We start from the raw sequence: 71,663 nt of genomic DNA, 5'->3' as shown, positions 1-71,663 counted from the left end.
AAATGAAAAGTATACTAGATGGGATTAACAGTGTATTAAACACTGTGGAGTAAAAACCCATCATTTTATTTAATTTTTTTACAATTTATTAAATCTTCACAGTGGCTCTAGATCAAAAAAATTATGAACCTTGCCTGAAAATCACCCTGCTGGAAAGCAAGAGAACTATAATTTTATCATTTCCCTCTCTCTAATGTTAGTACTTGTCCTTCAAAGAAAAGGTTCACCACCAACAAAATAATGGAATATTTCTGCAGCACTTTAAAATGTGTGTGCTTGCTTGAAAGACTTTTTTTACACAGATGAAGCTCCTCTAATAATTCTGTTAACCTACAACACATATAACACAGCACAGGCTACAAAAACTCATTTGTTTTTTTTTATCTTCATTTTTCATCTACAAAAACAATCAAACAATAAGGAATATACAGACATATTTGTACACTCTAAAATGTGACACAGGGTTAAACATTAGAAATCTTTATAAGCAATGGGGGAAGGACTTATTCCTAAGCTCTCATTTCCCCATTTTCTGTGCCAAATCCATAGCCTGGGAAACCCATGTCTCTTTGGACTGCCTTTAAATGACAATGACGTACATATAGGCATTTAATCAGAATTCTGAGGGCTCACTAAATGTAACCAGAGAGTTGCAATAAGCAAAAATCTGAACCAACCCAGATTTGTCTACCTGGGGCTCAAGATGTCTGAGAATGCACTGACCCATGTCAGGAATGGAATACTGGAGTCACACTGTCACCTTGACTAATTCACTTTATCTTAGCATCAGAAAAATGGGGATACAACTATCTACCTTGTGATGGCGCTACTTTGTAATGTTTGGGGGATTAAATGAGATAATAAAGGTTCAAAGAACTTAGCAATGTTGGCAAGCCTTCAGTCAACATTATCTTTCATTATTCTAGCAAAAGAGAAAGTTGAAACATCTTTTAAATGTGAGAGACTGAGTCTTGCAATCTGGAAGTTTTCTGGTCCAACCTGAATCTAAAGGAAGCACTGGTCTGAATCTGCATGCTAGCAGCAGCCTCATTTGAAACCCACCTTCGCCTCACTCACCCCCGCCCAGGCAGTTCAGAAGTTCACCTGTCACTCCACACTCCTTTCCATTCCATTTTCCCCCAGGGAAGCTTCACGAGATACTCAGGTCCATATTTGTAGGTTACCTGTACAAAATGAGGCATGGTTTAGTGGCTGTGCTAAATGCATGTGATACAGACATCTGGGTGAGACTTGTGCCTGCAACTGAGACCTTGCAGTAGAAAAATTAAAGGCCTGGACAGAGTTGGTGAGCAACTCTACCACTTATTCTTAAGATCTGTGGAACTCAAGACTAATCACCTAAGTTCTCTGTGCCTCAGTTTTTCAATCTGCAAAATGAGACCAATTTTCATACCAACAGCAGTGGTTTAAATGGTGCATGCCCAAAGGATACGTCCATCTGGGACCTCTGGAACCACCAGAGGCTGGGAGAGGTAAGGAAACGTTCTTCCTGAGAAACTTGAAGAACAGTGGAGTTCTGAAATCAAGATGCCTTGATTTCAGACTTCTTGCTTTGCAAGCAGTGAAAAAATGCTTGCTGTTTTGATGGGGTAATTTGTTACAGTAGCCTAGGAAATAAACATGCCTACTTCTGGCAGTGTTGTGTTAAGGAAGCCAATATTTACAAAGTAGTTATAATTTTATTTAGCACATAGTGCTATATAAATGTTAAATATATATAAAAAATAAAGTAAAAGTTATTGACATGAAAACAAATGTGGATGGAGATCTAGGGTAATAATATATGTGAACTGAGCTAAAAAACAATTTGAAACAATTAAAGGAAACTGATAGGCCATGAGGAGTCGGCTCCCAAGGAATTCCAGGGGCTCTTTAAGACTGACCCTATGAATTTCCTAACTTGAAGCTGTGCTCATGCTGCTCTCTATGCCAAAATATCCATTTTCAGTCAATGCCATTTGTCTGTGCAGCCTTTTCTGACTGCTCCCTAATCCGCCCAAAGTGAAAGTTTTTTCCCTCCTTCTGAGCTTTCTAAATGCAGAATCTACCTCTGAGCTCTCACGTTCTACTTCGCTTCCTCACCAGTTTCAAGTATGAGCTGTTTACAACCTTGACTATAAGCTCTCTGTAGCCAGGGTTCCTGTCTGAGCCTTCTCACAATGCTTACGTGAGCTCAAAAGATGAATGGAATCGTAGGGAGACTATTGGAAAGGAGCATGCCAGAGAGTGAAGCAGCAACTCAGAAAGGCAGAACCAGGACAAAGGCTTTCTTTGGCAATCCAAGGCTCAGGAAGGGGCTGTGGGCACAGCAGGGTTCAGCGGCCAACTGGCCGAAGGGTGATCCACAGGAAGAGGCTGGGAAGGTGCACTGGAAGTCACGAAAGTTAGACCCAACAGGTTATTTCAGAAAATAAAGGCAGAGTTACTAGGAGTTACTGAGGGCTGTAGCAAGCCCTAGAGGCTCTACCTACTTTAGCCCCATCCCCACCCCACTCAACACCAGGCATGGGTGCTACATCCACCAAGATAAGTCAAGGCCTTGGAAAGAACCTCTGAAAGAGGAGGCTGAACAGAAAGGAGCCCCACCTTGAGGATTCCTGTGAGAGTATAGGCACGGCCATCCACCAGTCCATTCTCCAGCCCCTCTCCTTCTGCAGAGAAAACGGAAAAGTCCTGGTCAATCCAGCAGCTTACTCCAGAAGTCAAGGTAGACCTGGGATGAACCTGGTTGAGGAAGGGCTTTTGGGGAGAGGCACAAAATCGTGGTGCAACGCATTCATTTTAAAACAGGCCGGAACTGAGGGCTTCCTACTCCAATTGCACATCCTCAGTTGTTGGAAATTGGATACATAAGCTCCCTGTGGGATGTTGACAATTAATAGTTGTTAAATCTCTTCTCTACACACTATTTGTATTCTACTGCTGGCTTGCCTGCCTTGAGGAGCCAGCTGTATTTTACCACCCTGGTTTGAACATCAGGATTGGATGGAGGTCCAGTGGCCCATGGAAAGGACGGAACAGAATGCTGTCTCTCTCTACCCCTCTCTCGCCCCAGAATATGCCTGGCAGCCAATAAGGGTTCTGCTGGTGGTGGCTTGGCTTAGGATGTGCCACAGGTTGCCAGGGGCTTCTGACTGGTTGATGGTCATTATTACCCCTCCAGTGAAGTCCACAAAGGCTTCAGACACCTGCCCAAACTGCAGATCTTCGTAAGAACCACAGAGCCTGTTCAGAGAAGAATAAACATGGGACATGAAGGCAAAGGATCTTTGTATGATATATGATGTGGCCCAAATGAGTTATGAACCCCTTACTTGGTTATTCTTTGGGTACATATTTGCTATTCCTTCCTTCTACCCTAAGATCAAAAGACTAAATATAATCCTGCAGGTCCTCATCCCATACACACCTTCGTTCATTAGAGAAAAGCAAAAATTCTGAGTGCTTGTTCAGAAGGAGTGACCCCTACAAAAAGACTCTTGAGTACATTCTCACTTCTGTATTGGTTGACAAACATCTCATACCCCATTTTTTGACCTGTCTTTTGGAACTCTCACACCCCCTCCCCCAGCTTCAAGATGGAGAAATGAAGAAAGAGAAGGCAAAGAGGACGATTCTGACGGTTGTCTTACTCGGCATAGGACTTTTCCAGAAGAGCTCCCCAGAACAAGTTCTTACAGGTAGAGGAAACAAAGACCAGTTGGCCAGCGTCATTCACAGGCAGATGGTCATCTGTCACCACAAGAACCCATTTCCCAAAGTGCCAGAACTGAGAGGCATAGAGACAGACAAGACAGACAGACTAGTGAAATACCATGACAAGATTGCCAGAGAAGATGATCAGTCCAGAGGCAAAGACACAGTTCTTCCTTCAGTCATATTTGCTATTTCCCCCCATCCCAGCACTGGACTGAAGGGTCAGGAGTACAGTCACCCAGAACTGGAAGATGCCAGCATACTTCTCAGTGAAACTCTGATCCCGGGGAACAACCCGACTCATGATGTCCTCATGTAAAGTCAGAGCTTGCAAAGCAACCAAGAACCAGCAGTCTCCTAAGCCAGACAGCACACTGGTGTTCACAAATCTATTGTACGTGCATATGCATTCTCCCAGCATTGGCGTGGATCTACAGAGGACTTCTTGCATGCAAGAAATGCTCAGTTCAAGTTATACCCTCTGGGTTCACAGTCTGGCTTAGTAGAATGAAATGGTATGTTGGGGAGGGAGCAGTGCAGTGGGAGAGGAACCCTGGCTGAAATCCAGACTTGAAATCAAGAACTGAGCTATCTTCCTGAAATAGCATTCAGCTTCCTGAATGCCTCTTCCTTGGGAACTGGAACCCAAACACAGTGATAACTCCTAAATTCTGCCTCTGGTTAATATTTTTCTGGAGAACCCTCTGCAGGACTCCAATTCTCTATGAGATGGGTGTCATTTCACATGTGCCTTCACTGATGGCCAGGAGTTGTTTCTATTTACTCTTAAAAACAAAAACAAAAACCACTGAGCTGATGCTAGCCCTGCCTGGATCCTAATGACTGGTGTTCCCAGAAGAAGTTACTGTGGGAACTGGAACAGAGTGAGCAGATTTCCTCAAACTCAGTTTAGATCCTCAGCTGGTATTCAGGACTATCCAGGAGCTGAGACAGGTGTGGCGTTCCCACCCATACCCAAAGGGCCAGTTTTTATGAGCCTCCAGCTAAGGGCAAAGCATGTGAAGACAGAGTCCAGGGTCTGCTGCTGAGTGACCATTGGTAACCCCCACACTGCTTCCTCAGGTGGACTCCCTGGATTTCTCCTGCCTTGCTCAGACTGGGGTACACATGGTCTGGTGTGGCTTACCTATAATTCCCTAGCACAGATCCATTCCCTTGGCCTCGGCAGAGTACAACTGAGGCTTTCTGTGCAGCTCCTGGTGGGACAGACAGAACAGTCATTTTGATCTTGTTCTTGGAAACTCTTGGAGCCACAGTAACCATGCTTTCTCATCTCTGAAACATACCTCAAGGGACAAAGACAGAGAGTGTACGATACCAGCGCTGCTCCAGAAAATCAGGATATAGATTCTGTCTGTTGCATTTTTCACTCCTTCTTGTAGTAAGTCAGAGTCTTAGAGAACTCTGTATAGATAGTGAGAAATGTCTTTTCTTGCAGTTCCCATTAAACATAGTCTCTAGGGATTCTCATTTTTCCTGGAGATTTTGTTCTGTTTCCTCCCTCCTGTTCCTCCTCCTCACTCCCAACCCCTGAAGGGATGGCGTGTTTGGCGTTTCATGCTGAGATGTGGGCTGGGTGCCCAAGAGCAGATGTGACTAAATCCCTGCTTTTTGCATGGAGACAGTTCCCTCGGGGTCAGGTGTGTGATGGTCTCTATGCAGACACCATCCAAGGCTTTCTAGGAGAAGCCGAATCCTGCTGCCATCTAGTTTAGTGGATCTGCTTGGAAATCTCACACATGGTGGGGATTTTTCATAAGTCTGTGGCTATAGGCAGTGATGGAGATGTCAAAATAGTCAACAAAAAAGAGAAGAATCCATAGCATAGGTTGACCTCACTCTGTTCCCTAATCTTAGTCCAAACAGCATGTATATCATCTTTTTTGAGGAAGATGGATTACATTCAAAGAAACTGCCCAGTGAAAGGAATCACTGATACACAATGAAGAATACTTTTTAAAGTAATTAATAGTTTATTAATTTACGTGTTTCATGATCCTGTCTTGGGGAAGAGGATGAAAGATGATCTCTCAGGAAGATAGTCAGGACCCGCTGTCTCTCTTGGATGATATGCCAAACAGGACACTGATATGCTTGTGGTTGCATTTCTGGGTAAATTTCCAGACAGGTTTAAAGGAAGAGCTATATTTTAGACCTCTCCCAACTTGTCCATCTGGAAAATAGGAATGTAGGAACATACCCAGTTCCCATCTCATGAAAATTAAAGACAAAGAATAAGACCTGGTATGACATTGTGAAATATGTACACTTGGGCTTCCTCCTATCTTCTGAAAACTCATACTCTATGGAATGATATGTCTTTTTTGTATGCTAATGAGATGACTGGTGGCTAAGTCCCCCTAGAGAGCTTCAGGATGATGGCTGGTCCCTGAATGACTAAGGGTCTCACCCTCCTTAATACATGGAGAAAGGTTGAAGATTGAGCTGCTCATTTATGGTCCATGATGAAGTCACTCATGACTATGAAGCTTTCATACAAACCCAATCAAGACTATGAAGCCTTTATACAAATCCAGAAGGCTTTGGAGTACTTCTGGATAGCTGAGCACATGCACATAGAAACTCCACACCCTTCCCCTATACCCCTTCCTATCTTTTCCATTTATAATATCCTTTTCCTTTATAATATCATTTATAATAAACATAAGCAAAGCGTTTCCATGAGTTCTGTGAAGCTTTCTAGTAAATTAATAGAACCTAAGGGGAAGGTCACAGGAATTCTCTTTTTTTGTTGCCAGGGGTCAGAAATAAAGATCACAACATGGGACTTATGATTGGCACAGGAAGTAGGAATAATCCTTTGGGACAGAGCCCCCAAGCTGTGAGATCTGATCTACCTCGAGGTAGACAGAGACAGAATCAGACTGAACTAGATGTCACCCATTGTGTGGCATGCAGGAGACCCTCATGCATATCTGCTGTCACAAGTGTGTGATATGTTAAGTGGAGATTAGGGAGCAAGAAAAATACTTTGTTTTTTCCTATATGTCTTAGACCTGGCATCCCAGGGCCCAAGCCCTAGGCAGTGTCACATTTCAGGCATGTTGTCAGCCCTTCCCTGGCCCTTACCGGGGGGTCACCTCCACTGGAGGTGTCCAGGTAGCTTCTGCAGCAAAGGCCCACTGCCAATGGGCCTTTGCTCCTCTCGGTGGCCAGGAAGCTGCTGTCTTTGGAGAGGCAGTGGTCCCTCAGGCAGCAGTCCAGCTGTGCCTTGTAGTTCTGCTGGGGGAGCTGCAGAGAGGCCCACCTAGAGTCCTTCTGCCCCAGCTTCCATCTGCCTCGGAGAAGTGGACAGAGAGACAAGGCCGATGTGGCTGTGCCCCCCAGAGACCTCCCGGATGCTCTGAAACAAAGATTAGAGGGTCAATTGTAGAGAATGCGCAAGGGGAAATGAGCAAAGACAAAGTGGAAAAGAGAAGCGGGCGCTGAGGCTCAGCCCTCTGGGCTCATGGTGCTGTGCCTGCCCAGGCAGTGGCAGCTGGGTTGTCTCCTGCTCAGTCAGCTGCTATTGCTCCGTGGGCTTTTGTGCCTTCCACTGGGAGAGGCAGACAGAAGCACTTTGGCAGATGAACAAGACTTTCATTTTTATATCCAGGCTCAAAAGGGAAAACCATGGGGCATAGCGACTCCAGACTGACCCAACCAAAAGTGTATAGCTTATGAGGCATCTTCAGAATATGCAAGGCTCTGTCTCCTAACGTCACACATCAAGTGGCATCTTGGTTGCACTCTTCATCAGGCCCCTTCATGAATGCATGTCTAGGCTCATTACCACCTTATGTCTGCAGCTAGGAGTGTGAGTTTTATTATGCTAATAATGTGAAGGCAAGTACTGGACAGGTTACTTTAATGAACATTCTATGCATGCATTTGTCCCTTACCACCTGGAATTTATTCCTCATCATCTAAGAAAGTTCCAGATTGGGTTTTAGGGCAGGGTAGATCACCCCCCTGCCTTGGTGGGCTTGAGTATCATGATTTTCCTTGGCTCTGGCTTCTTAAGTTCTCGCTGACCTCACAGTCTTGAAGGCTGAGTTGACTTGCCATCTTCCTGATTCCTTAATTTTATAGCCATGAAGACTGGCCTTTTTGGTCAGCCCTTAACACAGGGCTGTCCTCACTGTCTGAGTCTCCCCTTGGCTGCCAGCTGTTGCCACCTAGCTCCTTCCTTGCAGCTACACACAATGCCAAACTCTCACTTCAATGTCTTATTTGCTCTGCAAAATCTCCTCCCACATTCTCTTCAAAATGAACTTTTCCCTTGACAATATTTTTTTCTTTTGGCAAAGTAGAAAAACTCAGATACACACATAGTGGTGAATACTAACCGTTGCTTCTTCTCTCCCTTTTCTTATTAACAGAATTCTAGCTTTGATCACACGACTGAAAATTATTTCCTGGGATTTTTTTTTCCCAAACTGATTGGCTACTTTATCTAGTTTTAGCTGATGAAATGAAGGCCTACTAGGTGAGGCTTTTGGAAAACTGAGTTTCCCAACAAAAAGAAATAGGGTCAGCCAGCTGACACCACTTTGATATTTAACACACTTCTTATTGGAAGATAGGTGTGATGTGTAGGCTGGAGCAGTTGTGTTGGGACAACTCGGAAAAGCAATGACATGCTCGAAGAAGTTTGGATCTTGATGGCTTCTTTGAACAAACAACCTTGCCTCTTCACTTCTTAATACATGAGAAGGATAAACTTCCACTTACTCAAGCCACTGGAGTGGTTAGAAGTCTGGGGTATTCTGTATGTCAGTATATGCACCACCATAGCATTGTCCACTGAGACACAAAGGCGTGCAAAACTCTTACACATACTGTTAGGGAGCAGAGAGCCCCTCATCCAATGACTACTCACATACTTCTGAAAGCCAGTGGGGCCTCACCAACTCTAATGTTCTAGCATAGCCTTGAACCCCTGCATCTGCTTTTTGTTCAGTTATGATTAGTTAGTTCAATGATCGTATAGTCTCTATCATTTATATGCTTATCCACTTATAATTTTTAAAAAATCAAAGTTATAAGTGCTTATAAATGTAGTGGTTTTTAACATAGCAATAGGATTCTCTCATCAAACAAAATCCTACAGAGACCAAAGCCTGGAGATCTGAGTTTGCAGTTTGGACCAACCATAATGTATTTTTGCAAACTTTCTCATTTTACGATTTGAAAACCATTAACTTTATCTAATCATCTCATTTTCCTGGGATTAAAACTGAATCCAAATTATCCACTAATAATTTTACTAGGGATTTGCCATCAACCAGGCGTGAACTAGGTACCATTTGCTATACAGTTCCCACCCTCAGAGTGGAAAGCAAATGTTCTTCTTGGTACTACACAGGAAGATTTCATCAGAACCAAGACCCAGGGCCCTGAGTCCCATAACAATGCCCAGCCATCAGTGCCAGCATTTGCCTGGCGTGCCTAGCACAGCACTTGGGCACAATGGGTGTATACTAAAAGCAGCCAGAAAGCATGTCTGTACCAAGCGTGAGTGCTCCCTGTGGCTGTGGGAATGATCTAGGGTCTTCTCTCTACGTCAAGATCATGTCCATCCTCCAAAGACCAACCTGAGCACCTCCACCAGGAAGCCTTTCTTGAGTGCCCGTTCCTCCGAGTCCCTTTGTTCTGTCCATCAACCCACTGCCTATGCAGCTGTGTCACACTGTCCTCAAATTTTTTCTCAAACTGTCACTATTGGGAGACCTGTATTCTTTCTGGTTCTTCACAGATACTTAATGGAAATGAATTAATAAGTCATAAAATTTTAAAGGCATACAACCCCTTTAAAAAAGTTTTAGATTCTATAGAAAAAAAATCACAGAGTCAATTGTTTTCAGAATCCTAAACACTAACCCGCAGGTCTGTAGCAGCTCAGCACACTGAGGGGCCAGTGGTGAAATGGCCCTGTCTCAGATCCACTTTGAGCTCTGCTCCGTGTGATTTATGCATGCAGCCTCCTCTACCTAATGCATACTTTTTTTAATCCTTGTGGGATTAACAGTGGTGGAATGTGGCTTGCTCACACCCTTTCCTCTCCGTGCACTGGGGACACCCGATTCTTGGTTATGTGTCACAGACACAAGCACACTCTCCAAGCCTTGGTTCTTCTAACCCAGGTTACAGGAACTCGAAAGCTGTTACTTACCTCTTGTCCTTGAGCTTCTCTTCCTAATACAGACAGCTTGGCCTCCAGCTTCTGGAGTTTCTTCTATCATATGTACATTTGTAAACAAACACAGGGCTACATAAAGGCAAGGTCATATATCTTTGTCTCTTCAAGCCTGAACAGCAAGCCTTACTGATCATGATATAACAAATAACTTCAGAGCTGACCAGGCTTCTAAATGCAGGTGACACTCAGATTCCACCCAGAACCTCTCTTTACAAGCAAGGTGCCTCGAGGACTCAAAGGACACAATACCCAGTACAGGGTCCTCTCACCCTGCAAATTTCAGAATGAGGCCATTCATATGCACTAATACCTTGTTTTAAAGTAAGTATTCTTAAGTCACTTCCCAGAAATCTAGGCCCAGATGTGGATGGCTGGCAATTCTGGAGTGTCTCTTGTATATGACTAGCTATGAAGGAAATCAGCTCATTCCTAGATTGGCTGAGTTCTCTTTGCCCAGGGCTAGATGGGTCTCGGTCATATTTGGAAATTGGTTTTGACTACTGGAAGTGAACAGTGTTGGACAAGCCCATAAAATAAGGGTATGACAAGTGGGCAAGGGAAAATAGTAGGGGAGAACTCTCTGGGGCAGGAGATATGAGAGCATGCAGCCTAGGGGCGTCCTGCTCTTACCCAGGAGCTCTTTCCTAACTTCCTAGAGGAGCCAGACTGTTTTATAGTATCCTCATTTCAAATTTTATTTTATGAAAAAGTAAGACAAAATTTCATTACCAAATAATAAGAGAAAAACAGCAGTTGACATACTTTATCGTTTTCTTCAAAGCAGTTACTCGGAGTACAAGACATTGTACCAAAAAGATTCTTACAAAGAAGAAACAAACAATGACTGTAAGGAGAGGAAAATAACTTCTCTCTCCCCTATAAGTTTATTTGCTTCTGAACAGGAAATATTTATCAGAGGAAAACTGGTAGGAAAAAAAGAAATTAAAAATCACCCACAATACCACGACTCAGAGGCAACAATTTGTTACAACTTTTAGAGAACATTTATTTTTTATTTTTTATTTTTAAAATTTTTTCGTGGTAACGGGGATTGAACTCATGACCTCACGCTTGCGAGGCAGGCACTTATGCTGCTGAGCTAAATTACCAGCTGAGAACATTATTTTTAATTATATTTTTATGCAAGTGAGATGGTGAGATATTATACATTATTTTATACCTTTTTTCAATAATGAAGATGTTCATCAAAAATAAAATATATGAAAACATATTTAGGAGAACCACCAGTGTCTCCTGAGATCCGTGCCATGTTGGAACTTAGGATACTGGGAAACCAAGCAAGCAGCTCCCCTCCTTGGTAAGCAGCTGTCTGCCGCTCTTTCAGGGGGAGAACCACTAGCGGCTCCTGAGATCCACACCATGTTGGAACTTAGAACACTGGGAAACCAATCAGCCTGCCTCCATTAAGCAATAGTGAGCTACCCGTGCATGGGCTTAGAGTCAAACATCCCACTTCTCCTGTCCCCCTTTAGCAAATGGGAACCAGAGATCTGAGCATCTCTTGGGAGGCTGACCCTATGCAATACAGCAAATAAGGAGGATTTCCTTCTACCATCTTTTTGAAGGCAAACATTTTTACTATTGTTTTGCTTTATTCTGATTAATAGTACTGTTTTATTCAATATTCTGTTTTAATAAGTTCTATAATGTTCTGTACTTCATTTTATTTTGCTATGCATGATTGAAAGAACAACTATTGTGATGATAATGAGGTATACTGTGATACCTATTGCTGTTATCCCGGTAACCTCCTGTGAAGTTCTGTACCAATTTCACCAGTGTCTTAATTGGCTTTGTTCTGTCTTGTATTTTACTACCTTCAAAATAATAAAAAAGAAAACATTTAATTATTTCCAAGTATAGCATACCATAGATCAATCAAAATTTATTGTTAAAATCAACAATTTGTGGTATCTCATGTTTTCAGGTTTTCCTCTATTCTAAAGCAGTGCTGGAATTACTACATTTTACCTATGTCTTTAAGCACATTTCCAATGATTTTTAAAGATAAATTAGAAATACAATGAAATCTCTTTAATCTGAAAAGATCTTTACCAAGAAATTTAGAGCAATGTACACCATTTGAGGAAAAATTTTAAAAATACTTTCTTAAAGAAAAGACAAGGATGCCAGTTACTACCATTTTTAATTTTAATTGTGAGTCTTAGAATAATAAATAATCATAGAATAAAATAAATAAATAAATATAAAAGAGAGCAAACACAAGTGATTGCTAGCTGTATAAATACTATTCTTCACATTGAGTAGCCACAAAAATGGTAAAAAAAAAAAAAACTATAGAAAATAACAAAAGTGACTGAATTCAAGGGAAACATACTACACAAAGTCCAGTGCTGTTCTTTTATAACAGAAACAACTAATTAGAAAATGTAATGGGGAAAAAATCTAATTTTTAAACTGCCCAGTTTACTGGTATGGGTAATTTGCATCATTAGGATATAAAAGTCAGAGGTCCCACGAGCAAAATGCTGATTTCAGACACAATTGTGATGGACATGTAAGCAATCGCCATGGACCTGACATTATCACACACACACACACACACACACACACACACACAGGTTTTATTTTTCTTTGCTGTACTCTTCTATATTTTTAGGACTCTGGGGTAGTATAAATTACTGTTATCATCAGGGAAAACACATTTAATAAAAATATATTAAGGAAAAGCAGGCCAGTGGTTAACTGAGGCCAAGAGAGAGAATTGACTGGGAAGCAGTGTGAGAGAATTTCAGGGTGGTAGAAAAATTCTATCGCTTGTGGTAGTGTTTTTTTTTTAATGTCAAAACACAGTGAAACATACACAATACACTTAAAATTACACTGTATTTAAAACTCCGTATAGTTCATTCAAATTAAATTTTTCATAGTTAATGTAGAAAAACTAAAGAAAAGGTCTGACTTCTATTGGCATCATTGTGCTAAACAATTGTCTTGATTTGGAATAATAACATCTGCCCAACTACTGGCTCTCATTAGTGGTAGCTATTTCTCCACTCTTTGCCCCCCAAAGCAGTTGAGAAGTCTGTGCTAGATTTTAAAGTTGGATAAACAGAGAGCCTATGAACTAGGGATGGATTTCCCAGGAATTGCAACAGAACACTGAAGCTAGTCTCCAGGAGTGTGTTCTATGTCCTGAGTCCCTGCCCTGACATTCAGTTCATTTGAATATCTGTTGAACACCTCTTATGTGCTAGACAGTGTGCCCCTAGGTAGTGTGCCCCTAGGTAGTGTGCCCCCCGGCTGGACACACACACACACACACACAGTATACGCCCTTGGTCCACCTGTGGGAGTAAAGTCAGGTGAAAAAGAAACAGAAAAAACCAGTGCCACGTCCTTTCTCCCAGGTGCTTTGGCCCTGTGAGATCATCCTAGGGGATGATCCCTTTGCAGAGAAGTCTGGTCTCGGCCACAACCCACAAGATTGTCTGAGATGAACCTGGAATAGAAACCCAGGCATCTTGCACAGTGGCTTTGCCTCCATGACGAAAAGCTATAGATTGAAATAATGATCATTTCCTTGCTGTTGACAGTCAGAAAAAAGAAGACGCCACCTACAGGCCCTGTCTCATTTGTTCTGAACTGAACTTGGTCCTTCGGTGTAGTAACCGGTGCGCAGGGATCATGGTGCACTGGATTTTGAATTAGGAAACGCTGGAGAGGGCTGCTCTTACTGCCTCTCACATCATGGCTTTGAGCAGACTCCTGAACCTCTCTGAGCTGCTCTGCTTGCCCAAAACTGGCCCACCACTAGTTCCTTTAACAAACAGTTTTATTGAAACACAGCCGTACTTACCTGTTTAATATTGTCTAGGACTGCTTTTACTTTACAATGGCACAAGTGAGTACACGCCTCTGAGATCTTACATGCCACAAGCTTAAAATATTTATTCTCAGACCTTTTGCAAGGTTTGCTTTCAGGCCCTGTGCAAGCCCTGCTCTGAGCATTGTCCCTCTGGGGCAGATTGCTGGCATAGTGCCATGCAGAGGCCAGCTCCAAGCAGCATCTCACAGAATAAAATGTGGTTGAGTGAATCCAGGGCTAACAATTTATCTTCATGCAATGGAATGTTGTCTCTTGGTTGATTCATTGACTTTCACAGACTTTTGATGTTTACAGTTGCATTCTTGTCTGCAAACACTAAAAGATGTAGCCTGAGATTTCTTCATAGTAAAGTTTCATCTAATCCATTTCTTTAGCAGGCATCCCTAAGCCATTGTTAGGTGGCTCTGTGGTTACTCCTTACTACTGGGGAAACCCACATCTCTATGTCACATCATGACCTATTCACAGAAGGTTCGTAGAAGAGGAAAAAACTTTGTAAAACCATTTAAGGGCTTTAATTTTTTTTAACCATTTAGACATCTTGCTACCTTTACAGAAGGCACAAGGCACAATTCTTCCTCTATTAGAACAGACATTTTCCATTCAAGAAACAATGCAGAATGTGGCCCAAGTGTAAGCTCTCAAGGAGGAGAAAAGTTGTCTTTTTTCTGGGAACACAGAACCCAGTTTTGATCATGAAGAAAAAGATGCTTGGTAAACATCTGCTGACTGGCTGACTGACTGGCCTCATGAGTGTTGGCTCATTTATAAAATGCACAGAAAATAGAGCTTGCCCTCCCCACCCTTCCTTTTATGAAGCTGAAATGAGATTACGTTATGATAAGCTCTGGTTGAACTGTCAACCATTTCACAGCTCTCCTGTTGTTCTGATCACATTTCACAGATTGTTGACTGAAGTGTGTATGTGACAGGGATGGGGGTGGGGTTCCTATGCCATACTAGTCTTCCCTTCAAGCTTCTTTCCAGAGGTTTAGTGGGATCCAGGGCAAAGCACTGCAAAGAAATAAAGCCAGGGTCATTTGTAAAGCAGAAAAGGGGTCTCCAGAGGGAATATGCATCACGGGAGTTGGTGAGCCCTGAAGAGAGACAGGAAACCTATGACCACTGATACTTGTCGGGATGGCATCTTGTGGGCAGATGGTCTGCCCTGCAGGCACTTAAGGACACAACTCATGGAGCTCCCTATCAGTCCTACCTGCCCCATCTCCCATCTAACTTCATGAAGCATGACACTACCATAGATCTTTCTGGAAGTTCAGTTCTCCAGACACCTCAGTGTGCAGTTTGAGGGCCTGTTCACAGGGACAGATTTCCCTGGGAGCTGGAGCATCCACTAAGCCTGTGTGGAAGTTGGGGTCTGCCATGGTTTATGTCTGTGGCCCCCAGGCCTCATGAGTTTGCATTGTGCATTTGTGATTGGTTCATTGTTTAGTGCTTGGATTGATGGTGTCAGTGTTCCACTCACATAGGGGTGGAGCCAGGATGTGATGTAATGGCAGGAAGAAGGTGTGTCTTGCTTTTTGCTGGTTCCTGCTTGCTGTTTGCAGCCACAATGAACTGCGGCCCAGCCATGTCTGCCTGCCTTGGAGCCAAATGAGTGTGGACTGAAACCTCCAAAAACTGTAAGAAATAAATCTTTCCTTTCCCAACTTGGGCTTCAGGTATTTTGTCTCAGCAATGAGTAAAAAGTTATCACAACAGAATTTGGTATCAGGAGTGGGGTTGTTTGCTGTGACTATACCTGACAATGTTTCTCAAGAGGCTTTGGAAATGGCTTGTGGACAGAGTTTGGAAAGGTTCGGACATGTCGCCTGGATGTATACAGCTGGAGCAGCTTAGGCTGTTCTGTAGAGGAGATACTGGTCAGAGCTCAGGAGAACAGAAGGCGGATAGAAAGCCTGATCGTAAAGACCAGGTTTGGGAGGTTTCTGCTGGGAAGAAGGACAGCATTGGTTGTTGGACTCCCCATGATTTGTGTTACAGGTTGGTAGAAAAGTTTGTCTGCATTTTGCTCATGCCCAGAGACTTTGCCTGAGATTGAGACAAAGGGCAATGGACTGATTAATCTTGAAAAGGAAATTAAAAAGCAATCAAACATTGAGGCTGTGGCATGGCTATTGTTGGGGGTTTTTAGCCAGCTTTATGTTGCAAATCAAGAGCAAAGAGCCCAGCAGGATAATTTGCAATACTGAGAGTTTGGCCAGAAGAAAAATTCCAGGAAGGCTGTGGATTGTGAAGACAGAGTTGAGATTTTGATTCCTGAGGAGGAACAGAGAGATAAGAAAGATGGCCCTGGAGCATCCCAGGAAGCAGGTCCCCATCCTGTGCAGCCTCACTGCAAAGGTGAAAGAATTTGCTCAGAGGGAAAAGCTGCAGAGTGCCATGTTCCAGAATGGCAACAGAGGCCACATGAGGTTCCAGAATGGCGGCAACATAAAAAAGCTTTTCCTTACAATCAGGTAAACAGAGCCCTGTGATCCAGGCAACTGACCCCTACAGCCAAGAGAGAGAAAAGCCTGGCTACTGCTTCAGCTAGCAGCAGACTTTGGCGGCATCCACAAGGTGCTGATTTTAGGTGCAAGGAAAATGCACGAATTCTGAGGGTAAGATGCCTTCCACCTTGATTGCAAAGGGCCTGGGAGGCCAAGCAGTGTGCCCCTGAGAGGGCAATTTGTGAAGATGTAAGGGTGTAGCCAAAGGTGCAGTGGAGACCCCAGAAGTTTGGAAAAGCCAGGAATGTGGATAATCCAAGGAAAGCAGCGAAAAGTGAGCAGAGAGGATTTAAGAGAAAAGCTGCAGGAGCTGAAATCCCAGGAAGTTCCATGGGGGTGGAATCACCCAAGCCTTTTAGAGCTTGCTACCAGATTGCTTCAGATGCTGAGCATGGAACTCTAGGACTGTTCACCCTGCTGGATGTTGGACTTGCTTTGTTTCCAATGCTTTATATTCCCCTGTTTGTAACTTTTGGAATGGTAATGTTTATCTTGTGCCTTTGCATTTCAGAAATGTTTAACCTTGTTTCATTTGTATAGGGGGTTACAGTTAAGAGTTTGCTATAGATCTTAGAGGAGAGTGGGACTTGGACTTTTCAGCAATGCTGAAATTTAGGATTTCGGCAACTCTTGGAGGTGGACTAAATGTCTTTTGTATAAAGGATGTACATGAGTCCTGGGGGTCAGGGGTGGAATGTCATGGTTTATGTCTGTGGCCCCCAAGCCTCATGAGTTTGCATTGTGCATTTGTGATGGTTCATTGTTTAGTGCTTGGATTGATGGTGTCAGTGTTCCACTCACATAGGGGTGGAGCCAGGATGTGATGTAATGGCAGGAAGAGGGTGTGTCTTGCTTTTTGCTGGTTCCTGCTTGCTGTTTGCAGCCACCATGAACTGCGGCCCAGCCATGCCTGCCTGCCTTGGAGCCAACTGAGTGTGGACTGAAACCTCCAAAAACTGTAAGAAATAAATCTTTCCTTTCCCAACTTGGGCTTCAGGTATTTTGTGTCAGCAATGAGTAAAAAGTAACTAAGACAGGATCCAAATATCAAACTGGAAGAAACTTTGTGGCTACTCTATTCAGTATTTATGTATACAGGGAAAACCTTGAAAAATTCAAGGCAGCTCTCGGCCTGCTCAACCTGACCAGGCAAGGCCTAGGCCATCTCTTCAGCATATCCTCTTCCCACAGCCTGCTCTTGGACTGTGACCTCAGTGAGGTCACACTATCTCCTCCAGCCAGCTCCAGTCTGATGCCCCAGTCCAGAGCCTCTCACTTCTCTGTCACCTCGCAGTTTTTAGAGGACCGACCAGCTCTCCGTTTTCAACTGTCTAAACATTTGAAAACACATTCAGACCAGAAGGAATTTTAAAACATATGTAAATTAATTCCTCTCAAGTTTTTACAGGAGTATTTTCATCTTAAATGAGTCATGAAATCTGAGCTGCCTAAGTGGCCAGACAGAGGTGGTTTTGCTCCCCACCCTGATCCATCACTTCCCATTTAACTGGCTGTTTCACATCATTCCCTTCGAAACTGCACAGCCCATGGACTCATCTCTGCATGGCAAGCTCTGTGTGTTTTGGTCCCTTTCTGCACAAGTGGCTTCCAGCACACACACCCTCTGCTTTGTCCAAATATTTGAGCACATGCGGACAGGGAAAAGTTTCTTTCCTCTAATTTTTCTCAGCCTCTGACCATAATCAACCTTCAAAATTCGGCACAAATTTCTCCTCCACCCAAAGAGCCTTCTCTGTCAACTTTTTGTTCTCCCTCCATGGCAGAGTTCCTCACTGCTACACAAATGTTTTCACTTCAGCAAAGGTATTGTAAGGACTTGGGAGTTCATGTGGTGGGTGGAGACACGGAGTTAAAAGGAGCTACCATTAAGCAGGAATAAGTTAGGACCCAGCACTTGTTCTTTGTTAGAGCTTGAGGACTGCAGAGGAGGCTGTTGGGTAATGGCAGCCCCCTCTCAAAATTTGCTGTGGGCTAGTGGGTTCCACAGCATCTCATCTTAGCCTAGGAGTCATGCGAGTCTGGAATACCAAGACACGCAGCAGGAAAATCCAGGAAAAACGATGAGAAAACTAGGTCAATCAGAAACATCTTTTAGGAAACATTTGACCATAAATACTAATGCAAATATTACAGAGACCTTGTGATACCAAAATTATATTCTTACATATTACACAATAGAAATGCTTAAATTTATTTGCAAAAAGACACATAGAAGAATATTCATAACAGAATTATTCAAAAGGGCCTCAAACTGGAAACTACTCACATGCCCATGAACATGGATAAATAATATGGGGGTTCACTCACCCAATAGGTAAATATACAGAACTCTGGATGGACAAGTAAGAACTGCATGCTACAGTTTCAATGAAATGCACAAACATAAATCTAAGCTAAAAAAATCCAGACACAAAAACTATGATTCCATTTATACAACTTGCAAAGATGGCAGAACCAATCTATAGGTTAGAAACCAGCTTAGTGTTTACCCTTTAGGTAGAGCAATTTATCACCAAACCAATTATACCACTAATAGTTAAGTCAATTCTATTCTTTCTCTATTGATTGTTTAGATGGTCAGGACAGAGATTTACAAGGGAATTTGAAAAGTAGTAGACTCAGTTCATTAAACAAGGTTTTTATTGAGTACCTTTTCACTGCCAGATGTTGCCCTAGATGGTAGGGCTACAGGATCAAGTAGGAGGCATTTCCACCTTTAGGGATGTCACAGTTCAGTGGCCAGGATCACACTCTAGAGGTACCTTCTCTTTTCACAGAGAAAGGTGCACGGTCTATTTAATGGCTGATACTCAACCACTCAAGAATCTTTATTTTAGAAAGCCAAAGATATTTGCATCCTATCAGGCCTCCTGGAGGACATCCTCAGACCAAGAACTTAGGCGTACCTCACTGCTTCATGGTAAGGTTCTCAGCTAGGATTTCAGCCTTAAGTTCTTTTTTTTTTTTTAATCGGTACCGGGGATTGAACTCATGACCACGTGCTTGCAAGGTAGGCGTTTATGCCGCTGAGCTAAATCCCCAGCCCCCAGCCCTAAGTTCTTATAGACTAGACTTGGCATTTCTGAAACAAAAATGTTTACCCATATCCACGTTTGTTTCTGCCTACCAAATGTCATCCCCTCCAGCCTCCCTAGAAAAGGATCAGAAGCTGTGCTGCAAGGAGCTGCCTTACTGTAGAGTTTTCCAGAGATCTGACTAGTGACATCTAGTACACAGAGGTCAGCAAACTGCTCAGATGACAGTTTCTGGATTTCTAGTGTAGTAAGGACCATGACCAGTGCCACACTGACAACTGTCATTCAAGGTACTACTTTGGTCTCATGGAATGTGGACGTCATTATCAGTATCTTCTTCACATTGCATTACATTATATAGACGCAGTCTCTGCTTAACAAAATGAACAGAGTGTAGCCCACTCACTTGACCCTAGGGATCCAACAGGTCTTCGGCAGGGACCAGTTACTTCCAGTCCACTCCCAACTACAAACTCTCAAAAGCCCTCTGAAATGATACATGTCATGTGAAATAACAGCACACAGCATTATTAACAACTCTACCAAACAGAAACTAGAGCTGGACAGAAGCTCAGAGTTTATCCTTTCCATATGTAGGTGCCTGGCTGAGATCTCACCTCCCGGAGCACCGGCTCCTCCCCAGCATGAATTCTCTGGGAGAGGGGGACCCAAGGCTTTGTGAAGGTATTGTACAAAGCCAATTATTTTCTTCAAACACCTTGCAGATAGGACTTCTTCTAGTCATGCTTTAATAACAGAGAGTTTCGGGAGGATTGTGGAGATGTGTCTGAGAGCATTATTTCATTGCACAATCACTGGCTCACAGCTCCACTCATTCGCAGACTGCCAAAGAGCAAAAACCAGGATTCCTGGGCTTTCCTTGGTCTAAACTAGACATTGACAGAAGCCAGGGAATGTCAGAAAGTAGTGACTGTGTTTTTTCTTCTTCAAAGTCAGCTGCCGACTTAGGAAAGTGTCCTCTAGAGGAACTTTGGCTCTTGTGCTGTTGAGAGGTCTCTCTCTTCTTTCTGTAACCCATCCTCCAAATTCTCCATTTGGGCCAGTATTATCATTTGTTTCGGGCCACCTAGGACTGGACACTCTGACCCCTCTGGAGTGTGTCCTCCAATTTCATCTTGGGTTGAGTTACTCCACGTCTAATTATTCTTCCCTCAACATATTTGGCACTCCTGTGTCACGTGTGTGAAGACTTCTGGATTCCTCTCCCAGGCTCCCAACACACTGCACAGATTTTCATTACAGCAGTTCAGTCACTTCCAGCTCGCCTGCCTTCACACTTAACCTCAGATCCAGAAATGAAAGCCTTGCCTGGTATGCGTTAGGTCCTCAGTGTGTGTCATTTGTGCGAGAGTTCCTTTGCCTCTAGAACTCCGCTCTTCTCCTTTCCCACAGGCTTCTGTGCCTCTTCCCTGACTCCAGTCTCTCATGTCTTAATCCTTTTGTGTGACTGACACATCAGTCATTTTATCAGGCCGCGCAATATAAGAATATTGATGATAATAGCCGACATTCATTGAGCAGTTATAACACGCCAGGCACAGAGTTGAGAACCTCGCTTGCAGTATCTCATTGAATCTTCTAAACTTTGGAAGGTTGTCCTAGTATTATCTTCATTTTATAAGAAAGGAAACTGAGGCACAGAATTATAACTTACCCAAGCTAAACCACACCTAGTAAACAGCAGAGGTAAGCCTAATCCCTGGGCATTTCATGTTGCTTCAACTTTTCATCATCTTGGTCAAGAAATTATGCCTTTCTGTCACTTGGTCAAAACCAAGGTGTTTTTCGTAAGTTCGAAGGTCCTTGGATTCTTGTCCCCATCTTTCCTTACACTGTTTTATCTGAAGGTGGTGTGAGCATAGCAGAAGCAATGGGTGTGGAAATCAAAGGCTGGGGTAAAAATTGTGCTTACTTAAGCAAGCCTCAATTTTCTCTTATGAAAAGTAAGAATAATGATTCTTCTCTAACGTGAAGCTCACATCAAACCACGAATGTGAAAAAAATTTGTGAAAACAATACAAATCTCTATCTACACACAGGTAGAGGATTATTGTTATTATCGATCTGTATCTTGCAGACATAACTTGTTCATTTTCAGCTCTTCATCTCAGCATTTAATTATCTCCTCCTTCATCATTTTAGAATCTCCACTCTGCATCTGGTCCTTGAGACAGCACCTGAGACACAACAGGGCTCGGTTCATTGGGTCTGAGTGATTTTTATTGTGGGCATCACTGGATTTGGTGTGAGTTGTGACAAAGTAGCAAAATTCAAGGATCATTTCCTCCCTTGATAATTCTCATCCTGAGTGACAAGAAACCAGATGATTAGAGAGACTCACTGCCCTCAAACCTGTACCAGGGATCATTCCTTCCCTCCCTAGACTCCCGTTTCTCATCCAGGAGAGACCAACTGATGTTCCTGAGAAGAGGCCAAGGAGTCAAGTACACCTGGTGAAGACCTTTCTGTCACTGCATGGTACAGGCAAGTCCCTGACCCAGCAGTGGGGTCCCAAGGCTATGACTTATGTTTAGAAATGTGTGTGCTTCGGAAACAAGGCCTGAGGGGTGTCCGAGTTCCCAGGGAGGCCCGGTATTTGCAAGTGCTTGCTGCAGGTCTAGATCCTGGAGGCAGAGCAGAGGGAGAGAGGAGGAGGCTGCTCAGCCTGGTGGCACAGCAGGGCTGGCACAGGAGCACTGGTTGGGACCAAGAAACAGGTTCAGGTCACAGATGACAGGAAACTAGTCAGGCCACCTCCCTCTCTGCACCTCGAACCACTTACAGGAAACGGGAAGTTGTGCCTCATCACCTCTCAACTTGCTGCTATAACACTCTGTGACTCAGGCAAACGCGGTCAGATTTGTCTGTCTCCCCTTCCTGATACTCTCCCTGAAACAAGCCGCCCTCCTCGGTGTGCTCTCTGAAGGGATCTCCTTCCCGCTGCTCCACTCAGAATTCCCATTCCTTCAGGCAAATGGAAAGCAATCTGATTGAACTAATTCTCACTGACACATAAACAGCTCCCAAGTCCTTGACCTCACCACAATTCTGCATTTTTAGAAACAGTGTTGCAAGTTTGTAATCCCAGCATTCTGGGAGGCTGAGGCAGGAGGAGCATGTTTGAGCTCAGCCTGGGCAACTTAATGGCTTAGTGAGGTCTTGTCTCAAAACTAAAAATTTTTTAAATGGGCTGGCTGGCATGCAGCTCAGGAAGAAAGGCTCAGGTTCAACTCCTAGGTCAGTACAAGAAAGAAAGAAAGAAAGAAAGAAAGAAAGAAAACAGACCACTAAATATTGGCAGACAGTTAAATAAAAGCACTTACCATCTCTATTTTGGTTATAATTTCTCTAGCTACCTTCTCTGATGTAACATGGAGCCAAGGGCAGGTTCTTGCAGCCCTGGAGTCATGCTAGGGAAACACCTGGGACACACTTCTACATGACAGGCACACAACATTCCCACCAGATTCACTGTACATGTGGGCAGTTCTCTAGCAAGCTCACAAAACGTGCCTTTGTTCAGCACTCTAGCTTTAAAAAAAAATAAACATATTTTCTCCTATGATCATTGGAAAGAATTTGATAACCTAATTCATAAAAAGATGCTCATAAACTGATAATTATTTGTCAAGGTCCAACTGTTCAATTTTTAACATGTAGTCCTGGAAGCACAGAAGTTTATCGATGAACGGGCAAAGGGGGAGATCCTTTTGGAAAGCTAGGCCTTCGTGATAAGTCCAGAAACCACACAGTTGTGAGGGGATGGTCTGTCTTCCAGACAAAAGCTGTCCAAAGAGAGAAAACAGAAATGCCTTGCAATGTGAGTTGCTTTTTCTTTCCCTTTTTTGCTCCTAGCCTGGTTACTTGATAGATAAGTGTTGTCTAATTTTTATTTTGCAAAGCCTCATCTCGTATTTTCTGCCTCATCCTTAATTGTAAACTTGGCATTGTCAAATATATTTATATCATACACTAATAATTCATTTCTAATGATTTTCCTCCCTGTTCCCAATGTCATTTTCTCTGAGTATTTTACAGCTTTGCCTCTGTTTACCTGCTTTACTTAATTGCTTAATATTTTGTTTCTCTTTGTTTTGCTTTTCTTTTGAATTGCGACTTGGCCTATTTTTATTGACACAAAATGTTGACCTTACTGTTTTCACAACAGGGAAAACTGATTGCCAGGAAGAATAGTTTTTCCTTTTGCAAGGTGCTGGCAGATTTTTGTTTCATGTCACTGGAGATGCAGTTAGGTGAGAAGCCCCAATGAGAAATAAACCAGGACTAATCTTAAGGGCGAAGAGGTACATTTTTCCTGATGTGCAGAAGATGCAAGAAAGCAGGAACAAAGAGTCCTGAGGTCCCTAGCACCACAGTCAGAGTGATGGTCCAGCAGAGATGCCAGCACACCAGTTCCATTCTGGGTGCTGTCATGGAGAAGCATCAGGAGTGAAGTTCCTAGCATGGGAGCCCCCGGTCTGCCAGTCAAAGGAATTCTGCACCTTAGAACTCTGTCAACTAGCCATCCTAAAGCTCGCAGTTGAAACCAGTGTTTCTCTATAACCAGGAAATAATGCTTTTATAAAACTCAGTAGGCTAAATTTTTCACCAGGAACATGTTAGGACTTATGTTGAAATATATTTTCCCTTAAATCCCACGGAAACATTTCTTTCTTTCAAAATACCTCTTTAACTGAAAAACAAAATCTCTGATAAACCCTTGTCTGGGCTTTCAGGGACAAGGAAACAGCTCCACATGCATTTGTCATCCAGGAGCCCTCAGATCTGGGCTTCCCCAGATGGGTTATTCTGTACCTTGACATGCCCTCTTTGGAACTGTGGGGCTACTGAGAGCCAACAGTTGGAGCCAGATAAACTTGGCAATATTTCTAACTAGTTATATAGTCAGACCACTAACTCACCTCTCAGGGCCCCAGTTTTATCATCTATAAAAAGAATAAAATAAAGCAGATACTTTGCACGACAAGTGGGAAAATCCAATTACTCATTTTGTAACAAATACTAAACTTTGTCCAAGGGCTGGTGCATAATAAGTATTCAATAAATTTTGTCAAAATAATAATTATGATTATTCCTTAATGACTGGATTCAGTGGTTACCAAGAGGTTTTCAGGAACTCTTAGCCCCTGGAAATTACTGAGTGCGATATCCTAGCAGAATATCCAGGAGAAGTTACCAGAAAAAGATAGAGAGGTCAGAGTTGCAAAGGATTGATTCCTTGTGTCTCCCAGATTCATACATGGCAACCCTAACCTCCAATACAATGGTACCAGGGAGTGGGGTCTTGGGAGGTGATTAGTCAGAAGGGTGGAGCCCATATGAATAGGATTAGTGCCCTTATAAAAGGAACCCTAGAGATCCCTTCTGCTCCATGAAGATGCAAGAAATCAACAGCCTGCCACCAGAAAAAGGGCCATGCCCAGAGTCTAGCTATGTTGGCCACCAGATCTTAGATTTGCCACCTCCAGACCAGAAAGAAATAAATGTCTGCTTATGAACTACACAGTCTGTGGTGCTTAGTTATTGCAAACCAGAATTGTGAAGATAGAAAGGGAGACAGAGGCTGGCGAAACAAACATTCAAGATTTATCTGCACTTGGTCGACCACTGAAGACCTGCAAATGGGTGGTATCACAGGAGGAGATGGATGGTTCTGGCTTGACCCTCTTCCCTGTTTTTATTCTCCTGTCTGACAGCCCTTCAGATAGCACTCTTTAAATTTTGGCTCCTTAAATTATTCACAGTACAATATAATGACTTCTTTCTTCACTGTCAAACATGCCACGAGAGACCACATCTGGAGCAGCTCATTTGGTTCAAGGCCACAAGCACCAAGATAACTGGCAATTTCCTGCTAGCCCTCACTCTGGGCTCTGTTTCTTTATCTTGGAGAATAAAGACCTTGTAGCTGTGGGGAACATGATATGAAGTATTCTCTGTGGGAGTTCCTTGCATAATGCCTCCCTGGAGTGGCCTCTCCGTCAACATTGGTATTGGCTATTTCTTAGGTTTATGTTCATGCCCCTAAGACCCTTCATGGCCATTTTGGTAACTAGAGCTCAGCAGTGATGCATACTGAATGTGCTGTCAGTTAAGGCTCATGTTTCTTCAACATGAGAATTCTGTCCCATCCTGCAAAAGAAAACCCCTTTAAGAAGATGCTAGGACAGAGCCTCTGTTGTTTAGAGGTTCCAGTAAAAAATTCCTCTAGCCTTTTGCCCTATTGTGGTCTCAGGTTCTAGAAATGGTATTATTATCTACCCAGGCTTCCAAGAAAAAACACTCAGAGTACATTCCATACCTGGTCACTTAGGTGTGTAGGATTATGTGCTTGTTAAATTTGGGGAGATGCAACATAGCAGATGCTATTTCTTGTAAAAAAAAAATTTAACCAACCATAAAGAAAGGGTTGGAATCAGAATATCATTGAAATCAGGAAAATAAGAATGCTCATTTCCTTTTTATTCTCAGCATTGTTCTGAAAATTCTGCTTAAATATGAATATAAATTATAAACCAAAATACTAAAAATAAAGAGATAGCAACATTAGTTGATGATCCTCATATGAGTAGAAAACTTGAGAATGAATTTAAAAATTAATAGAGTAAGAAGTAGCAAGTAAATAACTCTATGAAAGATATTTTTAAATTAGGGGCATGCCTATAAATAATAATAAATAGAAGCTACCACAATGGAAATATCTCATAACAGTAACAAAATACAAAAATCTGGATATAATTGTAAAGAAAATTGTTTTTGATATATTCAAAGGGAGCTACAAAAATTTATAAAGATTTAAAAGATATTTTTGAAAACAGTCATGCCATAATCCTGGGTGGGAACATTAAGCAAAATGATTAAGATTACTCCTCCTAAAAATAATTTATAGTTTCAATGAGCTTCTAATAAAATCCTAAAGAATTTGCTTTGTTGGGGAGAGAAAATGCAGAACACGTTGATTGGGAAAATTTCTTTCAAATTAAACTAGATTAAATATAAACAAAATATTTATATCCTTATTGTAAAAATAAGTGGTTCTTTCAAAATAAAACACTAAATATTTTAGAAAAATGAGGTAAAAGTACACCATCAAAAGAAATATAAATGATTAATAAGCAATTATAAACTTTTGTAATAAAATATATATAATTTTTAAATGATCTATTATTCATTTTTTCCCAAATAAGGAAATAAAGAAGACAAAGTTTTATTTTATGAAAAAATAAAATTTCATAAGAAAATAACAATAGCACACTATGTATCATTATCTCTAAAGCAGTTACTCAGAATACAAGAGAATTAAAAATAATTTTTCATTAATAATACACAGTGCTGGAAGGAGAAAACCAAGGAACTGATATTATCACAGTAAAGATATAAATATGTGTACTATCTTTGGAAAGTAATTTTGTGATAAGTATCAAAAGCATTAACAATGTTCTCAGCAATTCCATTTTACAAAATATACAAGTGAAACCTTGGGTGAAGATTTATGTACAAAATGTTCATGTTTCAATGTCATGGAGACTGGATAGATAGGAGCTTTACTAAATTTGTTGAAATGATTATAAGTATCATTGAAAATGATTTATATGTCTATTACTGTGTGTGATTAAGTTAAGTAAATTTCATATAATTGAATATTAGCACTAATTTCAATTTAATTATTGAAATATTTTTTTCAGAATTTGTGAAGATATCTATGATGTGATGTTGGCTAGCAGAAAAGAACAAATAGGAAATAAATATATGTGTATAAAAAAGAAAAGAAGCAGAATTATCCCCAAATTTTAATAATTCAAGAAGGAAAAATAAAAGATTTGAGAGAGAAAAAGAGGACAAAAAGAAAGACAATAATGACAAGAAGAAATTGAGAATAAGAAAATTTTAGAACATACCATGAGAAGACAGTGACAGCTGTCATGAAGTTACAGTCATTTAAATGGCATATTACATAAAGCAGACAAACAGCTCCCTGAAACAAAACAGACAACTCTAAAGTATGGCTCGTATCACCCAATAATTTATAATAATTTATTTTATAGAAAACTTGACAAAAGAAAATGGAAGATTATTCAACTGAAGAGGATCTGGAAATAATTTCAAAGAGATTATCACTCTACAAATTTATACAAAATAATGAAGGAGGCAAAGGAAGAGGTGAAGGAGGAGGAGGAGGGGATGAAACCTAAGTGTGGTGATGCGTGCACTAATCCCAGACTCCGGGAGGCTGAGGCAGAAAGATTATACATTTAAGCCCAGTCTGGCAATTTAGTGATTTAGCAAGACCCCATCTCAAAATTAAAAATAGAAAGGACCAGAGTTGTAGCTCAATGCAAGCCCCTGGGTTCAATCCCCAGCAGGGGCAGCAGCAGCAGCAGCACTACCATCACCCCCCCACACACACACACACACACACACAAATAAAAACAAAAACATGAAAGAAAACAAGGAAGGAAGAGCAGCCAGCCCCAGCCCTGCAAACACATGGGCTACCGTTGGGACCCTCGCATGGGTAACCAGCTCAGGCCAGAAAAAGCAGCAGCCAACCTCATCCTCATTAGCCTGATGGCCACCATCAGGGACCTGTAGCCAGTGTGAGCCAGGAGAACCAGCCAGCTACACCTCATAGAAACTATATGTGTCTGGAGAAACCCATCCATGACTGACTGCCTCCCCAGGAACCTAGGTTAGGAGAAACCCAGGTGCCTGACCCATTCCCCTATACTGCAGATGGGTAGCCAGTGTGGGAAGTACCTGGGACCTCACACCTGGCTTGTCCAGAGGAAACCAGGCTCTTTCAAGTTGAAAGAGCAAAAAGGCAATCACTGACCTCCAGCCCACACATAACAAGCCCAGGAGACACAGACATGGAAGAATCTGGAATTTGTACACCTGAAATTTCTGGGATGATGGCAACTGAAGTGAAGAAACTACTTCATGAGGCTGTGAAAGAAATCAGATCAGAAATAATATCTCAGGTAAAAGAAGAAATGACAAGCATAATGAAAGGGTTGCTGAGTGTATCTACAGAAAACATAAATTTAAAAAAAGAGGAGCACAGGAAAATGAGGGAAACCTGGAATGAGCACTACAGGGAAGAATTGGAATGCATGAAACAGATTCAAAGAGATACTAGGGAATTCAAAATTCCATTGAAAGCTGGCAAAACCTCCTGAAAGAAACTGAAGACAGACTCCCAGACCTTGAAGATACAATTGCAGCTAGTGATAATAAAAAGAAATATTTCTTAAAAATAACAAGGAACCAAGAAGTAACATTTCAACAGCTGTGAGATGATGCAAAGAAAAGTAATTTAAGAATGATAGCTGTCAGCAAAAAAGCAGGAGTCAGCACAAATGACATAAAAAGACTATTTACAGGAGTAATAGCAGAAAACTTCCCAAGCATGAAAAAAGGACCTGACATAGATAAGTGAGGCATACAGAACTCCAACTAGTCATAACCAAAACAAATCTATATCCAGACATATAATAATTAAGAACCCAGAAATTCAGCACAAGAACAGAATATTAAAAGCTGTTAGAGAAAATAAACAGATCATTTTTAGAGGAAAACTGATCAGAATCACAACAGACTTCTCAACACAAACCATCAAATGAAGAAGAGTTTAGAGTGAAGTATTTCAAGTCCTGAAAGAAGACAACTTCCAATCCAGATTGAGGTACCCTGGGCTATCTTTCAAAATTCATGGAGAAACCTGAAACTTCCATGACAAAGGGCAACTAGAGGAATTCATGTCCTAAAACCAAGCCTACACAGAATACTATCTTTAGTTACTTTTTACTCATCGCTGAGACAAAATACCTGATGCCCAAAGTTGGGAAAGGAAAGGTTTATTTCTTATAGTTTTTGGAGGTTTCAGTACATACTCACTTGGCTCCAAGGCAGGGTGGCATGGTGGGGCCGCGGTTCATGGTGGCTGCAAACAGGTGGAAACCTTCAAGAGAGAGTGACACACTTTCTTCCTGCCATTACATTGTATGCTGGCTCCACCCCTAGGTGGGTGGAGCACTGACGTCATCAAGCCAAGCCCTAGACAATGAACCAATCACAAATGCACAATGCAAATGCATGAGGTCTGGGGGCCACCAACATAAACCATGACAAATACTAAAGAATATTCTAGAGAGAGATAAAAATGACCATGGTTCCAGGAACAACAGCAAAGGAAGACCATCAAGAAGCGCAGGCAACTCAACAGAGGGAAACAGTGGGGAGCCAATGGCAGGAAACTAGGAAGGCAGAGACAATCTAATGCATGTTGACTGTACATGGCCTCAATTCACCAATAGAAAGAAACACAGGCAGAATGGATTATGAAACAAGATCCATCAATATGCAGTATACAAGAAATATTTAACTCAAAAGGAAATTCATATATTGGAAGATAAAGAAGAGAAAACAATGCTCCATGCAACAAAGGGCCAGAAAAAAGCAAGGATAGCTTGCCCATCAACTGCAGAATGGGTAATAAAGATATGGTATTTTTTATACAATGGAAAGCTACTTAGCTATAAAGAAGGACAATCATGAGACTCTTGTATGTAAATGGATGCAACTTGAGGTCATGCTAATAGGTGAAATGGTTCAGACTCACATCAGTGAACATCATATTGTCTCCCTAGAATAAAAAACTGAAGGAGTTAGTGGAATCCAAAATGTAAAATAGATATTGTGAATGTAAAAGGTGAGAAAATGTCTAAAAAGGGAAGGTGGTAGCCATTGTTAATTTACTATTATCTTGTTTTGAGGCTTTGGAACATTTTCATTGTTTTGTTTGATTTGGTTTCATTATATCTGAGGGCCTGGGCAGCTATTTCAAAGACAATAAGATACAGTATGGTAGCCATTTTTGATTTATCATCATGTTTTGAAGCCCTGTATCGCTTTCATTGCTTTGGTTTGATTTTATATTGTTCGGTGTTATTATTATCTTATGGTATAGGTACCTACACTGAAGATAACAAGAGGCATTATGGTCGACATTGTTGATTTCCTTTATCTTGTTTTAAAGTCCTGTATTGTGTTCACTGTTTTGTTTTGATTGACTCTATTCTGTTTTATTTTGTTTGGTTTTATTCTTTTAAAATAAAAATAAGAAAGGAAAGGAAATAAAAAAGAAAAAGAAGATGAACTAAAAAACTCGCATATTGCAGTACTCAGGATGCTGAGGCAGAAGGTCTGTTTCAAGTTCAAGGCCATCCTGAACTACATAGTGAGACCCTGTCAGGAACTCACTGCCTCCCCCAACGCTGTTTATTAGGAGAAGTTAAATTATCAAGTTTTTGAGGAGAGAAACTGTTTAATGTAATAATATAAAAAAATCAGAAAGGGTAAAATCAATAGTTTTGACATTAGAACAATTTGAAATGTCTGTAAGTAAATCTCATCATCTGCACCAAGTTCTAGCATCAAAATTAAAAATATAATGCTAAAATCAAGAGATGGTTAGAGCAGCAAGGCTTTGAGAACAGGGCAGCTCCTCCGGAGCAAGCTGCAGACACTCTGGTCTGCTCTGTCACTTCTAAATAACCACGCCCCTATTTTATGTCTTCCCCAGATCCTCTGTGCTCACAGACATTTTTATAAAGGTCACATACATCCTTACTGTTTTATGATCATTGGTCATTCACACGGCCAGTCTTCCTGTTCGCTTAATGGGAGCCTGGGGTGTTAACCCAGCTGAGAACCGGGTTTGCCTGCCTGTGCCAAGTTTCTCAAGTCTGCTCCTCTGGGAGCTCGGACTAGCGCCTCCTAGTGGGGAGACGGACACGGAAACCACAGTTACCTCGCTTGGAAACTGGTGCTCTGGATTTCCTCACTTTGTTTTTATTTTTACAATCAAGATGCTCTTGTGGAGACAGCTTGATATACTTGGATTTGGAACCAAATATCTCTTTCCGTTTTGACTTTGATCAGAGCCACACTCGCTGCTCCCTCGAAGGATGACTCAGGAGCTCTGTCTCCCCTAAGTCCTGCGCCCCTTACCTGCCCTTCTCCCCACTGCTGCATCAAGACTTATGTTAGCTTTGGGAGTTGGGGGATTTTGGTAGATTGCCTTCTTCTGTGGGTCGAGGAGGAAAGTCGACTGGATGTCAGTGTAGGTAGGTATAGCTTTCCACTTCTAAGGCCCTGGTACCTCTGGGTTAAACCTCCCTTTCTTCCCTTCCAGGACTGCTGCGTCTCAGTGTCGCCAGGACAGCGCCCCCCTCTGGAAACAGTGTGTGCCTCAAAATCAGAGACAAGACTATGGTAAGGAGGGGAGGGGAGGGGAGGGGAAGGGAGGGGAGGGGAGAGGAGGGGAGGGGAGGGGAGAGGAGGGGAGGGGAGGGGAGGGGAGGGGAGGGGAGGGGAGGAGGAAGTTTTCTAAGTAGAGCTCCTGTGTCTTGCAGGTTACAAATGTCCTACTTTCGGGAGTGGAGGTTCTTGGGAAGAAAACTGAGCTCATCGAAAAAGAACTAGTAAAGAATCTGGAAATTGTTTCAAATAGATTACCACCCCGCAAATTTATTTGTAAAAGATGATGAATTTAAAGGTCATGTGTAAAATTTAAAGTCATAGAAAAATTACAAAAAAATTAGGAGAAAATAAATTTCTGAGGAGGCGTTTAGTAAAATTAGGCACATACATAAGCACATTACGGCCTCCTGTAGTATGTGCTTTTCTTCTGGAAATGATGGGTATCTCGGTTAGCTCTGCTCCTGCCACACCTGGGGAAATGACTATCTTTCTGCCTGGACAGCTGTGTGTAGGAGAGAGCCAGGCTCCAGCCATGAAGGAGATATAATAGTGATTTGGTTGGAAATATTACTCCTGGATAACTGGACACTACACTCAGACTGATTTTCTTTCTCTATCTCCTTTCCAGTTTATAAACTTCCTGAGCACAATTTCCTCATTTTTAAATTTTTATTCTAAGCTTCCCTTCTCTTGTGTATGTACAGAATTCATTCATTTGAGGGAATGATTTATTGAAAACTTACTGTAGATATTAAAAAAAATAGGTCCTTGATCAAACACATTTTGTTTCATCCCCACAATACATGGTGAAATATTATTCATGCTTAGGCCTGGTTTCACATGGGAGGGCATTTTCATTAAAAGAGATTAAATAATTGATATGCCCAGAATGTGTGCTCCAAAAAAGCCTGCTTTGGAAATTTAATCTCCAGTGCAACAGCGATTGGTGGTGGACATAGTTCGGACTGATGCCGATTATAAGAGGACTTTAATCTTTTCTCTCTCACTCTCCTCGCCCTTATGTGATGGCTAATGCAGCAGGAAGTCCTCCTCAGACAGCTGCCCCTCCATCTGGAGCTTGCCAGCCTCTTCAGCCTCAAGCCAATAAATTCCTGTTCGTTATAAATTACCCAGTCTCAGGTACTCTATGGTAGCAGCACAAATGGACTAAGGCAATAATAACTCAGGCTGAGTCTCCACGGTCCAAACTTACTGAGCTGATCCACTTTCCCTTCCAACTGAGATCAATAAAACGAGTAAAATGCAGAAGTGTGCTGAAGATGTGCCTTATCCAGTGGGGAGGCAAATAATTTCAACACATACTGATAGCAAAGTGTAATAAATGTAGTAACAAAGTTGATGTGAAGGGCATGGAGCCTTCACATTGGAGCAGAAAGAAGGGAGCACCTTACTCTTAGGAGAGAATGGCTACCTCAGCTCCTCAGGATGGAGGGTGTGGACCAGTGGGTGTGCCCTGGGGGTAGGGTGCTGGAACAGAGTCCATGGACACTGGTGGCAGGAGCCTGCTCCAGGGCCTGCGTGGAAGGACATGAAAGGCTCTAGTTTTCAGGAGCAGGTAGGGAAGCACCTTGATTGCCCTGAGTGTGGACAGTAAGCCCCGCCTGATGGACCCTTCCTGAATCCTCTCACCTCTCCTTGTGGCTCAAGCTTTCATCCTAGATTGTCACTACAGGGCTCATCTCTTCCTTTTGCCCAGACCTTTGTGATCTTGGTGAGAAGGGAGAGAGAGGAGAAAGCCTCTGTTTCAAGGTGACATTCCCAGAGAGGGATGACAAATGCCAGCTGTTGCAGATTCCACAGTTAGCAATTATATTCCATTGAGCCCGTGAGTCCCCCTCAGGATACGTATGAACTGGAAGGAACTACTGTCTAACTTATTAGATGGAAGCTTATTATTTAGCTGATTAAATATTGATATTGTTAAGTATTAACCTTCTGCAGTAGCCTATTAAATAGCTTATTAAGCAGGATTCAGGGCAGCACCGTGTAGTGAATAACAGTAACAGTGATTATAATATTAAGAGCTAACAATATATTGAGTGCTGTCAGTGGACTTGGCACTGTGTCAAGCATGCTGCATACACTGTGACCTTTAATCCTGAAAAATGCTGTCACCATTTTTGTTGCAGAGACCAGGGAGCTGAGATTTAAGAGCAAAGCTGCTTTCCCCTGCTCTGTGCAGTTTGGTGACAGTGCACAGGGGCCTGAGAGAAGCCCTGCCAGCACAGAAGCCAGGAGGAGGGAAGAGAGGTTGGAAACAGACTGCTAGCAAAACCATGGGTGACAGAGAAGTCGCATTACGGGGAAGTACACACAGCGGGACATGCGTTCCATAAAGTCCCCAAACACCAGACTCCACAAGATAGTTTCCAGGCTTAACTATATATGTGATAGTATCAGTTTAAAAGTCATAATAATATTCACTATCAGGATAGGGGGTCCCTCCAAGAGTGGAGAGGGGCAGGGAACAGGACGAACAGGACAGAGAGGACCCCACAGGCAGATGTAAATTATTGCTAATTTCTCCAGTTTTTAGATCGGATGATGAGTTCACTAGGAGTTCATTATGTTATTTTAAAAAGAAAAGAAACATTAAAAAGCCAGGTATAGTTTGTTTTGAACCATGATTTGAAAAAAAAATCCAGTTTTGTGCATCTAAAGACCAGAAATTACATACATATATAGGACAGAGAGAATAATAAATGAAAGGTAAGTAACCATTATCTAATTTAAGAAACAAAACGCTGCAAATACAGTTAAAGGTGTCCATGTACCCACCCCTAAGTCCCATTGTACTTTCTTTGTTCCTTAAGGATACTACTTCCTTGAATGGTATTTTTTAGTCCCCTAAGAGGGCAGATTTCTAACTATTCAAAGTTGAGAATGGATGGATGACTATAGGCCCTGGTCAAATCAGATGTTTAGAGCCGGCATTCAGTGGTACAAAACAGAATATCTATTCAGATTTTAAAATATATTGAAACATTTCTATAATAGAGCCTCCCCCATTCCCTTCTGCCACCCTAGCCACACCCAGGACAGCGCAGGGCTCAGGCGTTCCTCAAGCCAAGAAGGCTAGTGTTATCCAATTGCCATGCCGCGTGAGTTAAATATCTGTAAGATCACCTCTTAGCCTCCTTTGTGTAAAACACCAGTGGTGCCATCTAAATCAGAGTGGTTTCTCAGCTAGGGGCACACAGAGCCCAGAAACAGGATCAGCTTTGGGGTTCGAAGATGGAGTCAGGACACCTGTGTTGTAACTAAGGAGATTCCATTAAGGACTTCCCGCTGAAGAGCCCCAGGGAAATCCCAGCAGCCTGCCCCTACCTGCAGCTGCCGCAGGCACTGAACTGCAATACATTTCAACCTGAATGCATCATCGCTCTGCTAAATCTGCCCTTTCTGACTTTCCAGTTAGGGGAAACAAGGCCCCAAATGTCTTGACTTCTGCAGTAGAAAATTTGCAATCATCCCCAGCTCTGCCTCATTCTCAGTTCCTCTTTTATTGTGCATCAATGCTATGCCATGGGATCTCTTACATCGAACTTCTTCTCCATTTGCATTGCTATGGTCCCCGTAGGTTCCTAACTCAGGCTCTTAGCTTGGGTCCTTTGCTCCTGCAATTCCTCCTTGCCCTGCCTCAGTCTCATCAGTCCCACTGGTCCATTAGACATGTGCCTCCTTGTAGGCTTAAGGGAGGGCAGTGGAGCCCTTTTCCTTGGTGAAGAGGAGTGGTTTCTCACCATACTGCTCAGAATGGTGCTACTGCAAAGCAGTCTTTGAGTCGATTGGTTATAGTGTTTAAACTTTCTACAGGGAAGGCATCCCTTTTTGCCTATTGCTGAGCATTGCTCCACGGATTCTCCTTGCTATGCTGCTGGAGATGATAATCTGTGCCTCCCAGTGAAGAAACAATGCTCTCAGAAATCTTAGGTGTCTGCACATAGCAAGCATTCTGTTACTAAAACCGCTATTATTAAGAATATTGTTATGGATTCTCATCCCTCGTTTGGTTCTCGCCCTGGCATGCACAGCCTCCACGCCTGGCTTTGTTCATCCTCTTCTACCCTCCCAGACCCGATGCTCCAGCTGGGCCAAACTTGGAAACACCAAGTTCTCCCACTCCCCAGGCTTTTGCCAATGCCGTCTGCTTAGCCTGGAATGAATTCATTTCTTTTCTGTGGTTTCCTCACTGAAGATCCCCATCACAGCAAGCTTTTTGTGAAGCAGAATCAAATTATCAGCACAAAAGGAAGGACTCAGCCTTCTGCTCCTGTTGGGGTCTGTAAAGCCTGCCTTGACTACAGCTCTTGGAAGGTTTTTTTGTTTGCTTGTTTTGCTTTTGTTTTTGTTTTTTGGTACTGGGATTTGAATTTAGGACCTTGTGTTTGCCGGTCAGGTGTTCATGCCACTGAGCTATAATCCTGGCCCAGAAGAGTCTTATAATGCTCTCTTTTGTCATTCAAATTGTATCTATCCCAAAATACTGCTCAATATTTATCAGGTTTGTTGTTCTTGTTGTTTGTTTGGTATTTGTTTCTTTTGTTTCATTTTACCAGAATGAATGGGAACATTTTTTGTTTCGTCCCAAGCCTATCAAAAAGTTTGGCTAGTGACAGTTTTGGTTATTTTTGTGTAACCTGATATCGGATCCTTTTTCCAAATCGCAAGGAAAATACTCCCAAATACCCTAGTTCCCAGGGAACTGACCTCAGTAACTAAAGGAACAGAGATCTCAAAGCAGGAACAGGAACAGCGATCAGTACCTTAGCCGATCAACGCTGTCTTCACAGCAGCTATCCCGGAGAGGGCGCTGTTCCCAAACCAACCCCCCAGAGGCGGGCACCGAAATGTCAGCGCTTTCCCACAGGCCTGGAGCCACAGCCCCTGGCCGCTCGACCGGCGATCGCCTGCCCATAGACATGGCGGCGCCCTGCTCGGCTTCGCGTCGCCCGCAGCGTAGGACCGGCCGGGCCTTGCCAGTACTCGGGGACTTCCTACACGCGCCGGCTTCCTGCACCGCTGGCATTTAAACGCGTGTCTGGGACTGCGGGATGCTGCTTCGCATGCGGAGCTGCCCGATGAGTGGGCAGTGTCGCCGCCTGCCCTGAGTGCCTCAGGCCAGCGCGGAGCCCCCGGCGCGCGAGCACGGCAGGCGAGGGCCGGGGAGACCCGGACCCCGCGCCGACCTGGCATCGGGCGGTTTAATTGCAAGCGTCTGCTCGCCGTCCACACCGTCCTCCTCTGCCGGGCCGGCGCTGTGGGTGAAGCAGGGGCTGGCTTGGAACCGGCAGCCGAGGCAGCGCCCCCGGGCCATGGTGCGGCCGAGCCCCGCGCTCCGGTGAGGTGAAGCGAAGCGGCCGCTCGACTTCCCCGAGAGGCCTTTCCCGCCGCCGCGATGTTCAGCTGGCTGGGCACCGACGACCGCCGGAGGAAGGACCCCGAGGTCTTCCAGACGGTGAGCGAGGGGCTCAAGAAACTCTACAAGACCAAACTGCTGCCCCTGGAAGAGCATTACCGCTTCCACGAGTTCCACTCGCCCGCCCTGGAGGATGCTGATTTCGACAACAAGCCCATGGTCCTGCTGGTGGGCCAGTACTCCACCGGGAAGACCACCTTCATCAGGTGAGCGGGCCCGGGGCCCCCTGCCCCTCAGCGATGAGTCCATCGGGCCGCTCCCGGGCTCCACTCCCTCCTGAGACAAACGTGAAGTCTCCAGTTAAAGCTCTGGAGAAATCCTTGTGTGCAGCCTCAGAAGCTGAACCCACAATTGCCCTGCTTGTCCCCCACCCCGACCTATGCAATGCCTATTCACTGTACTTAGCCCTTGATAAGATGATCAGTTTGAAATGTTCAAACTCAGAACCACACCTATTGTCCCCCATTTTCTGGATGACTAAACTGAGGCCTTGGGGGGTACTTGGCAGAACTTATGCTGGTGGAGTGTCTCACACACTCATTTTTTAGGGCCCTGCCTTTCACAGCCTAGACCACCTCCTTTGCTCTTTGAAGGGCTCAGCACTGACTGGGTGCCTTTGGGTTACAGCTGAGGAGTCCTTTTGGCTGCAGGACTGGGGTGGAGGTGGGCAGGCGGTGTCAACTTGTGCTTTTGTAAAATCATTTTTCTTCCCTGTGGCACAGCTCTTAGATATATCTCTTCAAGACTCAGACAGATGCTGAGTCCCCGCACAGAATGCTTTTAGTCTGTTTTTCTTCTTTCATCTTAATGGCTTTGTAATAACATTAAAGACTTTTAGAGATAGAAGAATCGTTGGTGTTGTCTCCTCCAGCCGCTTCACTTTGCAGGTGAGATAACTGAGGGACTGGAGAGATTAAATGAATTGTTCAAAGCCACATAATGAGGGGCTGCGGACCTAGGCGGCAAGACTAGATGCATGTGAGGAGATGGTTGGCTACATGCCTGTAACTTTGAGGGTGAGTCATCCTTTCCCCTGATGACAGAATCCTAAGGCTAGAAGAATCGTGAAGAAGTTGTCGTGTAGCCTGGGCTCAGAGAGGTCCCTACGTGTGCACCAGAGTGATGTCCTTCCCATCTTAGGAGGACAGGGTCCTATAACTTACAAAGCCAGGCTTCTTCCCCTGGGGCTTACTTACAGGCATTGCGAACTGTTGAGAGTGCTTGTGACCCTCTGTTGCAAGTCATGCTCCTACAGTGTAGTAATGGTTGCCCCCACCCACAGCCAGTCAAGCCTTTTCATCTCCTCTAGAGGATTTGAAAGCATGGGTCCTCTTGTTTCCTGTCACTGCACTGTCATTTGCAGCATGCCAAACTGTGTGCTTTGTTTAGTGAGGAAAGCCAGAAAGTTGACTATCTGGTTACTCATTTTCTAGGTACTAATTTTCTCTAATGCTAAGCCTATAGCCTGAGCCTGCTGGAAGCAGTGTGTTCACCGTGTTGGTGCATCAGGTCTGAACAGAACACCAGATCCAGTTTGCCTGTGGAGTGGACAGCCTCAGGCACAGCAGCTTCGATTGCTGAAGTTGTTGACTCGGGTATTTTATGTTGTTAGAACTACCAGGGCCCCTTGGTATTAGTTTAATCCATTGCTTCTTAACTTCTTAAAAGATTGGCACCTGATTCGAAAATCTAATGAAAGGTTTTGTCCTATCTTTAGAAAAAATGCACGTTTATCTCAAATTTACATACAGTGTTGGGGATCCCAGAGCCACGCTTGGGGAACCCCTTATCCAACCTCCGCCTCTCATTTGATTAAATGTCCATTGCTGTCCAAAGGTGCATTAGAGCTACCTGGGCACAGGGTTTGCTTTGTGATCTTTTCTGTGTCCCACGTGGTCCATTTCTTTGCCTCCCAGGAAGTTTGAGCCATTTGCAGGCTGCTCCCTGACATATCCCTGGCTCTCTGGACACACTTTGGCTATCATTTCTAATACATTGTATTATTTGGAGCTCCTTCTTCCCTGGACACAAGCAGCATCTTTGCCTTAGCATCGCCAGGGTCCCAGCTGCAGGAAACTTCCAGTAGATGTGTGGCAGAATGGGAGGGGAGATGAGGAACAGTGAGCATCCCTAAGGAAAGGGCCCCCAAACAACAGATGGGTTTTTAAGTGCTTTTGTCTGAGACACCCTCCTGCCTTTGCCTGAGTCATTGTTGGCTCTTAACTGAGTCTGAGAAACTAGCAGAGCGAGGTGCCCCAGATTATTCCTTATCTGAGGTACACACAGGGCTGTGAGAGGCAGATCCCTCTTCTTTCTTATCCTTCAAGTTCATGGGTTTCCCCTCCCCACTCTTGCCAGTAACTGAATTTAGCTTCTGCATCAAGAGCTAGTTCCTCTGCAGGGAGTCAATGAGAGGCTAAGACGTGTTAGAGCCCAAGAAACACTTCAAAACCAAATTACATATTTTTCTTCCTTCCTATTAAATCCAACCATGTCTTTCCTTCTTAAGTTGAAAAATGCAGAAAATAAATTTGAAGAACAGCATCATCCATAATACCATAACTCAAGAAAAAATATTTTAAATAAAATATGTTTATCTTTCCAGTATTGTTAGCGATTTTATGCCACAGTTAAGATCACATCATATATGTAATGTTACGTGCTAGATTTTCTTCTTGCTCGTAACATGAGCATTTCCTGTTTAATCATTATTTTTGACAGCTACATAATATTTCATTGCACATAGAAGGTTTTGATTGCTTTTATCATTATAAAGTCACCCTGCATATCTTTGTCCATAAGATTTTCCTCACATAGTGGACTGTCATTCAGCAAATCCCAGACATGCAGAATTATTAGGCCAAAAGTTGTGCAGCATTTTTTGATTCTAACTTTCTTTTAATTTTTTTTTTTTTACGTTAAGAATTACATTTCACATTTGCCTTCCAAGAGGGAAAATGAGCTCAACATCTGTTCCGCAAAGTAAATAAAGATCCCCAGGCTAGCTGTGGGCCCCTGTGACTGGCTCTCAGCATGCCTGCCCTCCCCCCCGCCTTCCTCTCTGTTCCCGAGCTTTATTTACTCTTAGGTCACAGGCCTGAACCTGTGAGGGGCCTTTGCCTGGGAAACAGAGCCCTGACTCTTCATCCCCCCCATTCTTGGCTTTTTGCCTCCCAAGTGACCATCCACTTTCAGTTCTATGTGCTGGCCACGGGGTCTATTTCTTGTCTCAGGAAGAACACACAGAAAGGACATTCTTCTAATAACTAATTAATGTGCTATGATCTTTGCCTGAAATAACTTCCTGGCCTACAGCCCAGCAACTGAGAGTAATAAAATAAACAATAAATTGGCCCGGTGGCTGCTCCTCCAACAAACTGCCGCTGTGGAGTACAGTAGCTCTGTGTCCCTGGGCCTGGCAGCCTAACTCCCACCTCTGTGTTCCTTTCCCTTGCTGTTTCTCTCACTAGCATGCAGCCTTCAAACTTTCTTTTTGAGTATCAGTAGACCCCTGGTCACCTCTTCTCACTTCCCACTTTCTGTTCTGCTTTGTGGGGGTAGTAGATGTGAACAGATGCTCCTCCAGGAGCTGAGGAGGCCTGAGTTCTCCTAGGGGCCCTAAGAGAGGCTTCCCTGGACCAAGGCTAGGCTGGAGTGGTGGCCCCAGGGCTCTGGGGCTACAGAGCGAAACTACCTGAGTCCCCACAGGGAGGACTGGGCTGGTTTCCAGATGGGCATGGCCAAAGACATGAGCACAGCGCAGAGCTGCTGGGATGAAGGGTGCCCAGTGGTGAGGCCTACTCAGCTGACCTCCTTCTGCATTTCTTCAGGGACCCTGTGTTGTACCCCAGAAGGTGCCTGACTCAACAGAGCTCTGATCTCCTGGTTTCATAGAGGAGCTGGGTGAAAATCCATCTGCTTCTTCCAAGGTCTGGTTGTTGCTCAGGGGAGCAGAAAGCCCTAGGCTGGAGGACCTGGGTCTGCCTGCCTGAGGTCTGACCTAGCATCTGCCAGGTGTCTTGAAGACATCAGGAAAAGCGTATACCAGAGAGAGGCACATCTTGAGGAAGGTGTGCATCCCATCTCTTCCCACTGACCATGGGACAGAGATCCCAGAAACAGGCTAGGTCTGCAGAACCCAGGGCCCACTGCTTCCTAGCCTAGAGACCAAGATAGGAAAGCTGAGATCAGGCCGCCTAGTCTTTCTGACCCTCAGTTTCCATATCAATGCCATGTAAGTGATAATATACATCTCACAGATACTCAGTGTGTTGCTAAATTCTTCTTCATACTGGGTTAATGTCTTCCCTCAGCAACTGAGGCTGCTCTGCACCAGGGAAACAGCGCTATCTCATCTTAACTTGGCAGAGTCTCCCATCTGCTACCTCACTTTGGGGTGTCTTACATTCTCCCTAAAACCCTTGAAGTTGTTGGGGCAAGCATTGTTGTCCACCCTATTTTCAAGCTGAAATGCCATGTCGTAGGCACCTGGAGATATAGACCTATGACACAAATACCCATTCATCTAAGCCCAAAGTGACACTTGATTGTAGAGTACAGCTAAAAATTATGCAAAGCAAGAGAGTTTTAGAAAAGAAGGGGAATGTAAGCTTGAGATGATACGGGAAAGAGCTAGTTAAGGCTTCAGAGAGGAGCCTTTTAGACAGGGTTTGGAGACTAGACAAGCGTGTCCCAAGTACAGTGGTACCTCAGCCCACAAACTGAATTTGTTCCGCGATTTTGGAAAAGGTGACCACGTTTGTGTTTGTCTAGGAAAGATGGCCATGGTCATGTTTGCCAGCCAATGCAGAGTTCACAAACAAACACCAAATTTTTGCCAAATGCTTCTGTTTGCAAACAAAAACAATCCTGAACCAAGTTAATGGTACTTAGAGGCAACACAGAATTACTCATTTTTTTCTATTGTATGAGCCAGTGTGGTCAAAAGTCAGGTGTAACCCTTGCTTTTCCAAAGGTTTCACAGCAGAGATGCTGAGTTTATTGGACTTTTGGGCTGCTTGTTTGAAGTTACGTTGGTATTAGAGTAACTGCCAAAAAGACGTATGCTTCAGCTGAGCTGGGGCACCTGATACCCCCAAAGCCTCTGGCTTCATTATTTGTGAACCCCAAGCCCGCTTCCCCCACCCTGGTCTTGGACCTAGCAGTGGCCCTGGGTCTGAGTCTGCACCCCATTGTTGGAGAGCTAGGTGCTTGGAAGATGGGCTAAATTGAGATTCTTGGCTCCAGGCTTGACCCTGGGTACTTATGATCCTAGTAAAGTGGGCCCTATCCTTCTCTTGCCAACCCAAAGGGCACAAAGCATGAGGAAAATATTATGAACTAATTTATTTCAGAAAAATGTGAAGAAATGCCATCTTCATGGGAAAACTTAGAATTGCACTGGACTTCCCCACCATTTTCGGTTCAGTGTTTATTTTGCATTAGATGGTGAAGGCGGGCACCAAACTTTTTTCAGCTCTTTAGGACCTCTAAATATGTTCACTTGGCTCTGAGCAGTAACCACAATGTATTCAGCTGCAAGCCTGAAACAGTGCCGTCAGCCGCAGAGGCCTGATTGGTAGGTCTGATTAAGAGGAATGAAACAGGTAAAGTTCTGGGAACGGTGCCGACCACACAGTGCAGGCTCAGCTTTCTGTCCCTCCCTATTCCACGTGTCCTTGTCTCAGCTGATCCCACCCAGGCTTGAATTAAGTTTTTTTATACCGCTGTGGTAATGTTTCACTCAGCAACAGAGGCGATCTGTCTTGCTTCCCATAACTAAGCAGGACGGGAGATTCCTCAGTAGATTCTCCTTCCTGCACACAGTGGTGGCCTTGTTAGGGGAGCACCCAGTGCCACAGGCCATACCCAAATGTCCCTGAGAATTTATCCAGCCCCTGGCTCTCGGCCTGGCCTGACCCACACCCCTGGACTCTCTGGGGACTCTGTATTTCCTGAGACCCATGAGTGGTCAGTGAGTTTCAGGTCACGTGAGCCTAGCAGGCCAGCAGGCTCGGTCCAGTGGGGCCTCCTCTGAGGTGACGGCTCTGTGACTTCTCAGGAAGTGGTCCTGACAGGCTGGACTTGGCTCGTCAGCTGAGGACACGGTGTCTCAGGGATACGATGTGAGGCGCCTGTGTAAGGAACGTGACAGACCTCTGTCGTTCAGCCCTCCTCATTCTGGGTGTTCTTGTGGCTGCCTCAAAATGTTTCTTTCTACCCTGTTGCATGTCAGCTGTCCCTGCAGCTTTTGATGACTGCCCCTCCTCTCCTCCTGGTCCGTGCTTGCCACACCCCCGGCACACAGACTTCTCAGCCAAGCACTTGCTTTCCCAAGTCACAGCCCTGAGTCTCAGGGGGAATCAGGCTGTGCTGTTTCTCAGTGTTCTGTCAGAGCTTGCCAGCCTCCGCAGGGCACCTGATAGCACCAGCTTCTGCCTGCCTCGCTGCAGTCATTGTGCCTGAGCTATGCACTCAGGGACGGTGTTTGCAGACACCTGGTTTCTTGGACACCAAATCTTTGCCCAACCTGCTGCCAAACTGTGTTATGCTGTGGCCTTCTTGTCCCACTGCAGTTCTATATAGGGCTCAGCCCTTTTGGGTGGTCTCCAAGAGTTGTTGCATTCTCTGCCCTGGCAGGAAAAGGGACAGTGGGTGCAGTAATCAGGAGTTTGAATGCTCAGGTCTGAGTGCCAGCTTCAGATCTTCACCCTGCCTTGACTGATGGATAACCTGAACAGCTGGACTTTTCTTTTCTCCTTGGTGCCAGGTACTGGTTCATCACTGAGTTTCTGAAACTGATTTAGAGCACTATGCGGTTGGTTTTTCTTAGGCCCCTTTGACAAGGAGGATCATAGAGCTTATATTAATGAGATAATCCTCAGACCATTTGGAACAATGCCCAGCAAGACACAGGTGCACAGTAAGTGGGAGCTATTAAGACCCTGCTGCAGAGGTTCACAGAGGTGAAGTATGCAGGAGGCGTCCCCCTCAGAGTTAGCGGACCCAGAGGAGAAGGCGTCTCGAAGAAGCAGGAAATGCTGTCCAAGTGTACAGCTGTTGTGCTGTGTTCTTATCCAGTCCTAATGCCAGCTCCCAACGTGACCATCTGGTCAGAGGAAATCCTGCCTTCACACCCCAATTGTTGGGCTGGGATCTTGGAGGCATTCGGGGCTTCCCAAGGCCACCAGAAGCAGTGGCTGGAGCAGGGGGTACAGCCTGCCAGGCAGTGTGCTCCAGGCTGGCAGATCAGCAGCTTCCCGCATAGGCTCCCTGGGGAAGGAACCCATAGCAACCAGTTTACACTGCCAGGGAACCAACCATGGAGTGAAGCACAGCTCCACACCCTCCCTGAAGGTGCAAGTTGCACGCCAGGGACCCAGAGGAAGCCCAGCTGGGGAGGCCTAGGATGCCTGGGAGCTCAGCACCCAGAGATTCATCTTCCCACTGCAGATTGTCCTGCCCGTCTCTGGGCTTTTGGGCAGCCACAGTCTCTGGACAGTGAAATCCTCAGGAAAGAAAGCAGTTGAAGAGTGAAGGATTTGGGGACTGGTAGGGCTTCAGGTTGCAGCTCTATGATTGGCTAACTTTGAAAAAGCCACATAACACTCACCAGTTGGTTTCCTCACTTCAGTCTAAGGATTGAAGGAGATGCTTCCTTTGAAGTGTTCAGAGTAATTTATCCATCCTCCCTGCATGTTTGGATCAGTCAGAGAACATACCATAAGTAGCAATTGCTAGGGCCTCATCCCTGGATGAACAAGTCAGAACCTCTGACTTGGGGCCCCAAGACTATCAACTAATACTCCATTAAGTCTCAAGTATGCAGCCAGGATTGGGGACCAAGGAGCAGTGCACCTCCAAGTTCCCTTCCCAGTTTACCAGCAGCCAGCATGACATCTCTTCTCCTGAAGGCTCCTTGATTCTCCCTCAAGTGTGCCAGCAGGCCCTGGAGGTTGTGAGGAGGAAAAAGGTTCCCAGTGCCCCTGAGGGCTCACCGCATGTGTCTGTGGCAGTGTCCCTTAGCTCTCGTGCATCGGAGCCTCTGAAGGTGCTCCTGGGACTGGCCAGAGGAGAGCTAATTCTGGCCTCCTTCCTTTGGCCAGGCCACCCACCACCGGTGCTCAGAACTGTCCTGGTATCCCTAAGGGCTCTGTTGTCCTCAGAGTCTGTTCTCTGGGTTGCCCTGTGCCACTGATCTGGGCTTCTGTGACTGTGGAGAGAGCAGGTGACCTTGGGCTGTCACTGCCTCCACCTGAAGAGGAGCAGAGAGACTCCTGCCACCTCAGGCTGCAGCCAGAAGTTGAGCAGTTAGCTCTCCACTCTCCTGCCCGCTCTAAAGCACCCATCATCTAGGGTCATGCTTGGTATGGCAGTGAGTGGCTGCTGCGACACTGTCCAGCAGTGCATCCCTGCCACAGCGGCCCAGAGAACAGAAGGAACCAGTCTCCTGGGACAGAGGACAAGGCTGGCGAGGGGAGGAGGTCTGCCTGAGGTCTCACACTGAGTAAAAGGGACTGGGTCTCCTGGCCCACACTAAGGGGCGGAAGTGGATACCTTAGAAACTGTCCCATACAAGTAAACTCTTCCTCTACTTCACCTTTCTGGTTGAGATAATTCGTGAACTCCCTAGCTAGGCATGGCAGCACACACCTGTAATCCCAGCACTGGGGAGGCTGAAGCAGGAAGATTGCCATGAGTTCAAGGCCAGCCGTGGCTACATAGTGAGATGAAGGCCAGCCTGAACTACATAGTGAGACCTTGTCTCAAAAAAAAAAAAACAGAAACAAAATAAACTGTACCATTATCTTACATTTTGGTTCCATCTGGCCTTGGAAATTATCAAACGTTATCAGGAGAATTTTTGCTAAAAAATTTGCTAAAATGGCTTGCAATCATCCGTATAATGCAATTCTGTATTGTGGCTGAGTGACATAAAGCAGATCTGAGCTGCTGCCTCCTGAATACATTAAGCATAAAAAAGAAACATGTGCATTGATATCATCCAGGTAATTATTACAGAATATGTAAATTTGTGTGTGTGTCACAGCACAGCATCCTTTGCGGTTACACAGGATGCACTTGTTAGGGGCAGGGTACATATGTGCCAGTATTGGGTGTGATAGGAAAGCATCAGTAGACAAAAAACTCTGAGGCCTCTCTGGGTAAAGCAAATAAAAAACAGCATAGCTATAGTCTTTGCTCGAGAAATCCACCATATGTATTATATTGATAAGGTACAGCCTAAAACTCAAGGACAACGGGAGAGAATAACTTAATGTTCTGCAAGACATTTTGAGTTCAGACTCATCTTTGAAATTTTGAATTAAATGGATAGTGACAGGAAAGAAAGGTGTGACCTGCTTCTCTGCTTAAAAATTCAATCAATTATATGTGTAAATGTTACGTCTGATTATGTAATTACAATATGTGCATATGAGTGTTTTTAGAACACAGAATGCAAAATGCAGGTGTTGGGGAGTGGGGCACAGGGTCCAGGATGGGATAGAGATTCACTTCCTAGTTTCCTCTTCAGAGTTCGGCAGGTTCCCTTCACTTTGAAGTCCGCTGTACTGTGGCCAGGAATAGTTTTAGTCTGGGCTTTTTTCTTGAACCCAAACCTTGCTTTCCTTCCCCCTTGCTGCTTCCGGTAGGGAGAGGGGTCGGGAAGAGCAGCAGAGCCCTGAAGTCCATCTGAAATCGCACCTGCTCTGTAAAGTTCTTAGATTTGTGGCATCTCATTGTTCCCGATCTGCCCCGCTCCCGTGACTCACGTGTGGCCAGCCATGTGGCAGCCGTGCCTTGTTGGTCCACCCGCAGACTCCCCACAGCAGGACTGTGCTCCTTCCTTTCTGCCAGGTATCTGCTGGAACAGGATTTCCCAGGCATGAGGATCGGGCCCGAGCCGACAACCGACTCCTTCATAGCAGTGATGCAGGGCGACGTGGAGGGGATCATCCCTGGGAATGCGTTGGTTGTGGATCCTAAGAAACCCTTCAGGAAACTCAACGCCTTTGGGAATGCCTTCCTGAACAGGTGAGTGTGGTGGGGGATGTGTGCCTTGGAGTGATCTCCTTGGTGCTTTTCGGAGCATGGGAAATGGGTGCACCAGGGTGTACTCTTGGGACACTGGTGACTTTTCCATACCACGGCCTCTTACTGGCTGCAGTGCAACCCAGGTGGCCAGCACAGTCGAATACGTGCGGGCAAAGACTGCTGATTCCTCCTGATCAAGGAGCAGGAAAGGGTACAACAGTGACTTTGCTTGCCTTCCTTAATCCCCCTGCACATTAATAAATGCAGAGACAGGTACCATCTGTGCCATTCTTTGCCTGTGGCGTGGCTGGGCTTTGCATCCAAATAGAAGGGGCCAGAAGAAGGTTCTTTTCTATTCCTAGAGATTTTTTCTGCTAGGGGACAGAATCCTGGATTTGAGAGAAGCCAAATCTTGGCTTTGAGGGCTAACTCCTGCTCAGCTTCCTGGGTGTCCAGGGGGAAGGTTACCTCCTGTCCTCTGGGGCACATTCGGGCAGATACCAGGGTTATCTAGAGGACTGGAATGGAGAAAGCCCTAGGGAGTACTTGGAAAGCTAACTTGGGCCTTCCCGTTCATATTCTCTTAATTAGAATTTAGGTTGATACCTTAATCACGCTTATTATATTAATCCAGTTTTGTGTGCCTGTTATACTTAACAAATTTTGTTTTTCTTTTTTGGTACTGGGGATCAAACTCACGACCACTTACTTGCAAGGCAGGTGCTAATGTTACTGAATCCTCAGCTACACTTAATAATTTTAAAGCTACTTTTTCTAATTGGATAGAGTAAAGGTACCAAAGTAGGCTTTGGCTTCATACAGACCTGAGTTCAAACCCAGATTGAGACTAGAGGTTGAGCAAATTACTAACCGTCTTTGTGTCTGTCTTTTTTAATCTGTGGAGTGGGGTGGCAGTCATAATTCTTTTGGGGGTTAAAGGGGACAAGTGAGTTACTGCTTAGTGTCTGGCATGTAGTAACTAATGCAAAAGTGGTAGGTTGTGGTGGCGGTCCTATTGTGCATTTTAAATTTGATTCCCACACTATTCTTATGGTGGTTGTATTTGCAGTTGTAGAAGTTGATACTTGATGTTCAAGGATTTTCAACACCTTTTATCCTTCGCAGTAAATTTGAGAAAGCCATGAATATTTCTCACCTGTCTTGTGTGTAGTGACACAGAGTGAGAAGTACTCTGAGACAGGGCTGGGCAGGGGACCAGGTGAACAGTGGAACTGTGAGCTACCAGGGCTGCTTGCTCCTAGAGCAGAGGTGAGAAGAAGTTGTGCTGAGAAATCGTGGGGAGGGGCTTGGCAGAGAGGGGCTCGTGAAGTTCTTTAGGTTAACAGGGAAGGAAATCAGAATCATTCTAAGAAGATTGAGGTGAGGTAGTGCTAAGACGCAGTGTGACAGGTGTCCTGGAGCCCAGGAGGGTCTCTGATCCCTGGGCACTAATGAGGGTGCAGCCCAGCATGCGGAGGAAGACCTGTGCCAAGATGCTAAACTGGAAATGGATGGGGCCAGCTCGAGCCTGAGGGAGAGAATGAGTCAGTGGGGGGCGAATGGCCGGGGTGATGAACTGGATTTTGGACATCGAGTTGGCAGTAAATGAGATGAGCTGAACTGCAGGTGATAGGAAAGAAAACCCGGGATATGCAAGTGGCACTTGGGTCACTGGACAGGATGAGCACAGCATCAGTGGTTAGCCCCCTTTGGGGATAATTAGTATATAATAGTAATAGAATGCTGTGTTTTGCGTAGTAGCCCGTGGTCTCTCAGGAATGTATGTCATTGCTATCACACGCCAGGTGCATTCCTGTGAGCTGAGAGCCTTTATGCCATTAATCAAGCCCCGCAGGTCTCCCTGACTCCGCAGCTACCCATTGGGAGCCCGGGAGTGTGAGGTGGCGTGACAACACCCTTGGTGTTGTCTTCATCTGTAGATACAATAAAATACAAGTTCCAAATCCTTTGTGCCCTCATCTCTGCCTGAGATGTGGCATAAAGAAAAAACATCAGGGAGAGAGAGAGAGACAGAGACAGAGAGAGAGACACACACATACACACACAGAGAACTCTAAGGGTGATTACCTTTGTGGTTACACGTAGAAAACAGAATTAAGGAGAAGGTTGGAAGGAGACCTCTATCACTATATGCCTTGCTCCACTGGTTTTTTTAAGCCATAATAACATAATTTGGATATTATTGAAATAGTTTATAACGCATTCTGAATGAAGGTATTATGAAACAATAATGTGGGTATAAGGCAGTACTGGGATAGAGTCTGGACTCGCTGTCTTTCAATCTGTGATGTCAGCGATTAAGGTGTTGAGCTGAGGAGGTGGAAGCAGGCCAGACCCCAAATGCTGAGGGCCCTGTGAGGTGCTGGCCTGGAGAGGACGGCTGTGTCCTGGCGTACGAGGTGGCCGCTTGGAGGGCAGTCCCATTGCCTTCCCAGGCGTTTGTGCTCCAGCTCAGCATACCCTGGGCCCCACTGCAGGGAGCATGATGCCTACTCCAGTCTGGTGGACAGAGACGTAGTGGGAGCAGGTAGTGACCGGGGCGGGGGCTGATAGGGCCGAGAGGCCTGGGTGGGAAGGTTGGCCTTTGACATGGACGTTAACTGATGGGTGAAGTGACACTGAGAGGGTGAAAAAAGGACATTCTGGGCAGACAACACTGATGAGAGGGAAAGAATATGAACAGGGAGAAAGGAAAATCCTGCCCCGGTGCAGGGCCTGTGACTAGGGGACAGGTGACACTGTGGGCTTGTGACCTCCGTGCTCACCACTGGTTGGGGCATTGGAGTTTGTCATGCATATCCACAAGAGGACGTCAGGGAACAGGGCCTCCCCACTGCCCCCAGCTCCGCGGCAGCCTGCACCAGGTGCTATGGTGGGGACTCCTGGTTTCTGCTCCCCATGCCACCGAGCAGTCCTGTGTTAGGTTCCCATCAGCCTTTGGCCCCCTGCTCACCCTGAATAGAGCTAGACTGCTGTTATAGAGTCACATTCAATAGTCAGATGGCCCTTTAGTTGCCCAAGAGAATGCAGTGGCTCCTGTCTGTCAAGGCGAGCCCCAGCGCCGCCTGTTCCAGAATCTTCCGGACCCTCCCTGGCTTTGAAGTGCTGGCCCTATTGCACCCTTGCGTGTGTGTGGGGATAAATCTCTTCCACAAGACCGGCATGGGGGTAAAAATCCTGGGGTCCTTGACATCACAGGTTTACAAGCATGAGCTGTAGTTGCATCAGGGTCACCCAGGGACATCAAAAGTACAGGTCCCCAAGCCCACTGCCTGCTGTGATCCTCTTCCTGGTGACTCCCACATACTGTCTTACACAATGTAGGATTCCAAGTCAGAACACAGAGGGGGAGCCCTGAGGGTCAAATCAGAAGGGGCCCCCACGCCCTGTTCTGTGTGCGGACCTTGAGGCTCCCCCTGCCTCTGTCCCCAGGGGCCCGTTGGAAGAGGGGGCGGGTTTTTCTTGCTGGCCATCTGAGAAGCTGAAGGTCCAAGAGTGGGCCAAGGTAAGTGAAGCCATTCAGGGCAGAATGTCACTGTCCCAAGATCAGCTAAGGATTCGGGGCTGCAAGAATCAGGCCAGAGCTTTGCTCACACAGGAAGGTGGCCCTGTTCACCAAGATGGGATGCAGGGAGACACAGAGAACCTCAGTCCTTTGTCAGCTGTCACTGTTACCCAGTACCAAGCAAGTCTATTCTGGGTGAACAGGAGCTGTGTGGGTCCCGTGGGTCAGGCAGGGGCCCAGATTTGTGCGGCTGAGCCAGGGAAGGTGCGTGCATCATGCACTGAGGCCCTCCTCTTGCCTGAGCAGGTTCGTGTGTGCGCAGCTGCCCAATGCCGTGCTGGAGAGCATCAGCGTCATCGACACTCCGGGGATCCTGTCCGGAGAGAAGCAGAGGATCAGCCGAGGTAGGGGAGGCGCAGGGATGGGTTTGCCCCAGGCTCACAGCATGTTCCCGTGTCCTTACTCTTCCATACTGGAAAAGAAGCACCCACAGCCTTCAGTCTCTTCATGGATGGGTACTCTTTTGCCATGTGGGGCGATTTTATGTGGGACAGATGTAGGCAGGAGCCAGCAGCGGCGCTCAGCTGGCCTCAGTCCTCTCATCTTTAAAATGGGATATCCGTGTCTGTCTTATTCACAATGAGTTACTCCTTGTCTAAGAAGCAGCTGGCATGGCTCTTTTGCAAGTTGCTTTCTTTTCCTCCCCTTCCCCTCTCCTTGCTCTTCCTTCTTTTTATTAATTTTTATTAATTATTTTTTATTAGTACATGATTATGTTTATCATGGGGAGTTTATACATGCACATAACACATCTTAATTTTTGTCCCCTTCCCCCCGTTCCTGCTCCCTTAACTCTTGTCCCCCTATCCATTTGAAAAAGCTGTATTTCCATTTTTTAATTCAATTCTCTCTTTTTAAAATCGTTTTTCCTTTCTTCCCCTTATCTTTCCATCTCTTGTTCCCCTCTCATGTGAAAAAGACTTCTCTCCTTGCTATTATCTGTCCTTTATTTTGCACTTTATTTATGTCTTGGATTTTTTGTAGAAGAGAAACTATGTGATATTTAAAATTGTGTCTCTGATATATGAATTTAATGCAGTCTCAGTTAAAATACCAGCAGCATTCCTCACAGATGTAGAGAAAACTATCCAAAAATTCAGATGGAACCAGGAGAGACCCAGAATAGCAAAAACAGTTCTGGGTAGCAGGAGCAAAGCCAGAGGTGACACAATCCCAGCTTTGAAGCTCCATTATAAAGCTACAGTGATAAAAACAGCATAGCACTGACCCAAAAACCAAAACCATGGATCCATGGTTTCACAGAAGAGAGGAAGCAGAAAGGATCCCAGGCACACTGAGTCCTTTGTAGGTTCCCGTGGCCCCTGCCCTGGGCTGCAGCTCCAGCGAGGAAGTAGATGCATGCCGAGAGCTGGCGGGGCAGGGCAGGGCAGGGCAGGTGCTGGGCTGAGTGTGACAGCGCTCACGGGGTCATGAGAGGGGGTTCCGCCTGGAGGAGCACTCTGAGAACTCTTGGCTCCAGATAAACACAGAGCAAGTGCTCACTTCGGGAGGTCACAGTGCGGTGTGTGTGTGTGTGTGGAGGGGTTCCATGCCTGCCCCTGGCTTTTCCTAGCAGAGGCACTCTGGTTTCTGTCTTTACGTCCATGGAAATCCATCTTGTAGGGTTGTTTGTGGATTAAAAGAAATAATAGAATTTAAAATGCCTGACACATAGCAAGCATCCAGCAAGCATGAGGTGTAAGTCACCTGTCTCTGAGATGTTGGCTGATGCTGTAGAAAGCTAAAACCCTGACCTCCCCCACTTAGCCTCTCCTCTCACGTTTGCTGTGTGTCCCTCACCCTTATTGGGTCGCGCGTTGTATCTCTGGCAAGGAAATCAGATGTGCTGCACCCACCCCATACTGTAAATGGGAGCTGGGCCTAGAGCCAACTCAGCACTCGGAAGCCACCCTTCCTCCAGGAAGGAACAGATTTGAACTGGCAGCTTTCTGTAGGAGGTCAGTAAGGGCCTCTCCTAAATGGACCTCCGGTGATATCTGCCTCTGCGGCATGTGCCTCGGCTCTCTGTGCTGCAGGGCTGCAGAGCGCTGTCCTACCCACAACTGTGCCGTGGCGATGGGGGCCCAGAAACCCGTCTCTTCAAGGACATAGCCTGCCCTGGCTGGCACTGCTCACTCCTACCCTCCAGAGGGCAGAGTCACAGGGTGACCAGCAGGTGCTCCTGGGGCTGTGTGTCATGAGGCCCATGGTCCAGGTTTCTGGTGCTAGAATTGGCCTCTGTCTCACATCCCAAGAGCAGCCCTTCTGGAGAAAGTACTCTCTTCTGGTCAGGCCAGGTGTGGAGCCACAGGCCTGGGTATCAGCTCTTGGGGTGCACCATGGCCAGGGTGTGAGGAGTAGAGAGGAAAGGGAGCTGGAGAGGCGTGCCAGGCAGCAGGGCTGGGTTAACCTCAGGCCATGCGTCAAGGAATGTTCGTCCTGGAGTCCTTATCTGGGGGGTGTAGAATCCTGAGCGGAAAGTCCCCCCAACACCCAGCATGCACAGTTGGGAAGTGAGAATCAGGAAGCAGAGGGGAAGGAAGCTGCTGAGTCAGAAGGGGTCCTGGGACACAGCGTTAATGATTTCTGTGATCTGCTGCCTTGTGAGCCTTGGGGTGTAACAGTGTCGCCCTTGCAGGAGCCTGGTAGCCTGGTGCCCTAGCCTGCCCAGTGTGGCCATGTGATGGAGGTAAGTGGGCTGGGCTGAAGTTGTAGACCCTGACCCTGTCTCACCCTTGCCTTCCCGCCCGCAGTCCTCTGTGAGCACCTGGCTCCCTAAGACCATGGGGGAATGGCCTGGATGGTCCTTTGTCCTCCCTCCTACCTGGTCCCACCCGACCCCAAGTGGCTCTGGTAGCTCATCCTGAGTTTAGGCCCAAGAGGCTTTCCCTGTCTTCTCAGGAAAGCTGGGAGGACCAGTGTCTCTTCAGCACCAAGGTGGAGTGGGGTACAGGTACCCCAAGACCAGTGCCCTAAAGGAAGCTTCAGGGCCTCCCATGCGTACTAGGAGTCCCAAGTTCTGAGCTTTAAAACCATGGATCTCAATAACATTTTCCCTTGATCCTCAGTGTCCCCATTTTAACAAAGGGTGATGCTATGCATCACAGCCTCCTGGTGAGATCCAGAGACCATAATGGAACCACAGACAGACCTCTACTCCAAGAAACAGACCTCCACTCCAGGTCTGGATCGTGGTAAACTGAGCTCTGGAAAACTGATGGCACTGTGAGTGGCTGTGCAGGCTGGTGTGCTCCCTGCCTTCTGAATGCAGACTGCAGATGCAGCTGCTGGCAGCAGCAGCTGTGATAAAAGTGAGAGCTGCAGGCTGGGCTGCCAGAGTTGGGTTACCAGCCTGGGCCAGTGTTAACCTCAGCATCCTGAGGAGGGTCGGGTGGGGTATCAGACACCCTTTGTTAACGAGGGCACCCTGAATGAAGAACATCTCCAGTGTGCAGAGCCCCTCCCAGTCAGCCACAGAGCCCCGGGGTCCTGTTTAAGCCCACTCACATGCACACTCTACACACCACCCGTCCCTCCCTATACCCATGCTGTGAACCCAGGCCAGTGTAAGAGCTGAACATTGTTGTGGCTTGTTGCCTGGACCTCCCAAGGAGCTGGGGAAGATGACAGAGCAGACTTGGCACTTCTCCCCCTCCTCTGACTAGCCCAGGGCACGCCAGACTGTCCCTGGGGGGTGGTCCTGCAGACCATGCCCTGCATGGAGGGGGTACATGGCCAAGGGGAGCATAGAGCCTAAAATCCAGCCCACATCCCACTCAGCTGTGCTCAGGCCTGGCTCAGATCTGTCTCACCGTCAAGGGAACATCAGTCTCAGGTCAACCCAGAGGCACAGGGAGCCATACTGGACAATGAGCTGTTCCCCAGGCCCCTGTGGCTTCAGGCTCCATGGGGAGGGGCACTTGGGCCTCAGGCTACAGCCCAGAAGATGTGATCCCTGTTCAGGCTGTGTCCCTTTGCTTAGGCTTGAAGGAGTATGTGTCTCAGGGGAAGCCAGATCGAGGCGGTCCCAGGCCTGCACTGGTGTCTTGATGGAGATGCTTTAGGTGGCCAGGAGAGGCAGTCAGTGGGGCAATTCCTGGAAGTGGCAGGATGTGCCTGGCTGGGCTCATTACTGGGAAGAGTTGAAGATGCAGGAGAAGTGGGAGGACTCCGGAAAGCCACGTGTCTTCATGTTTCCAGACCAATTCCCAGCCAGCAGTGCCCACTGGCCCCATCCTGGAAGAGCTACCCTGCACTTCACGTGTGGCTGGATGTTCCTACCGAGTCGGCCCCTTCCTGTACAGGTGCACTCAGCAGGCCCAGGTCACACATCTGGAATGGAAACACCAACCTCCCAATGCCCAGTGGAAGTTCAGCATGCTATCATTACCTGCCCGGGAAAAGCAGAATGGGTAGAAATGGGCAAATTTCTCACCTGTGAGTTTCCTCTGGGGCCTTTGGGGGTCAGCCTGGGGTGTCTGTATGGATCCTCACAGCCTCATTTTCCTGGCCCATCCCTGACACCCTCACTGGAGCCCGGCCAGTACTTAGCGTGCTAGTAGACTCATGTTTGTGGGCACTCGCAGGCCCAGGCAGAGCAGCTGAGCCCCAGTGCCTTGCAGAAGGCTTTCCCTCAGCTTTGTGGCTTTCTGGAGGCCTAGAAGACGCTGCTCTGGCCACTCCTGGAGGCCACTTCCGGGAGGTTACCGGGGTAACACTTGCTGTGCATCGTCAGCCAAGTCCATACTGCATTTTGGAAATGGATGCCTTTATATTTCTCTTTTGCTGAAATGTCCTTAAATCTTGCTGGTGATTTGGGGAGAGAGATGGGATTGTTACCAGCTCACTGTATGTAGGTGTCTGATTTGAGGGCTTAGTTCTCTGCACCCCAGGTTCACACAAAGCTACAAACTAAGAGAATGTAAGCCTGAGTCTGCCCCTGACTCGTTCTGAGCACAAGCAAGGAGCTTGCTGTCTGTCTGCATCCCTGCTTCCTCTCCCGGAGAGTGTATGCTCTGTCCACCTCCCGGCCTGGGGAGCACCAGGAGGTCAGTTGTGCAGCTGAAAATGCAAAAGCCAGTGCTGCTTCTGTGTGCGTTTTAGATCTCAAGGAAGCCAGTGGGTGGACAGGCCTTGCTTATTGAGTTTGTCTCATTGATTTCCTCCTTGGAAATGGTTTCTTTCTTGTCCCCTGGAGCTCAGAGTGGAGAGCCACAGATCTCTGCAGGCAGCTCAGTCTCTGGAGAGCTGGCAGGGAAATTTTGGGGGATGGGAGAAAGCTTCTACTGTCAATCTCCGTGTTTCACAGACTTTGGGCTTTTGTGGGCGCTCCATAGAGCTATTCCTAGGACCAAGGATGGGAAGGGTTGTGCCGTTCACCCTGGACAGTAGGGCAGTCTCCAGACTGAAGCCACACCTTGCTCCACTTTTCCAGGGTGCCACCATGGACCGCTCATGCAGGCAGTCTTATTATTTCCATTTTACAGGCTGAGAAAACTGAGCTTCAGACTTAACCAAATCACTCAGAAAAGAAATATGCGATTAGTCTTTTTCCTCCCGGGGTCCAGTCTGTTGTGCCTTTCAGGTGCCTCCATTCCTGGATGTGCACACAAATCTGGCCACGGAAGCAATTAAATGTCCATCTGGAGATTTAGGCAGGAGCTGGGAGGGTGAGCTTCGGAGGAGTCAGTGGTGTCATTGCTTTGTTCTCATCTGCACAGCACGTCAGCGGAAAGCTCCTGGCATTACTGTTTGTCATTTGATAGCAGCTTGCTAGGGCTTGTAGCATTTGCAAAAGTAGGAGGATGGAGAGAAGGCTTCCGTGCTTCTAAAATCCTAGGAAGGGTTCAGTAAGCTGCCTGCCTGTCTCAGATAGGAACAGACGTCACACAAGCATGCACAAGTTACCTAACATAGCAGACTCCAGCCTTCTTTTCTCACCCACAGTGCCAGCAAAGGCAGCCCTGTGTCTAATCTTCATCCATCCCACTGTGCTCCTGTCCTACTACCTGCTGAGAATTGTGAACCAAGAAAGGAAGCCCAGGGATCAGCCATCCCCGTGCACTGGTTTTACGGTCAAAGAGATCAAGGGTCAGAGAGAAGCCAATGCTTGACCGAGGACACACAGCAAGTTAGAAGAGGGGGCAGAAGCTAGAATGGGGCAGGCCAGTGACCCCTTTAGAGTACATCCCATCTTCTGGAAACTTGTGCATAGTAGGAGCTCATTACAAAGAAGGTAGAGAAATAAAGAACAAGGTCACAATTACACAGTTTTACCTGCATTCTCTGATTTGATCCTCAGTATGACTGAGGTCTTGGTGGCTTCTAAATTAGAGATCAGAAAACCACCACCTGGAGATGACTTGTTCACTGTTTCTTGGGTACAAACTGCAGAGCAGGGCTCCCATTTCTGTTCTGTTCAGCAAATACTGCTGGAGCCCCTGCCGTGTGGCACGCCCCAGGCTGGGTGCAGGGAAAGCACAGAAGGGTGACGCTGCCCAGCCCGCCCTGCCCAGATCCCGGGCAGTGGGGAGGATCCCTGTAGTGAGCAGGGAACAGGCACGGGCATGTGTGCCCAGAGACCACCAAGAGGACTGAGGCTGCCAGCGGGGACAGGCGAGGGCTGGGGCTGCCAGAGCTGTAGCTCTCCCTGTCTGTCCCTTCCCAGAGCCGGGGTGTCTGTGTGTGTGTGTGTGGTGAAGGAATCCCCACCCACCCCCCTGCAGACAGCCTCCTTTCCTCTTACTGTGCCTTGAGGCCCTGGAGCCAGGGGAAAGGCAGGGCTGATTCTCTCCACAGCTTCTCTCATGCCCTTGCCGTCCCCAGTTCAGGGGAAGGGTGGCCCCAGTGCGGGCTTAGACTTGGACCTTGAGTCTGGCTCTGACCCTTGATGCCACATAGCTTTGGGCCTCTTACCCTGTGTACACTTCCGTTTTCTTGTCAGAAGGGCCAGCCAGGCTGCCTTAGCCAGCGAGCTCAGCGGAGCCAATGTACACACTAGCACTGAGGGCTGAAGTTGCCAGACAGCCGGAGGGGCCTGCTGTCCTTCCGGTCTGCTCTGAAGGGCAAAGCTTGCCCTTCCAAGGACTAGAGCAGGGAAACTGGGACCATTTCCAGAGGTGGGAGGATCAGCTCACCCTGATTTCCTGAGCCCTCTGACCCTTTGCACAGCCAGGCCTCTGAAGGACTGCATTCTTGAGGTAGACAGCACTGCCAGCTGGTGGCTAAAGGAAAGATAAGACAGGCTGAACTGTCCACGGGAGAGGAGCGGGAAGCAGATCGGGCCTCAGCCCACCTGTGTGGCCTGCACAGCCTCCTGGGCTCTCGGGAGGCCTGGGATGGGTCTGCAGGGAGGGAGCAGGGCAGCTGGAGTAGTTGCCGGTGGCCTGTGTGGGAAAACTGCTCACAGGGCTGCATGTGGTGGGGCCACTTCTGGCCACCAGTCTGCGAACCCCAGCTTGCTGCTCCGGAAGCCAGAGCGCTGCTCCTCATGCCGTTTACTTCAGAGGCTGTGGTGAGGGTGGGGTGGGGTCACCGTGGGAACTTCCCAGTTAGAGCTGGAGCCTGTGAGCTGCGTCCCATGGGAAGGGTGTTTTTGGCTGAGTCACTGAACACCACGGGGCTTGTGTGACCATCTCTGAGGTGGGATCAATGACCCTCTGCAGCTGTTTGTTGGGGTCTGGCTCTTAAATGAGAAGGCAAAGTAGGGCTTATGATGGACCTCAGTTCCCGCCGTGCAGGAACCTTCCTGGGGGCTGCTGCTGGGCGCACTCTGCCCATCTCTGAGCCTCAGTTCTCCCTGGCTTAGGAGTTGGACCATTGCTCTCTCGGCGCCTCCCAGCCTGTGAGTCTGCCCTTCAGGTCAGGGAGAGGGAACCCTGTGTTAACCGGTAGCCAACAGAAAGTCCTCTGGGGATAATGTCTGGAAGCGCTTCTTCACCCAAGGCGCCTGGGTCCACAGAGTGAGGGTGGGAGGGGGCTGGTGCTCCTTTGCTGGTTAGGGGCTCCCATAGCCCTGGAATGAAAGGACTTCTCCTGGCAGCTGTGGACAGCAGGTCGTCCTATCTGCTCTATGGCCATGCCCTACACAGGAGATAATGCCTTAACACACCCTAAGTATGTCCCAGAGTGTCCAGAAGATGCAGAGGAATAAGGGAAACTCTGAAGCCCAGACTTCCTGGCCTGCCCTGTCTGTCTTCATCCCCTGCCCCATCTAAGCCCAAGCCTAAAGGGCACCAGCCTTCAAAGCCAGGTCAAGGTAGAGGCTATTGCATGGTTCTGGGTCCATCTTCCTACACTGAATCCCAGCTCCACCACCTAGCAGCCAATAACCTCAAGCAATTTACTATACCTCCCCTGAATCTGAAAACTGGGGCTGATGGTAGTTTCTACCTCATATCATTAAAAGTACTCGGAATAGTGCTGGGTACCTAGTGGATGCTGCATCGGTGTTAACTTATTGTGGACCAGGGGTTTTCAGTGTGGTCTTTGGACCAGCCAGCATCAGCAGCAGCCTGTCCTGGGACTCATTAAAACTGCCTGCCCCAGACATACTGGATCAACCATCTGGGGTTTAACGGGATTCTTATCAGGCAGCAGTGAGGACCCTCACTGCAGATGGAGCTTCCTCAGTCTCGCTTAGCTGCCAGACAGCTGCTGTATGACTTGGTCTGGTCTCTGGCCTCTCTCTCTGAGCAGGGCAGAAACTAACGATTTTTCCCTAAGGGGTGGGCTTTCCACTCAACAATGGCTGTGAGTTTTGGGTCCTCAGACTGTATTTCTGTGTAACTCATGTGCTAATGGGAAACAGGGTTGTTGGTCACACCACACCGAAGGAAGGCCAGCGGTGTGACACGGGGGCCTGGCAGAGCAAGAGCCTGCTCAGACTCAGGCTGGGGGACCTGGCATCTCCATTCTCAGTGTGGGCTGTCAGCCTTTGAGCAAGTCATTCAACCTCTCTAGGCCTTCACTTCCTGTATTGTGCCTGTTTTATGGCAGAGGATACTGAGGACATAGAGACAAGGCCTCTTTAGTGCTAGTGCTGTAAAGTGTGCAGATTACTGGGACTGCCTCCCCATTCAGCTGCTCCTAGAGGTAGAGCACAAGTGCTCTGGGCCTCCTGGACTTGATCAGTCAGCAGTGCATAGTGAAGGTGTGGCCACTAGAAGTCCAGTAACATCCTAAGAAAGAGAGCCTTCATGGACTTAAAGAGGTGGGGGTTCTGGGCTGCAGCAGATAGTGAGAGGAAGGAAGTAAGATCAAGTCAGTGCGTTCATAACAGAGCTCAGATTTCTTCCAGACCAGTGATGGCTGTGGTCAGAACCATCATCAGTAACTTGCAGGTATTATTGTGGGAAGTTGTAAAACATTTCTGAGTTTTTACTCAAACTAAGTATCCAGAGTTCTTTTCCAGCAGGACTCCTGGCTGCTAAATTAAATAAGCAAGACAGGGAGAGCTCAATGGTGTCTGTGCTTTAGAGGCGCAGTGATGTTTATCATAACATCTAGCATTTCCGAGCATCTCCTGAGTCCTGGGCTCTGAGTTGCATTTAATCCTCATCATTCTAGTGGATATGATGTGATGCCCGTATTTGAGATTTAATGGACACTAAAGGACACTGAGTAACGTGCTCAAGGTCCATTAGGATTTGGCAGAGCCAGGACCCGAGCTCAGATCTGAGATGTGTTGTTCCTCCCCACACCTGTGCTCCAAAGGCTCGTTCCACTGACTGTCCCTCTGCCGGCAGGGTATGACTTTGCAGCAGTCCTGGAGTGGTTCGCGGAGAGAGTGGACCGCATCATCCTACTCTTCGATGCCCACAAGCTGGACATCTCTGATGAGTTTTCAGAAGTCATCAAGGCCCTCAAGAACCATGAGGACAAGATGCGGGTGGTGCTGAACAAGGCCGACCAGATCGAGACACAGCAGCTGATGCGGGTGTATGGGGCCCTCATGTGGTCCCTGGGCAAGATTGTGAACACCCCAGAGGTGATTCGGGTCTACATCGGCTCCTTCTGGTCCCACCCCCTCCTCATCCCTGACAATCGGAAGCTCTTTGAAGCTGAGGAGCAGGACCTGTTCAGGGACATCCAGAGCCTACCCCGAAATGCTGCCCTCCGGAAACTCAATGACCTTATCAAGAGAGCCAGGCTGGCCAAGGTGAGGCTGCCCCAGAGGACAGCAGCAGAAGAAGGGTCACGAATCTAGGGGTTCAGTTGCAAAAGTGACAGTTGCCTCCAACAATAGTGCTGCCACCTGCCAAGAGGGAGGGTCCTGTAGCCATTGTGTCATGAGTGTCAGCCATACTAGCTCAGTCCCGTGGGGTCACAGATTTGGACAGGGAGTCACTGTCTACCACCTGAGCGATCTCTAGCCTCTCGCAGGCTGTTAGTCTCTCTGTGCCTCTTTCCACATCTGTGAAATGGAAGGGTTATTGGAGGAGAAGCAGGACAAAGGGAGTTAAAGTCCTCATCCTGGCACCTGGTGCTTAAGAGCTCAACAGACGTTTGCTGTCTTTGGTGTCTGCAGTAGCAACATGGCTGCCCTGACCATGTCCCCATATTCTCACCTTGCCCAGCCCAGCACTGCCTGAGGGTAGAGAGAGAAGTGGTTGTAGAAGTGGGAGCAGAAGAGGAGGAAGATGGGGTTGATGGGAAAAGGTGAGTTGAATAGGTCTGGGAGGGCTGGTCAAGAGTCCAGTGGTGAAGGTTGCCATCTGGTCCCATTTGTCAGGTCCATGCCTACATCATCAGCTCTTTAAAGAAGGAGATGCCCTCCGTGTTCGGGAAGGACAACAAGAAGAAGGAGCTGGTGAACAACCTGGGGGAGATTTATGGCCGGATCGAGCGAGAGCACCAGATCTCACCTGGAGACTTTCCCAACCTGAAGAGGATGCAGGTAAGCAGAGTAAGGACCCGTAGGACAAGGAACAGTGTCCCTCAAGCTAGCAGGAAGAAAATAGAGGCTCTCAATGCTGTTGGAAACTGAACCCAGAATCAGAAGGCAGGGAGTGGCCCTAGACCTGTACTTGAAACCGGATTGCCAGTCCCAACAGATGCCACATCTGAGCCTTGGGGAAAAGGTGGGTCCCAGCGTCAGATGCTGTTTAAGACGTTGTGTTCTCCAATTACAACCACCGAAAGATTGACATCTCCACGGTCTCCTATGTGATAGGGCAGGTCAGGTTCTCTGGGACTTTGGGTGCTTAGCCTTACCTCTGTGCTCCCTCTTAGGAAGCACATCCCATCACAGCAAGATGCGGGATGCTTGACATTTGGGGTACTGCAAGCCCCTGTCTTGGACCACTCATGTTTTGCCTCAGAGAGAATCATTTTCATCTGCCTCTTACAGAAGAGGAAAACTGAAATCTCTGCGTTTTCCCAACATAGTGTTTACATGTAAACTATAAGTAGAAAAGTCAGAAGCTGCCCCAAGGTCAAAGCAAAAAGTCACACCACCCTATGTTGGGTCCTCCCTGAGCCTCTGTCACCTCATCTGTAAATGGAGGCTACAGAAGCACCCTGTGTGCTGCAAGCAGGGTGCTCAGCATCGAGCTCCTGCTGCGACACTTAGCAGCCATTAGGCAAGATGTCGCCAGGAGGGGCCACCAGGTGATGAGCACAAAGGACCTGCCCTTTGGATGATTCTTATAAGGTCATGTGATGATAGAATTACTTCAAAATTAATTTTCTAAACTGGGGAGTTAAAAACTCAAAACCAGCAGCCCTAGAAGTATCGGTAATTAATGTTGCTCTTGTGTTTATGTTTAGGGTGGGAACAGGTATCTCAGTTTAAGATGAGGATTTTCAGGACATCATTAGACCCAACTGTGCATTTTAGTTTCCTTCCTAATGAAATGAAAACATTCCATTTCTCCATGGATCTATTTATTCATACAAGTCCCTAGCACGAGCCAGGTACCAGTTTCAGGACTGCATGAAGCTAATCTGGATTTCTCAGTCATACATGTCTTAGAATCCTTCAGTTCTGTGTTTTTCCTTCTGTTGAGAATTCAATGATCTATAAGTAAATCCCTGAGAATATGACTTCCCTACCTATACAACACTGTGGGGAGTGAACCAGGCAACTAGAGAGTGAAATGCACTTTCTGTAATTTTCAAGTATAACCCTGATTAGAGGCACACATATCTCAGCCTCAGAAGGATATAGCTTTTAAGAATTCATTCAACATTCAAAACTAAAGAGAAGTTTTACGATTTACTCGCTGGGTAACATTAAAAGGGAAGGGGTCTAGGCCAGGCTGGTATCACATAACTATCATCCCAGTGCTTGGGAAGCTGAGGCAGGGGGATCCCTGCAAGGTTGAGGCCAACCTGGATTATATAGTGAGTTCAAGGCCAGCCTGAACTATGTATTGAAACCCTATATTAAAAGAAAAATTTTTTAAAAAGGAAGGGATCTGATCAGCCATATTGTTTAAATTCTCTTTCCCAGCCCCTGCATCTGTTCTGCTTCCTCCTGAAAAGCTCCATCCTCAGCCCAGTGTAGTCTTTTTTTCTCCCTCTTTTCATATCTGTGATGGCCATGTGGTGTAGATCAACTCAGCCCCTGGGCCGGACTCTTTTCCTTGGAAAGCAGTGGAACTGTAAATAATGCAACTTAGGAGGCTCTGACAAATGGAACAGCTCCTTCCATTCTATCCCCACCATCTTTATCTCTCTCTTCCCAGGACCAGCTGCAGGCCCAAGACTTTAGCAAATTCCAGCCCCTGAAGAGCAAGCTGCTGGAGGTGGTGGATGACATGTTGGCGCACGACATCGCCCAGCTCATGGTGCTGGTGCGCCAGGAGGAGATCCAGCGGCCCGTGCAGATGGTGAAGGGTGGAGCCTTCGAGGGCACCCTGCACGGCCCCTTCGGTCATGGCTATGGGGAGGGAGCTGGGGAGGGCATCGATGATGCGGAGTGGGTGGTGGCCCGGGACAAGCCCATGTATGATGAGATCTTCTACACCCTGTCCCCTGTGGATGGCAAGATCACAGGTGCTAATGCAAAGAAGGAGATGGTGCGCTCCAAGCTGCCCAACAGTGTGCTGGGCAAGATATGGAAGCTGGCGGACATCGACAAGGATGGCATGTTGGATGATGAGGAGTTTGCACTGGCTAACCACCTCATCAAGGTCAAGCTAGAGGGACACGAGCTGCCCAACGAGCTGCCTGCCCACCTCCTGCCCCCATCCAAGAGGAAAGTTGCAGAGTAACAGGAATAGGCCCAGCTTAAGGAAATGTTAGAGGAGGATACAGGAGCAGTGACCACATATGTGTGTGCACACCTGCGCACACACATGCACACACAACTGGACAGTTGCACTGTACATGAGAAGGGGTAGCTGTGCTGCCGTCTCCAGGCTGAGCCTAGTTTGGACACCTCTCCAAGTTCCTAGCATGGGTAGAAAGCTGCACCCTGGGTCCTAGGGTATAAGCCTGTGTCTCCACATCTGTGACCCTCCCATCTCCCACTTCCCAAAGACCTGGGGTGGTTCACTGGCCCACATGTGGCCACCCAAACCTATTCCCCAGTGCCTCCTTACTCAGGCTCCAAGCAGATGGGAAAAGCTTTTCATTTAATAGATAACTTGCTTTATTTTCAATTCACTCTATTTTTTGTGCTTTTGTTTCTCTCTTTGCCTTCCTAATAAGAAATCTACTCAGGGGTTAGGAGACGAGAAATGAAGGGCAGAGAGAACTGAGTTAGAAAGTGTCCTTTGAGCACAGCATCCCAGACTTGAAGAGATGTTGACCTGTGCTGTGTGCTCCATTCTTTCCAAGCCTAAGGCTCTGTCTTCCTGGCTTAGAACTCTGTGTGTACTTCATTTCAAAGAATCACAAATAGAGAGAAGAAAAAATTGGGAGGAAAGAGTATGGACGCCATCTTTGGGTCTTCTGCTAGAAACTCATCAGAGTCACTCTAGTGCATGGATTTGATCCTGTTCTTACCTGACCTGTGATGTCTGGACGCTCACACTTAATTCACCTTTATTCGTCCCCTCCCATGTCTCAGGAACTGTGTTAGCTGCTTATATGCATTACTCTGTGGGCCTCACTAATGCCCCATGTAAGTCCCCTCTTTTGCAGAAGAGGACCCTGGGGCACAGAGAGTTTATGACTTTTCTAAACTCACAGAAATTACACATAATGGGGAGGAGGCAAAGCCAGGAGCTGAGGCCTAAAGACTTGTGTCTGTACTGTGATGTGTGCAGGATCCCTGCATTGCTACCTACTGAATCAAAGAACAAAGGAGTGTGCAAACCCACTCACAGCCACCCAGCACCAGCTGGCAAGGGACAAGGACCAGCCAGCATTTGGTGGGCCATCAATCTGGCCATCTGTCATTTCATAGAAGCAAACCGTGCCTTCTGGCTATGCACCCCATGTTCCCAGCATTGCAGAAGTCCAACCTACCAGCAGGAGAGTGGGCTGGGCTGCTGGATACTCTGTGCCAATCCCCATGTGGCCTCCCACCCATTAGCTTGCATCATCTCAGCTCAGATGCAGCCACCAGTTCTTATCAGGCGAGACCTTGTATGGATTCTCCAAAGGTCAATTTGAGAGCCCTGGAGTCTTGTTCCCTGTAGGGTCGCAGTGGCTCTGTTATGTCCTTTACAAATCCCCACCACACTCAGTGTGCTGTACCCTCCTTCATGGTCTCTCCTCAGCTTGCTCTTTGTCAACTGATAGTCACTTTGTCTGTTATGCTCTTACTGAGATGGAAAATGAAAACCTGTATAACTTATTTTATATGTGTATTCAGACTATATAGAGAATATCCTATGTATCTATGATGTGATTACTACTGCAGTGCGTTTGTCATTAGTATTCCTGTTAATATAGCACATTTCTCCTTTGGTACCTATTTGGCTACAGAGCATCCTTTATGGGATTGGGTTCTTACTTGGGGATGTTTGGTGGCATCATTGGAAACAAATAATTTTCTGGAGTTACTCACAGGCCAGCATTCACAAATAGTGTCTCCCTGGCCTGGGGTTTCTCTGGTCTGGTGACCGATACAAGCTGAGCTGGTAAGGCTACTGCCACCAGCTCTCTGGAGTACAGATGGTCCCCAAACCTCTGGGCTTCCTTGTGCAAACACATTTCTCTTTCACATGAAATGAATAGCAAAGAAAAATCAAGGCAGATCTCATTGCTGAGACAACTCCAATATGCCAGGCCCAGCAGAGGGAAAACCTTGATTTGAGCCAAAAGCAGAGAAGATGAAGGCTTTTATTTTAATAGAAAGGGTATTGTGACACTGACCACCTTCTCACACCTGAAGACATACCCCATTCCTGCCCTTCTGCCTCTCCCTGCATTCCCTCTTTGTCTTCAAAGCTTCCCTGAGGAGGGATCTGATACATGGGATTCCATGTTTATTCTGTTTCTCTCTCCTGGAAAGAGGAGATGGTGCTCAAGGCTCCTCTGGTAGTATAGGAGGGACGTGTGTGTCACTGCACCAGTGCCCTCTGACTCCAGCTGTTTCATTCTGACCCTTCCAGGTTCTGAGGGCCTGGAGATCTCAGTCTGGAAAACATTTCTCATGGAAAGCAGACTCCTCAAGGCTATTTTGCAGATAAGAACCTCTAGTGTAGTGGTGGCAAACCTTTGGCATGCCACAACGGGCTGTTTATATCATTGAAAGTTCTAAAAGGTTCACTATCACAGCTTTAGTGCATCTGTCCCACACTCTCCACCAGGACCATGAAACCTACCAAAGAGCAGCAGTGCTCCACACCTCTGGCCCAGGGAAGTTTGCCCCTGTACCACAATTAAATCGCAACCAATCAGGGATCAAGTGAATGCAGGTGGCACTGCTGGCCACAGCAGAACATGGACCTCTGATTGTAGAGCAGTTGGTGACTTTGAGTCCTCTCTGCTCTCATTTGTTTCCTCTGTTCCAAGAACTGGTGTCTGAGTTACAGAATGGGCATGAAAGAGCTTTCATTTGGGAGAAATGAAAGGACTTCTTCATTGTCTATGAGATGTTAACTGGCCTCTATACATATTTGGTCCTTTAAAATGTGTCCATCCATCTATTTTTCACTCAGAAGACACTGAGCATTTCCCATAGGAAAGACCTCCAGGAAAAATACACAGATCAACTCCTTGAGCCTTGAAAATAGGTTAAGCAGTTCATCTGTGTAGTAAGGACAATTCTAGACCAAATCAACTTGCTAGCTGGTGAGAGCTCACAGCTAGTGCAGAGCTGAGGCATTTATATAGACACTGATAATGAGGGAACATGAGAGAGGGTGGGAACAGGGTATAAGCAGCAAAAGGGCTCACAAGAGTCAGAAATGGCTTCAGATTAGGGAGGACATGGTCAGAGGAAGCCTGTAGCAAGCAAAAGGAACCTTCGAGAGCCAGCTTCTTGACCTCTCTTTCCTGTCTGCTCTAAGGAAGTTAGGTGGGATTGTTACACAAATCCAAGCACAGCATTCCCAGCCCACCATATCATAATGGCCCCAGAACCACTGATACTTTTGAGGGAAAGCATGATTGGAATTTTGCCTCGAGGGACTGTTAGTTTTTTCATCCGTCATCTTTTGAGTGGAAATTGTATCCGTATCTTCAGAGTTGAAAATACCAGTGGCCGGAAGAAAAGAAAAGATAAATAGAGATGGGGGAATATGAGCTATCCCAGCTGAGCAGTGAGCCGTAGGGAAAGATGAAGGACCCAGTGCTCTTGATGAGTGCTTGTCACCAGGTTTGTGTTCTTTTGTTCTGGCCCAGGGGAGGATTGAGCATTCCACACTGCAGGCGTTAGGCAGCCTGTGTGATTCACTTTGGTTTGTGTAATCGTGTAAGCCACGTTGCCCTACCTTGCAAAAACACCTTTACAGTTCCTGCATTTTTTCCCCTGCGTCATCAGATATGGATGTGGGAGTAAGTGTGAAGGAAGCTAAGTCCCATCCTGGTCAACCAGAGCGCTGAGTGTCTCTAAAATCCCATCCCAACCTAAAGGCTACAGAGGGCATGAGCAAGCTCTAGTCATCTTAATTTTAAACCACTGATGGGCTATTTATTTCCCAGCATAACCTTGACCATCATGAGCAGGAAGCCCAGTAAGCTAGTAAGGATAGAAAGTCCCTGGGAACCTGGGTTTCTGCCCGAGTTCCTGTCTTTTTAAGAATCAAGGTCATCTGAAGCTAAAGGCATGGGTGGTTTGCATGAAGTCCTTCAGTGCCTAAAACATAATCTGCCACATCTCAGAGCCAGATCTTTCAGTGGCACTTTTTATGCTAGAGCACCCTGCAGTGACACTGTCCAACATTGATAAGACTTGCCCTGTCTTCAAGAATATAAGTACTGGGAACTGGGCATTTATCTGCCTAGGACTACACAGAGGGGTGTATAAATTGGAAGGAGTAAAACTGTAATCCCCAGACTCCCTTGCAGCTATGTGCAATGTTTGCCTTTAGGTAACTAACCAGAGGTACTCATGGGAGACTGTTGAAGGGAATTGTGCTGGAGGTGAACCTGGAAGCCAGACACCAGCCTCCTGGTTTTGTGCCTTCATAACCATTTTCAAGAAGTTAGCTGGAGGTCTTGTTTGTGGTCAGGTGAAACAATGGCCACTGCTATTAGAGAGTACCGTAAATGACCATCTGTGACCTTGTGATTGCCCACTTAACCCACGTGCCTGGATACCATTAAAAGTTCTAGAGGGGACCTGGGATGTACAAAGAAGTCATGTGTGTGTGTGTGTGTGTGTGTGTGTGTGTGTGTGTATACACTGAAGTAGTGCTTTCTGAATAAATGAAAAATAGAGGATATATCAGGATTTTCCAGAAAGAATGCAGAATTTAGGAAATTGTAAAGCAATAATCAATTTCCAAGAATCCCTAGAGAAGGATGGGTACACTTAGGAAACTTGATCATGTAAAATAAGGACAGGTTAGAAGTAGCAACTCCTTCCCTTGGGATATCATGAATGGCCAGTCTCAGCCCTACACCAGGGGGCATTTCTAAAGCATCGGGTACCAGGATACAGGCTAAACACATGACTGCACAGAGAAGAGACTGGAAAGAGCAAACGTGGGGGAACTGAGAGACCTGAGTTCCAGAACTGGGACATGCTATTTGGTCTCTCTATGCCTCTTCTCCTAAACCAGGATCATTTAAGTTTTTGGAGCTATTATGAGGACACAGAGACAGTAAGTGAGCCAACATCAATACTGCATAGTGGACTTTGCTGGCATATTCTAGAAGCGGCATGGTTAAAGTCAGAGGTGAGAGTCTTGTCTGCATCAAGGAAGGAAAGCAACCATGCCCTGTAAAAGCACAGAGCCAGGGATGGGGAGGAATGGGCAGAACCATGCCTGTGAGGCTAATACTTAAAAGGGGCCTGGAAGCCTGGACAGTATCTGTGGGATGGGTATCTCTGGCTCGCTATCACCCAGGGAAATGCACAGCTCCAAGTGCCCACCTGGCTTTCCAGCTATCAGAGGATTCTGGGCAGCCCTTGTGCATACCCTGGGGTAGGTCTTTTGGGGAGCAATGTGACAGCTCAGCTCCACTGCAGACTACCTCAGAACTTCAGAGGCAATGGCAGAACCTCTGTAATTCTGAACGTGGGATTTCAATGACTGGTATGTATCTTCAAAACATGTGTCCAGGCCACACTTTCATAAGATCAAGGCTTCTTTTCTACCAGCCTTTGTTTTTTCTTAGCATTTCTTAAATCTTGTTTGAGACATGGAGCTAAAATAGTAATAGATGTCGGGTCAGTATAGAGACAAGGTGACCCTTATTTTATCCCAAGCCCCTCACAGAAAGGAGCTGGGATTTTGTTGAGCTTTGAGAGAACCACAAAATGGTTGATGTCATGATGGTGCTACCTTCAGTCCAGGTGTTATTTCTCATGGCATAGGCCATGCCCTGTCTCAGCCTGTGACCTGCTCTCCTGCCCACCCCCTCCCAGGATACATTACTCCTCCACTTATTGGGCTATCTGTTCTCACTAGGTCGGTGACACCACACACACACACACACACACACACACACACACACACACACACACACCTTTTCAACCATCCATGTGCACTCTATCTCACAGAGAAGGGTCTTTCTATGAAACTGCTGGCCGGTCTAAAGAACAAAAAAAAAAAAAAAAATGCACATGCCACCAGGGGACTGCTGTCTGCCTCTGTCAGACCTGTCACAGGTCTAAATCTAGCAGGAACTCTGTAAGCCTTGTGGGAGAAGTTCCTGCCAATCTATCAAAGGTTCTCTGCTAATCCAAAGACCACAGTCAGGTAGGTATTTGGACTCAGCACCATAGAAACACTTGTATCTATGATGAATACCCCTCTGGACCTCATCTGCTCAATAAATGCCTCCATGGCTTTTTTGGCCGTAAGGAGCAATTCCCCCCTCATTCCAGAAAATCCTTAAGGAACATGCAATGGGATGAAATGACACAGCTCACTACAGAAAAGTCAGTGGGTGCTACTTGCCTTGAGCAGAGTAACCATTCCAGCCCCAAAGCAGCTGCAGCTTGTCCTCCTGATGCCCCAAGTGTGTTCAGAGCCACAGGAACCTAGGCTTGAGATAATGATAGCCCTGACCTCTTGAAAGACATTTCCTGGAACTTCTTGAAGATAAAACACACTATCTAACTCAGCTGCAGCATTTGGCCAGATGTCACTCCTCAGTTCCACGGATCATCTTAACATTTGGTTTGTGATCCTGCCCTGATGGTTTCTGTAAAAGAAGCCCCATGTTACTCACCAAAGTTTCAATCAGGCTATCTTGGCTAATAATTACAAAGATCCTCATGCCAAAATTTTCTAAGGCCCACTGCAAATATTCTCAAATGTGACAGCCCCATCTCCCCATCTGCAAACCCCTTGAGCTTTAGGGGATCCACCTGTCAGCCACCACTGTAAGCACTGTCATTTGCAGAGCTGCTTAATTTCATCAATTCAGAAGCTCCTTTGGGTACAGAATATGCTTCTCCCACAGCAAGGTACACCTTACTCTGTGACCAGTTTCCCTTCAGAGGTAAAAAAGTTAATTTTCCATCTACTGACAGTGCTGCCACCTGTCTGCCCTCAACTTCAAGCTGTCTCCAGAAAATTTCCTTCAGTGCAAAGATCTGTTTCCCTGTCCCAAGCCATGCCCTTCTCCTAGGAGTAGCTGGGGGTCCAGTGACAGTGGGAGCATGGGAAGGCTTGGGCCCCTTGCCTCAACATGGAATGCTTCTGGAGGGCCAGGAATCTCAGGAGGCCAGCTGAGCCCTTGTGGGTGCACTGCAGCCCAGTGGTCTCTCTGCCTAGTCCTGCTTCCTTTCCTTCCCCTCTCCAGGTACAAAACCCTAGCACCCCTATAACAACATTCCCCTATTAAAACTCCATACTTGTCTGGGTCCCAGGTAACCCACCCTACCCAGACTGCCTGGCAAATAAGAGCTTCTCAGTAAATACTTGTTGGCACAATTGAACAGTCCAAGGATGACTGTGTGGAGACAAGGCAGCTACCAAGCAAATAGGTGCAGTGGCCTTTGCCAGATAATAAGTGCCACATGACACCATCTCTACTTGGCAGGTTGTTGTGGGTTAATAAGAGAATCTAGAGCCATGAAACATGAAGAAGAAGGTGATTGTGGTCCCCCAGTAGCTCCAGCCAGAGGCTTATTATTAGAAAATTATGAGAAGGGCTATAGAACTCATATTGGGTATAGAATGAGATCATTTTTTCCAGTCCTCTCAATCTTTAGTTTCTTCTTCTCTTAGAAAAGCAAGGCTCTTCTGTTCTTGGACATGCCCAGGTCAGGGTGAGACAGGCTGATAGCTGAGGGACACAGCTATTCTTTCTGAGTGCAACTCCATCCTCACCTTTTCAAAAGCAAGCATCAGAAGGAAGAAGACCTCCTTAGGAGTGAAACTGGCGATGATGCTGGCC

At 46.2% G+C, this 71,663-nt stretch overlaps 1 protein-coding gene across 1 annotated transcript; it reads left to right on the top strand.

The window, feature by feature from the left end:
• Positions 1–36,734: 36,734 nt before the first annotated feature.
• On the top strand, positions 36,735–65,612 carry Ehd3 (EH domain containing 3). The gene is made up of 6 exons (XM_003473013.5): positions 36,735–37,332; positions 46,985–47,161; positions 50,994–51,091; positions 60,494–60,906; positions 61,480–61,644; positions 63,437–65,612. The coding sequence occupies exons 1-6, from the start codon at positions 37,106–37,108 to the stop codon at positions 63,962–63,964; spliced, it is 1,608 nt and encodes a 535-aa protein (XP_003473061.1). The 5' UTR covers positions 36,735–37,105; the 3' UTR covers positions 63,965–65,612.
• Positions 65,613–71,663: the final 6,051 nt, after the last annotated feature.

This window comes from Cavia porcellus, unplaced genomic scaffold (genome assembly GCF_034190915.1).
Source record: "Cavia porcellus strain 051 isolate PalLab524CR breed Dunkin Hartley unplaced genomic scaffold, mCavPor4.1 scaffold_1, whole genome shotgun sequence".
Classification (NCBI taxonomy): domain Eukaryota; kingdom Metazoa; phylum Chordata; class Mammalia; order Rodentia; family Caviidae; genus Cavia; species Cavia porcellus.
Note: the sequence above shows the minus strand (reverse complement) of the source record. Positions and strands in the feature narration are given on the sequence as shown.

What these genes read in the sequence shown, in the direction of transcription:
- Ehd3 (XM_003473013.5), top strand. Translation starts at nt 37,106, where the DNA reads ATGTTCAGCTGGCTGGGCACCGACGACCGCCGGAGGAAGGACCCCGAG. An exon ending in GGGAAGACCACCTTCATCAG is followed by an intron (nt 37,333 to 46,984) that starts GTGAGCGGGCCC and finishes CCTTTCTGCCAG; the next exon opens with GTATCTGCTGGAACAGGATT. An exon ending in AGAGAGCCAGGCTGGCCAAG is followed by an intron (nt 60,907 to 61,479) that starts GTGAGGCTGCCC and finishes CCCATTTGTCAG; the next exon opens with GTCCATGCCTACATCATCAG.